The sequence below is a fragment of the Adiantum capillus-veneris genome, chromosome 7, assembly GCF_014529385.1.
Source record: "Adiantum capillus-veneris isolate H3 chromosome 7, ASM1452938v2, whole genome shotgun sequence".
Lineage (NCBI taxonomy): Eukaryota > Viridiplantae > Streptophyta > Polypodiopsida > Polypodiales > Pteridaceae > Adiantum > Adiantum capillus-veneris.
Genome location: NC_140937.1, coordinates 116,276,173 through 116,348,261, shown reverse-complemented (window position 1 = coordinate 116,348,261; position 72,089 = coordinate 116,276,173). Strand labels below are relative to the sequence as shown.

Below are 72,089 nucleotides of genomic sequence, written 5' to 3'. Positions count from 1 at the left end.
TACTTGGGACTGCGTCTGCTTATAGGTTTCTTTATCTCATTGCTTAAAAACCATGCTCTGTTATCTTATTATAAACAAGTTTTTTAAAAAAAAAACTTTTGGAAGAACTGGTCTTTTGGGATTTTTCGAGGAACTGGGTACTGATTTTACACATCAGCATAGGGTGGTTACTGTAATTTGGTATACTGGTTATGCTACCATATTTTGATACAACTTTTACACATCAACATAGGGTTTTGTTTGGCTTCTTGCTGGTACTGACTGCATACTCACTTAATTCTCTGCTACTGTGCTAGAATATGACATCAAATTTATCATATATATGGTTACTATTTTGATTTTTTAAATCAGATGGTGAGTATAAGGCTGAATGCCTGGTGGTGGTGCTGGTTATGCATGAATTTTCTGGTTACTGGAATGTGGTATACTAGTTATGCTTCCATATTCTGATAGTTTTAGTTGTTTATGTTACATTCAAAATTGCAAAAAAATGGAGATCTGGTCTGATCTAACTGGTTATACACAAACTTTATATCTTCGGCTTAATCTTGGGTGTGATTGGATATTAGCCGGATCTGGTTTTCCATTATACAGATATGGTCTGATAAAACTGATCTTTACAAATGGATAGTGCTTGGGTTTTTTTGTGCTTTGCTACCTTAGTTTGTTATGGTATTGGGAGAAGTATGTTGTTACTACAGGATACCCACAAGGAGGTTTTCGTGAAAGATTAGCTCCTCCACCCTCCACACATTCGCTATTTGTGGAGGCAAGAGACCAAAGATGGCATTGAAGTTGAGATTGAGATGCTTCAAGCTCTTCAATTCCCAAACCCCCATAGAGATATTGCCGTTAAGGTTCATGATGGCCAAAGAGAGAGAAGTGACTCAACCATCTTGTGCACATGACACGCATGTCCACAAACATGGAGTGGCATGGTCGGAGGCCCAATTCGTCAATCTCATTCAAAAGGTTCAGCTACTTTAACCATGCTCTCACATACAAGCAACTAAGCATTCCTCTCTCTCTCTCTCTCTCTCTCTCTCTCTCTCTCTCTCTCTCTCACACACACACACACACACACACACACACACACACACATATCTACAATGGAAGTGGAGGGCAGCTACCTCATGGTTTACATAACCAGTTGGCTACCAAAGTCCATCTCTCGGCAGCCAAACCTTTGCTTCAATAGCATGTATCGATTGTGGCATGAAATGCTATCCAACTGATCTCTCTCCACTCGTTGTACTTGCTACTGAAGATGTGCTTCAATCGGGTCCCTGTATTGAGTCTGTCTAGCCTCATCTACCTTATCTTGCTCGGCTTCATGCAGCTGCTCCCCTAGCCCCCATCTCTTTAGCTTCACTCACGAGCGGCCCCTCCATTGCTAGCTAGATGCAGCAGGTCGACCCAACGAGAGTCCCCTCTCTCTCGTGCTTCCTCTCCCTCCGTCTCCCGCACACAGACGAGCTGTCAAAAAAAGATGTACTAGCTTAATTTTGACCTCCATCCATCTACGACCATGATTTCTCGGTGCACTAGGGACGTTGATCCCACCCCATGCCCCCTGTGTCATTTAGTCCAGAGGTTGGGATCCTAGTGAGTGGCAGTGGCCTTGCTTACATGCTGATGGGCCCCTCTCTCATCTTTTGAGTACATTGTATCGCTTGGGAGGAGGATTCTTTTGATGACACAACATCCAACTCATGGTCCTTGTCAGTTAGAGGTATGGCCAATGCATTTCTCTAACTTTTTAACAACAATTTTCGTCATGCATTTGGACCCTTAAGTTCAGGCGCAAGATCTACTATTTCACATGGATGATTACACATACATGATTTTGTCATTGGTCGTGCATTTGGACACTCAAGATCATGTGCCCAGAAATTGAGCATAACAAGCCTTTCACATGCTCCAGAGAGAGATGCTACAAATTGTACTAAAAACTCCATTCCTTTGGAAGAGGTCCATGGGATGAGTTGTATCTTGAATCATCTGTAAAGTGACTGGTCTATATCCCAATGAGGTAAGCATGACGACTGGGTTTGTTAGAGAGCCCTCACAAAGGGTTCCTCTCTTGACAACCAAACTTATGCTTTAATAGCATGTATCGATTGTGGCACGGAAGGCTATCCGTATGATCTTTTTCCATTGGTTGTACTTGCTACTAAAGATGTGCTTCAATCGGTTCCCTGGATTGAGGCTCACTAGCCTCATCTGGCTTCTATTGCTCGGCTTCATGCAGCTGCTCCCTTGGCCTCGTCTCTTTAGCTTCACTCACCAGCGGCCCCTCCATTGCTAGCTAGATGCAGTAGGTCGACCCAACAAGAGTCCCCTCTCTCTCGTGCTCCCTCCCCCTTCGTCTCCCGCACAGATGAGCAATAAAAAAAAGTGTACTAGCTTATTTTTGACCTCCAGCCATGTACGGCCCTAATTGCTCGGTGCACTAGGGGCTTTGATCCCACCCCATGCCCCCTGTGTATTTTAGTCCAAAGGTTGGGATCCTAGTGAGTGGTAGTGGCCTTCCTTACATGCTGATGGGCCCCTCTCTCATTTTTTGAGTACATTGTATCACTTGGGAGGAGGATTCTTTTGATGACACAACATCCAACTCATGGTCCATGTCAGTTAGAGGTATGGCCAACGTATTTCTCTAGCTTTTTAGCAACAATTATGGTCATGCATTTGGACCCTCAAGTTCAATTGTAAGGTCTGCTATTTCACGTGGATGATTACACATGCATGATTTTGTGCATTGGTCGTGCATTCGGACCCTCAAGATCATGTGCCCAGAATGTGAGCATAACAAGCCTTTCACATGCTCCAAAGAGAGATGCTACAAATCATACTAAAAACTCCATGCCTTTGAAAGGGGTCCATTGGATGAGTTGTATCTTGAATCATCTGTAAAGTGCCTGGTCTAAATCCCAATGAGGTAAGCATGACAACTGGGTTTGTTAGAGAGCCCTCACAAAGGGTGTGTGACCCCTCAGGACTAATTGACACGAACCTCCCCAATGGGGATCAATGGTCCATGTCAAAAAGCACGGGTGGTGCTCATCTACATCGTTGGATCATGGATGTGCTCAATTGTGATCACAACATGATCATCACATGATGTGATCTCAATACGATTGTCACCTGAGCTAGAAATGAGGTGTGATCTACATGTGATCCCGATGTGATCTAGATGTTATTCCCTTGTGATCAACAGAAACATCAAAATTAACTTAGTCTTATATGTTTCCTTCATGCATTCCCTTTCAAATCACGACAAATAGTGAATCCCACGGGTACCCACCCTACCTGTGTAACCAAACATTTTGTTCTTGATCAAAGGATTCAATGTTTTGTATCTTCTTCATCCGTAATCAATTAGGTTCTTTATCTTCTTAATGTTTTTAAGTTAAATGGTGTATGTCTAATGTACAACCGTTGGGTCCACTAGTGTCAAAGGGGAAAGGGGATTATTTTTTGCATGAACACTTGAAACAAGCTAAGTTGTTCTTTTTGAGTGTCATGGGTGCACATAATCCAAGGAAATGCAAAAAGGGGGGTGGCCACAAGGGCATGCAGAACAACCAAACGGGGGGTCCCCCAAGGCCCTAATAGTGCTAGAGTCAAAGTTGAGAGGTTGCATAAACACTTGAAATCAAGCTAAGTTTGTGCTTTTTTAGTGTCATGGGGTGCACACAAGCCCACGAAATGCAAAAAGGGGGGTGGCCACAAGGGCATGTAGAACAGCCAAGCATGACCCCATATTTGGTTGTTCTATGCACCCTTATGGCCAACCCCCTTTTTTCTTTTCTTAGCCTTGTGTGCACTCTTGGACACTAGAAAAGCTAGTTTCCATCTGAAATTTAGGTGTCCATGCATCCATTCACCCCCTTCCCTTGAGTACACACACCCCTTACCAATTGACAACACAAGTTTGAGATTTTTTTAAAACTTTGAAACATAAACGAAAAGAATGTACAAGATAGAGAGGCAACTGTGTATGTTTCATTAAAACTTTGAAAGAAGGAGGTTACATCATTTGTTTGAGCCCATAATTTTCTTGGCCATTTTTTGGCCTCTTGTGCATAAGGTAACTCCCCGGGCAAGAGGGAGTGCGCTATTGCCTCAAGGTTAGTTGAGCCAACAGAGGCGTGTATCCCTATCTGGACAAGCACCTTGCCATGGAAGCCAGAGCCAAATGCATTGCATGCTAGTAGGAAGAGAAGATGAGCAGTTTGGGCGATGGTGCTCAAGCACAACACTTTTCTCAAGGCTTTCAAAGACCACGTCATGAAATGACTTTGGGGAGTGAAATTGTTGTGTACAATGGCTACATCACTAGGGGGAAGTTTTCTTATGTAATAAGCAAGGGAGGACTATGGTCCACCCAAGGCCATCCGCTTGCCGCCCATCGATGATGTAAACTCATAAAGCTCCAAGACATCCTACCATAAACCAATCAAGGATAAGAAAAAAACAATTATGATGAGAAAAAATAACTTTGAAAGTAAGATAGAATTTACCTCTTGCTCCTTGCCCTCCTCCTCTCTATTGCCCTTGGCATCCAAGTCAATGCACGACTTAGCCGCATCCACTAACTTTGGCTCATTAGAGGGGGGGTTGTGCACTCGAATAAGCGCCCTTGCAGCGACAACCTTGACTTATGTGGCCAAGAAATCTTCCTCTGCCACGTGCTCTACTGTCAAAACCTCCACACACACAAGTGTGATAGTGTCAATGACAGAGTCACTGAGTGGTAGGAGCTTGCTTTCAAGGGTATCTGGCATGGAGTCTATAGCTTAATGGTAAGGCATTGGATTGGTGAGCTCAGGTAGTGATTTTGAACCCTAGTGCCTCACTCGAGTGGCATTTTTATCTTTCCAAGGCCTTGAAGATTCCTAAGAATCTTAAATCATTCCCCTTGCCCATCGAATAGCTGTGGATGTAGCTTCCATGCACACCATTGATCCCACTGGGAAAAGGGTGTCAATTACTCTTGTGGGTGTGTGACCCCAAAAATTGAAAAATCCATGCAGCTGTCCTCCACGTCACAAACCCATCGTGAATGCTAACTCTGATTAGCAAATAATAAACTACTCTCCGCATTAGCTCCGCATACGAATAAACCTAGGAATAGTGCCTCAAGGACTGGAGCTCCAAAGTGTATATGTGACAATCGGATCATGACCAATGAAGGAAATCATGCATGTGTAATTAGATCCACATGAAATAGTAGATCTAGTGGAGAGGCATCAATACACCTTTCTACAAACATGGGTGAGATCTTCAGTCCTTTTCAGTCTGGGCCATGGTCGCATCACATGACACTACGCAATTCCACAGTAGTTCATTTTTGGTTCATTTTACATTCTTCATACAAGCCACCTTGATGTATACATACATAGCCCTCACATTGTATCCCTCGTCTTGTACATCCTCTAGAAGATAGGCTTTTGAGCACCTCCAAAGGTCGCTTTTGTACACAGTATATAGCCACTATTTGTGCCAAAAAAAAAAAAGAACGCTACGAAAGATATATTGAAAAAATGGGAAAAACTTGCCATAAGAGCAGTACATTTGAAGTTACAGTTCATAGATGGTCACATTGAAAAACCCATAGGATTGCTAGAAAAAGTAGTGGTAAAATTGTGTGGCATAGAGGATGAACATACCTTTGCCATAGTGAATTTTGGCAAGAAGAATAATTCTGGCATAACTCTTGGATGACCATTAATGAAGCAACTCAAGATGGTACAATATTGGGGTTATGATTATATCTATCTTTGCCATATGGAAACCACACCAAGGATCAACGTGCATGATCATGCCCATAGGCATGTCACAAGAACCCCTACAAAAAAATTTCATTTAGCAATTGTCGCAGATTCAAAAGTACCAGCTTGTTTAAGAAATTAACTATGGATGTACATTTCTTCAAAATGCGTAAGCTTGTAGAGGAAAGATTGTATCCTCAAGGATACATAGAGGATGAAGGTTATGTTGCTAAAATATTTCCAAAAGCACACCTTGAACCTCTACAATGGTCTCGGAGATTAGAATCTCTAATTGTACGTGTAAACAAGGTCACACCAAACCAAGTTTTGCAACAAGGAAGGTTATGCCATAGTTCCCTATCGATTGCCGAACGTAATCATGGACACAAATGAGGATTTTGATTTTGAACCAGGGAATTAGAGAATAATTCCAATGTCTAAGGATACGAGAAGAAGATTTAATATCAGATTTAAACCAAAAGGAAGACACGGAAAAAAAATTCTATGAATTTGATGAGATCTTAGAGCTTGAAGAAGATGTAGACAAGGAGTAATCGAGTGAATTGGACATTGAGACAAACATTAGGTCAAGAGAGGAGAAGTTTAATGATTTTCCCAACAAAAAACCTAGAAGGCAGAGGCATTACAAGACCAAAAGGGAGAAACAACCATATGAAGTTAGCAAAAAATCCTATGCCAAAGATCACAAGCAAGATATCGTTCCTTAGGATAGTCAATGCGAGTGATTCTATCAAGCTTAGTGTGTCAAGAATATATCTCAATACAAAGGAGGACAAACCAATAAAATCTGCCAAGAAAAGGGCAAAGTAAGATCCTAAGTTCAGGACCAAAGGAAAACCAAAAAATTCTTGGTGAGCTTATGATGACGAAGTCCGAGAGGAAAACAAAATACAAACAATTAAAGAAAACTCTCAAGGAGGTTTGGACAAACGAAATGGAAAGTGATTGTGAAGATAGTGATAAAGATGGATAAGTGTCCCTTTCCACTACAAGAAGTACACAATCCAGGATTGCTTTGCATTATCTTGAGAAAGAGATAGGCAGAGTAGTGCATATTGTGAGAGAGAACATTTGGCGATCCCTACTCTCAATCATAGTAACTAGAGAGCACATATCAATGCATATTGGGTTAATTTATACCCAGGATCCTCTAGAAGAGATCCTCTAGGAGAGAAAGATAGCAGAGATGGATCACATAGGTTTTCCAAAGATACCCTCCTGCATCTCCCAATACATAGCATGGATTCATTTTGGAAGGGGCAACCACGTTCAAGCCAACAAGGAGTTCCTAGATTCATATGTCATGCGCTCCACTACAAAGATATGTTAGAGAGAAGAACCAAATACACCAGAGAGAGAGAGGGAGGGGAGACTTGCCTAGCTCTATGGGGACCTAGGCGGAGTCATGAGAGTAGATTTTTCCATCCTATTTTTCATGGAGACTATCTTGTACCCAAAGTATGGCCCAACGTGGAGCTAGGTTGTACATTATGCTTGTACACCCAATGCATATAGTGTTTCCATTAGCCTCAGAGCTACATGCCATTGCTGAATTACTCCTACTCTCCATAGCTAGCAATTAAATTTATTTATTTTTACTCATAATACAAGTAGATAGTTCACAATTTTCAACTACATAGTGCATAGTCACAATGGAACAGGCAAACCACATTTGAGCCAGCAGGAGGGAGAGAGCCGTTGGAATCATACTTCCCATGCTTCTTCAAAATTAGGTAAGAGGATTCAAACCCATGGCATATTGTTCAACACTCTATGTATAGCAAGCTAGCCATGTAACCACTTTGTCTTGTATGCGTCCTTCCTCGGAACATAGATTCTTAACCTTGTTTTATAGAGCTAGGTTCTATAATTGAGCTCCTTAGTGGAGTGATCAAGGACTCTATGGGGAGACCTTACAAATTACTTCAAGCACACACTAGTGAGTGTTCAAAGTGAGCACTATGGGGTTTGATATGATATCTTCAATGCCTTCTTATTCCGTACAAACAAGTACCATGTGTTCCAATTCATAGATGGTCAACTCAAAGAGAGTTAATGACAGTGGCCACCCTTGCTTGATTCAAACAGGGCTTGTAAAGAATTTTGAAGCCCCTCTCCAATACGTGCAACACTTCACCTTCTTGTAAATACAAGAATTGTATGCATTTATTAACTTGGCACTTGGAGTTCCTCTATCATCTCCAAAGATTCTCTCAAGGAACCATGTCAAAAGCTTCCACAAATCAACAATACAGTCCTTAGGATAGTCAATGCGAGTGATTCTATCAAGCTTAGTGTGTCAAGAAGATATCTCAATATGAACGAGAACAAACAAATCAAATCTACCAACAAAAGGGCAAAGCAAGATCCTAAGTTCAAGACCAAAGGAAAACCAAAAATTTCTTGGTGAGCTTATGATGACGAAGTCTGAGAGAAAAAAGAAATACAAAGAGTTAAAGCAAATTCTCAAGGAAGTTTGGACAAACAAAATGGAAAGTGATTGTGAAGATAGTGATAAAGATGGATAAGTGTCCCTTTCCACTACAAGAAGTACACAATCTACGATTGCTTCGCATTATCTTGAGAAAGAGATGGGCAGAGTACTGCATATTGTGAGAGAGAACATTTGGTGATCCCTACTCTCATTCACAGTAACTAGAGAGCACATATCAATGCATCCTGGGTTAGTTTATACCCAGGATCCTCTAGGAGAGAAAGATAGCAGAGATGGATCACGTAGGTTTTCCAAAGATATCCTCCTGCACCTCGCAATACATAGCGTGGATCCACTCTGGAAGGGGCAACCACGTTCAAGCCAGCAGGCAGTTCCTAGATTCATATGTCATGCGCTCCACTACATAGATATGTTAGAGAGCAGAACCAGATACATCAGAGAGAGAGGGAGGGGAGACTTGCCTAGCTCTATGGGGACCTAGGTGGAGTCATGACAGTAGCTTTTGCAATCCTATCTTTCATGGAAAACTATCTTGTACCCAGAGTATCGTCCAACGTGGAGCTAGCTTGTGCATTATGCTTGTACACCCAATGCATATAGTGTTTCCATTAGCCTCAGAGATCCATGCCATTGCTGAATCACTCCTACTCTCCATAGCTAGCAATTCAATTTATTTATTTTTACTCATAGATACAAGCAGATACTTCACAATTTTCAACTACATAGTGCATACTCACAATGGAACAGGCAAACTACATTTGAGCCAACAGGAGGGAGAGAGCAGCTGGAATCATACTTCCCATGCTTCTTCAAAATTAGGTAAGAGGATTCAAACCCATGGCATACGGTTCAACACTCTATGTATACCAAGCTAGCCATGTAACCGCTTTGCCTTGTATGCATCCTTCCTCAAAACATAGATTCTTAACCTTAGTTTTATAGAGCTAGGTTCTATAATTGAGCTCCTTAGTGGAATGGTCAAGGACTCTATGGGAAAACCTTATAGATTACTTCAAGCACACACTAGTAAGTGTTCAAAGTGAGCACTATGGGGTTTGATATGATATCTTCAATGCCTTCTTGTTCCGTACAAACAAGTACCATGTGTTCCAATTCATAGATGATCAACTCAAAGAGAGTTAATGAACAAGTGGCCACCCTTGCTTGATTCAACAGGGCTTGTAAAGAATTTTGAATTCCCTCTCAAATACATGCAACACTTCACCTTCTTGTAAATACAAGAATTGTATGCATATATTCACTTGGCACTTGGAGTTCCTCTATCATCTCCAAAGATTCTCTCAAGGAACCATGTCAAAAACTTCCACAAATCAGCAATACAGTCCTTTGTCTTTCAACCAAATTTCCTCCACGAGAACTCAAAGAGTGACAAGGCAATTAATTGTGCTATGATGTTTATAAAAAATTACTTGTCCATAAGCATGTTTGCCATTCTTTTTTGCCCATTCACTTATCTTTCTTTCCATGACACATCCAACCAAATTTTCCATAAGAGAACCAACCTTATAGCCCGGTAGTTTTTTTATATGGTTCAAATCTCTCCCTTATATAAAGGCTTGATACAATTTGTACTCCAATCGTGGGGCATGCTATGTTGTAGTGCAAGATTAAACAAATCTCCTTCCAACAATGTGTTTCCTTGCGTGTTCATTCTAGCATTCTAGACTTGATACCTTGAAGATTGGTTGCCTTGCGAGTGGCCAACTTCTTAAGCCCTCACATACATCTCTGAGGGTAAAGAAAGAAGGCATATATGAAGAAGAACCAAGATATGAAATATTTTCCATATTTGGTTTCTCATCTAATCCTTGCGATGCCTATACATGTCCTTAAGATTCAAATTACCAAAACTCTCAGCATGCTTGCCCTTTATCTCTCCAAACTTTACATGTTTGTGCCTTCTCTTGAGATTGAAAAATTTGTTGATTGACTTCCCAAATTTTTCTCTTCTTTTGAATAGATTCTTGTGTGCGCATAATACAAGAGTGGTATTTTTTGTTTATATCTTGACTTTCAAAGAAAGAAAGAGACACTGAGTGAAAATATCTAGCTTGTGCTAAATAGTGCACAAAGGGATTGTAGGGTGGAATTGATTCATGCCCACATGCCCTTTAGCTATGGAAACTTTTTGCATATATACATATATATTTATAGGATAAGACCTATGCACGGTGTGTGCGGAGTGTGAGGGAGAAGAAGAGCAAACACAGAGTGTTAGTACAGCTCTTAGTGAGGATTCAGAATTGCCTCTGCAATGTGCAGATTGCTTGGAGAGTAGGCTCTTTGTGAGAGCATCTGCAGGGTTTCAATCTGTATAAACCTTGGCTAGCTCAATGCCAATATATCGTGTATCACATGATAACGGACTTCTATGTGTTTCGACTTGGAGTAAAACACATGGTTCTTGACTAACGCAATCACACTCTGACTATCCAATGCAACACTACAGTCTGAGTAATGCCAAGATCTCCCACTAGGCAAGCTAACCATATAGCTTCCTTGCTAGCATCAAAAATTTCCACATAATCTGCCTTGATGGTGGAAGATGACGTACAATTTTGGAGACATTATCTCCATGACATTGTTCCTCCAGCAAATAAGAAAACATAGCTAGACGTGGATCTTTGACTATCCACACAACCCGCATAATCAACATCCGTGTAACCCACAATGGATGCATCACTATTCTCAAAGTGCACACACTTATCTACCGTACCTTTCAAATATCTCAAAATGTGCTTCACTGCTTCTTAGTGCTTCCTGGCAAAATTTTGCCATAAATCTGCTAAGCACTCCTGATATGGTGTGATGTGGAATGCAGCATCACCATCTCATAACCATTGTGGAGAAAGTGTGTTATCCATAGACATATCTGCAAGAGGTATACTCAAGGCAAGCATGAAATCACCATCACTGGCATATATTGCCTCTATAACTGCCTCTCTGGTCTATGTCAAAACCGTCTCTGCATCATGCATACATGTGCACCATTATCTCATGTGTTTAAAGAAACGACATGTAATGTACCATGTGTGACCACAATGCCAACATCTCAAGTATCGACATGAATGAGACCGTTGTCTGACATGAGTCATCATCGTGGACTCAAAATTCTCACACATATTAATTGCCATAAGTGAATCTATGGCTCTACACCATGTACAAGAGCAATGTGCATAAACTAATGCCGAAGAGAAGTGCACCAAAACTTGGAATGAAAAAGAGCTCCTTGTAGGGAGAAAACGCTCTCAAAAGAGCTCACCGTCACCTCCTACCCTCTCTCTTTCCTTTTCACACTCTCTCTCTCTCTCTCTCTCTCTCTCTCTCTCTCTCTCTCTCTCTCTCTCTCTCTCTCTCTCTCTCTCTCTCTCTATCTATCTATCTATCTATCTATCTCTATCTCTCTCTCTCAACTACCAAAAGTACATGGAACCTGTGCCTAGAACCTGTAGAGTGAGTGGAAGAATAACTCAACCACTCCCAAAGCTTGACTGACTGTAACTCATAGCCACACGAGTATACATCTCATACACACTCCTGAAAGTGTGGGTAGGTGAACACGTGTCTGTGTCCAAAACAATTGTATGCCCATCAATGCCAGTGTATGGAAATCAAGCTAAAACTATGGCAAAAAATCTAAGGAAAATTGGACAAAGTCTCCCCTGTAAAATGAGAAAATTCTCAATGCAAACTCTCAAACCATAAACACATCATCCAAGATGCCAAAACGGCTCCACAATGTGACATACAATGGTTTTCTGCACTCAAAGTACATAAATGAAGGGACCACGCATAACAAGCGCCAAAATAGGTGCATACCAAAAAACTGATCAGTGCAGAAGCAATGCTCTCACACCAGCACTCAAAAGTTCTCACCAACATGCATGTACAATGGGCATCAACCATGCGCTATAACATATGCAAATTCGTTCGCAAAGATCATAAATCAAAGCACAAAATTACTGTAAAGCGTCCTATGAAAACCTGTGAGAGAGGAGCTCCACCTGTAGTACCAACGTTAATAACTTTACCTTGATCAGAAATCAGTATCCGTCGACCAAATCTATCCGCTTTTTCTTTACCTAAATCTACCAAAAAATCTCAAACCTCAAGGTCTGCACAAGCTGAAATTGCATCTTCAAACTCAAAATTTATGCACCTAAGTTCGAGCATATGTCGTGCTTCTAAAAGTGCATCAAACTCGCACACTCCACGAAATAGAAAACCTGAATTTTATTGCATATAGTCAGTGTGAGCTGAATATCAACAAAATGGTGAGGAATATATCTATATATATACATACATATACATATATATATATACATATATACATATACATATATACATATATACACATATATATATATATATATATATATATATGAAATGGAAGGGCATCACGAGCAAATTTTTTAGATTCACAATCTACAAGAAGAAAAACACCTTCACTTACACACTATCTTCCACATTGTCTTATGAGCTTCCATAAAAACATACATCACTCTCAGCTGCACTCGCAAGCTCATATTGCATTCTCACAAAGCATCCAAGCTTTTTTGATCTCTCCACCATCGAGAGCATGCAAGATATCACCTCAGAGCTCTTGACGCAACCATGCTTCCCACCATCGCCAAGCCGTAGTTCTAATACCAATTGTAATGTAATGCAAATAGCCTATGAACTTTGAGAGTAATGGAATTAGATAAAGCACTTTTGTGAGATTACTTTGTGAACATAGCGGGTGAACTTAATTGATGGTAGCAACATAAAAATGGTACTTAGTTAACTTTGCATGAACAATACTTTTGCACAAGAGAGAGTTTAGATATAATTTTCACACACAAGAGATTATAGAGTAGAGAGAGAGAGAGTACACACGATATACATGGTTCACCCAATGCGGGCTACATCCACGGGAAAGCAGCCACTTAATGGCTTTAGTACTTTCAACAAGAAGTAAGTTACAAAGAGATTATGCCCATAATAGAGCTCTCGCCTTGCTTCACTCTCACCACCTCACACCCACCTTGTTGCATCAACTTCACACTGTGTAATGTGTGTAGAAATGGCCTCCTTTTTTAGGCCAAAAGGGTTGTTCTCTCTCATGAGAGGTAGCCATGTGTAGCCGCCCTTGTGTAGATAAGTCCAAATTGATCCACCCATGTGTGGCTGCCCTTGAGAAGACAAGTCCGCTTTTGAATTCAGCCACCGGCCACCGGCCAACCAACCAACCGACCGATCATTTTTTACCACTTTCTGGCCGCCATCCGGCCATAATATTTCGGTGATCCATGAAAATTTTGGTTTTCGGCGAGTGATTTAGTTTTTCGGCGAGTGATTTTCTTCATGCACGATGGCTTCTCCTTATAATGGGGGTCTTACAAATGTGCATTTTTAACACCAAAAATTACAAGGGGTAAATCAGGCTCCATACTTAACACATCAGCCACTTGATTGTGCTTACCAACAATGTGAGCAATGTGGAAATTAATTTACGAGAGAAATTTTTTTCACCTAATTTGTTTGTCATAAAGCTTTGTTTGTGTCATGAAGTACTTGAGACTTTGATGGTCTGTTCGTAAAATGAATGGAGTCCCCAATAGATAGTGCTTTCATGTGTCTAGGGCATGTAGAACAACTAACAAATCTTTCTCATAAATGCCTAAGACCTGTCATCCGTATTGAGCAATATGCTATGGCATGCCCTCTTTGAAGCAAGACTGCTCCAAGGAAATCACCACAAGCATCACATTGGACCTCAAATGGCTTTGAGAGATTCGGAAGCATAAGGACTGGTTGGGAGGTAAGCTTCTCTTTGAGCTTGTCAAAAGCATTTTTCTCCTTAGCAGTCCATGAATACTTAACGTTCTTCTTTGTTAAGTCATGTAATGGTCCTGCTATTTGAGAGAATTTTGCTATGAATCGTCTATAGTATGCACACATACCAATAAAGCTTCTTAGCTCATGTAGATTCCTTGGATTAGGCCATGCTTTTATTACCTCCAACTTTAGTGGATCCATACGGATACCATCTTGAGAGATAATATGACCTAAATATTGAATCTCTTGAAGAAAAAAATCGCTTTATTTTTAAATTGAGAAAAAGCTTGTTCTCCCTCAATGCTTGAAAAATCACTTGGAGATGTTACTTGTGTTCCTCCAAGGACTCGGAGTAGATGATGATATCATCAAAGAACACTCCGGTGAATTTGCGGTAGGATCTAAATTTTTTCTCCATTAATCGATTGAATGTAGCTGGTGCATTAGTCAAGCCAAAAGGCATGAATAGATATTCATAAAGATCAAACATTGTATGAAACGTGGTCTTTAGGATATCTTCATTCACTATCCTTATTTGATGGTAGCCACTTTTAAGGTCAATCCTACTGAAGTAGGTAGAGCCTTGTAGCTTATCAAACAGATCTTCTACCCGAGGTACGTGAAATCTGTTTTTGATAGTGATATGGTTTAGTGCGCGATAGTCCACACACATGCGGTGTGTACCATCTTTCTTTTGCACTAAAAGGACTGGAGAACAAAAGGGAGAGGAGCTAGGCCTCACCATCCCTTTATCTACCAATCCTTGTACTTGCCTCATGATCTCCTCTTGTTGAGCTCGGGCAACTCAATAAGGAGGCTTGTTAGGCGGTGAACTTCCTGATAGGAGCTCAATTCGATGGTCATCATCCCCTCGTTTTGGACGTAAGTCCAGAGGGATATCATCAATGAAAACATCTTGAAATCCTTTTAGAAAGTTAGACAAGTCTAACTCTTCTTGATTCCTACCATTCACATTTGATGAAACATTAGGATCTTCTAGGGACTCTTTGACAAAAATCATGTACGCAAAAATTGAGCTCTTCATTGATTTATCAAGAGCAAGAGGATTTACAAGTGGTTTAGTACAACCAGACTCATTAGCATCTATATACATATTCTTTCCCCTGTAGGTGAAGTAGATTCTCCTTTCAGGGAACTTCATGTTGGCAGCCATGCGGTTGACCCATGGTGCCCCTAGGATAGCATCCTCATGTTGGAGAGGAGAGATAAATAAGTCTTCTTTGTCGACATAGATTTAGACATGAATCCTCAACTTCCCAATCAAGGGAGTAACGGAGGCTTGCTGTCCCTTGAAAGCGCATCGGCAGTTACAACATCTCCCATCTTGAAAGCTTGAATGCCCAACTTGGTGGCCAAGTCCGTTGATATGAAGTTGTGAGTAGAGCCAGGGTCAAACAAGATGAAGGAAACATGCTCCCTTACCTTTCCCCAAGCATAGGAGAGAGGTGATCCTTTGCAATGAGCATCCTCTTTTGGAGCTTCGATAGTGGAAGCTCTAGGAGTCTCATTGCGAGCATTTCTTTTGGGGCAAGAACGATAACCATGTCCTTGCTCCCCACACTTAAAACATTGTGGTCCTTAAAAAGAGTTTCAAGCTCTTCAGGAGAGTTTATTTTTACCTTTATAAACTCCTTTCTCCTTGGACCGATTGTTGTTGTTGTTGGAATGGCATTGGGAAGAATTTTGGGCATTGGTTTTCCCCTTTGCATCACTTTTGTCTATATTTTCCATGGGCAGCCATAGTGTGGTGGATTACTTCGATGATAGAGTTAGGTTGTTGGGAGTTGACATACTCGGTGATCTCTTCAGGTATTCCTGCACGGAATTGTTGCTTCTGCTCGAGGAAGTCTATCTTTTGAAAGACAGTAACCTTGAGATGTAAATCCCAAAACTTGTCCACATATTTGTGGATAGACTCATGAGAGAGAAGCCTCAAACTCTTTCATTTGGTGAGCACTTTGTCCTTTGCATCGCTTGCAAGGAATCGCTTCATGATGGAAACTCCTAGATTTTTCCATGTCTTTGGGGCTTCACCGTTGCCATGAAGGCTAGCCCACCATTGATGAGCCGATTCTTGGAAGTGCATAGCTACATGGTGTAGCTTGGAGGACTCTATGAAGCCCTCGTCTCGAAAGGCCGTATCAAATTGTTGGATGAAGGCCAATACTTTGTCGGTAGCACCAAAGGTGCCATCATAGGTGAGAAATGAGATACTTTTTCCTCCCTCTTTAAACTTATTGAGCTTTTGTGACCTTCGCCATGCTGGGTAAGATTTCGATGTCCTCCCCTCTTGTATTCTCTTGGAGAGAATAGCCATAGATTTCATTGGAAGAGGAGGAAGGTGAAGAAGAAGGAGAAAAGGGTGACCTCTTTCTTGCCATTTTCTTCCTTTGTTTCATCTCTTCCCTTTTGGAGTGACCGGGAGAAGGACTATGGGTTAACCGTTTCCTCTTGGGAGGAGTTGGCGATCGTTTAGTTCATCGTCTTCGTGGAGCCACATCTTTGGGGGAACTTAGGGATTCATTACTTTCTTGTTCCTCCTCTCGTATGGGAGAGAGTCTTCTTTTGGGGGTCTCATCAAGAGACCTCCTAAGCTCGCTCTCCTCTTGCAGAGGAAAGGAAATCCCATAAGCACGAAGTTGTTGAGTAACTTCGGCTTGCAAAGCGGAGTTGCCCATAGCTTGTTGCAACCTAGTAACAAGATAATTAACAAACATGGGGGCATCATCGTTAGCACCTTCATGTGCAAAATCAAACTTATCAATGTTCATTCTACTCTCTTGGTTATTGTCAGCCATGTCAAGATAATTAACAAACATGGGGGCATCATCGTTAGCACCTTCATGTGCAAAATCAAACTTATCAATGTTCATTCTACTCTCTTGGTTATTGTCAGCCATGTTAATTAAACTTGTGTGTTTACTTAGTGTATGCTTTGGCAATTCAAAACCTTAGTTGCTACTCCTCTTAGCCTTTGAAAATAGGAATTTAAGTATCTACACCCACGGCTCAAATTGGTTAATTATAAAGAGTAGTGGAGTGGGTCTAACATAGCAGAGTTGCCGAGGGATAGCTCCTTTCGGACTTCTTATGGATCAATAATGGTAAAGCCGTAGGTAAGTCTAAAAAGACTCCATTATTAAGACCAAATCTCCCGATGTGTGCACCATATCCCACATAGTGGACTCAACAAAATTTATAATAGATCCCAGTTCCACTTACCCTAATGAAATTAACAAAATCAACCATTAATAGGCTACTTAAGGACCTCTCTTCTTAAGCAACAAAAGAGAAACCAAATGCTCTGATACCAATGTAATGGAAATGGCCTATGAACTTTGAGAGTAGCGGAATTAGGGAATTAGATAAAGCACTTTTGTAAGACTACTTTGCGAGCATAGCGGGTGAACTTAATTGATGGTAGCAACAGAAACATGGTACTTAGTTAACTTTTCATGAACAATAATTTTGCACAAGAGAGAGTTTAGAGAACATGACAATAGTTGAGGATCGGATTCATACGGAGCCGGTCCCCTCTCCAATAGGCATTTGTATTATAGTTTCTCCCATCAAGAGAGACTTGGTACAATACAATCTTTGTGTTCCTTATGACCTTGCAATGAAGATGGAAAGCTTCATGCATCACAAGCATAACATTAACTTTGTAGAAAGCATTAACTATCCCAAGACTCAGTCCCAAGGCCTCAAACATGGAGAGAGCTAGCGGGGAATGAGGGTAGGAAAGAGGAAGAAGAAACATTCCATAGGAGAAAGAAATAGTCCCTCACTTATCATCACTCTTCTTGCTAGCATACATAATAGCATAATAATGAAGATGGAGAAGATGGTAAGCTTAAGCATTGAAGCATGGCTCTTGGTTGGATTTGCATTCCATAGCAAAGAGTGTTGGTGTAGGCTCTCACTTCTCACAAGCTTGGAGAAGGAGGTGGAGTTCCTCTACTTTCACCAAGTGATAATACCTCACAAAAATGAGTGTGTGAGAGGTGTATACCCCCCCAACACACCTCTTGCTTGCTTGGGGTGAGTTATACCTTTTTCTCATGCCTCAAGCTCATTGGACCCCTCTCCCCCTAGCCAATCACATGCAACATGCATTTCAAGTACATGGGCAGTCTTTGGATAAGTGTCCTCCTTACCCCTTAGAGAGAGAGAGCTTGAAAATATCAAATATTTGTTGGATGGAACTAGAAGCTCGTTGGACCCCTCTTTAGCCCAACCAATAGCATTGTATGATGCACATATCTATAGATAAATGTGTGTGTGTGTGTGTGTGTGTTGGGGGGGGGGGGGGGATGTTATTGCTATAAAAGAAAAGTAAGTAAGTGTGTGTGTGTGTGTGTGTGTGTGTGTGTGTGTGTGTGTGTGTGTGTGTGTGTGTGTGTGTGTGTGTGTGTGTGTATCTATGTAAAAATGCATGTGAACAGTCACACGTTTTAGGTGGACTACAAGGGTCACCTAGTTCAAGTCATGCTATGAATCCATGGAGTGGCAAGTTGAGTGAGAGAGTAAATCTTGCAAATTCATCAAATATGTCAAGTAAAGGGATAGAAAAGGTTGGTAATTCCCAAGGATGCCGAATTTAACTACAATTAATAGTGATTGAGAAATCTTTTGGCAACTACCTGCTTCATCTCCAAGAGATGAAGAAATCTATTTAAGATGAGATTAAGCTACACAGTGATATCCTTTCTTATGTTTGAAACAATGTAGTTAGATGTATTTGATATTTGACAAAACTTGTGTTTATGAGTCTTATGTATGGGAAAGTAGGTGATTTAGTCCTCAAGTTGAGAAGGGATAGAGTAGGGTAGTTAAGTTGACAAAACTTATAGCCAATGAGTCTTTCTTTGTAGAGAGTCAAACTAGTTTTTGACATAAAAAGAAAGCATTTTTTGCAACTTTATCTATATTGGAGTTATAGAGAAAGCTGCAAACAATGTTTGACATAAAAACAAAGCATTGTTTGCATCTTTATCTAGATTGGAGATATAATATTTCTTTGTCATTCTAGTATCTTAAGCATAGAATCTAGTATTGCCTAGTAGGCCCCTTGGGATAGCCAAGAGAAATCAAAGATCTAATGACAACATCATCAATGAAATTAAGATCCATGGTACATAAATGAGATCCAATACTACCAAAATCCTAAATTTACTATGTCTCATGCAAAAACAGGGAGGAGAACCTCACTTTTGAGAAACTTTCTACAAAAGATATATTTGATTGGTTCTAAATACTTACATCCAAACTTTCTACAAAAGATAGTTTTGATTGGTTCTAAATACTTCTATCCAAACACAACAGTCTCAAGAAGGTGATGATTGCCAAACGTTTTATACAAGACTTTTGCAGAAATAGGTGGATATCCATAAAAAATTTTGTTGACAAAAAGCCAACGGAAAAAACAGTAAGTTATTAGGATCCAAATTATCGATGAATGTTCTTCTTCCAAAGCAATTAGCCAAGACCTCTCTTTTTAAAAAAAAAAGTTTGGAATCAATGAGGAAGTAAGAGAGCTAGGCCTCTTCAAAGATGCAGTAGCTTCATCCTCCACACAAGGTTTTATCATACTTTAAATAACCTTAACCACAGTGAAGCTACTACAAGATTCTAAGAAAGTGCCAGATCCGTCAACTTTTATTTCTTTATCTCAAGCATCAATTTTCAAAGTGCATAAATGCCCAAGCAAGTATGAATGGTTGACCTTGGCCTTCCAACCAAGAACAGAATAAGGAGGGATGTATTTTATAGGTTTATCAAGCAAGATGAATTTGAGATGGTTGAGTATATACCAAATGGCATGATTATACCACATGATATTTGACTCACAAGGAGCCACATTAAAAGCATACTTGATATATGGCCAGTATATGTTTTGAATAGTATTCATCCATAGCTTTAAAGAACACTAGCTCCTTAGTTCTGTCGTAAAGTCCAGTGCTTGAAGAGCATTGTGCTACATCCAAAAAAACAACTCATGGGTAAAAGGGGTTTTGATGAACTCCCCTTTGGATGATTGGAGAGACTATGCAATGAAAGTCATGCCCCTTGGTAATGAATCTTAGTGAAACAAAAAGCCACCAACCACCTTTTTAAAAATCCAACACGTCATGGACTTTATACAACACCAATGGACATGGTAGATACAACTCGTCAAAATGTTGGCAAGCTCAAGATCATTACAAAAAATATGTTGATGAGAAGAGATGACAAGTTACTTTCAAGGAAGGTGATGAAGTTATTTCACATGTTCTTGAACATTCAATAATCTTTAGATCGAGATCTACACCAATGTATCACCAAGATAGTATGGTTTATTTAATATTTGCAAGAGAGTGGGAGAAATGGACTAAAGATGAGCTCTTCCATCACAATTTTGTGTCCATCTAGCATTTCATATAAATCTTTTATGACAATGCTTACATTGGGGCCACGATGTTGTTCATCAATCTTGGTTAACTTTATCAAACCTCTTGATTTGCCACATGAAGATGAACGAATCAAGGGTTCTCGTGAGTTACAAATACAACATCATGTTTGTTATCAAGTATTAGTCAAGTGGTAAGATTTTTCTTAAGAAGGTACCACTTGGGGAAAAAATTTATTGCTCTTAAGAAGTATTCATTACCATTTTTATGTTTAGAATATTGCCAGAGAAGTCGATGAGTGTATTCATGCTCGCGTGGCATTTGGACAAGTTCTTTTGCTGATTTGGTAGAACGAAGTCCTCATCAAAAGCTTTAGAATAAGTTAGAATAAAATGATCACTCAATACCTTAAAGAATTGTCCACTTTTGCATCAAGTAGTTTCATGTCATTATTTGGATTCTAGTAGGAACAAAATACTGTGCTACATGATTGTCAAACTCCATAGTTTGTAAGCATCAGCACAACCAAGACCCATACCTTTGTGATTTCTAAAACCATTTAAGTGTACTACATGATTGCCAAACCATTTAAGTGTACTACATGATTGCCAAACTCCGTTCTTTGTAAGCATCAGTTCAACCAAGACCCATAACTTCGTAATTTCCTTTTTTTTTTTGAGATTATATTCCACCAAAGGGTAGTGCAATTCTTGTATGAAGATAACTTTGTCATGCATTTGTAAGATGGCTATGCAACGCAGGATGTGCGCACCTACCCCTTTTCTACATAATAATCAAACATTTTTATTGCACAGTGTGTGCACATCATGCCCATGACTTTTGAATGCATTTGATCAAATTGCCACAAACCAACATTATTCAAAATCCTTACAATTTGCTTGCACTCATCTTTTCTTCAATTCTCTTAATAATTCCTTGCACCAGTATTAGCATATTACTGAGCTCAACATATTATTATAGAAAAAAAATCCAAGTGCTTGCACATCCCTAACACTTTGTACATATGACATTATATTTGGAATGGATTATGAACGGCAAGAAAAGTGAGTTTTTCCTTTCAGAGATTAACAACCATTGTGCCCAACCACGAGTGCGCTATGTTTCGTACAAGGGACAATTTTGTGCACTTCATAGTCACCTCTTGACATCAAGTCAAATAGCAAGAAGCCACCTCTTGAAAGGCCAAGCATTTCACCTTCACCTCATGCCACCAAGGTCAACAGAATTTTACCCCACAGGAGTAGAGCATAACATTCAACGCCTCAAGCCATAGGTGTTCACGAAAAACTACCCTCATTCAAGCCTTTAAAATCACAGGGGAAGCAACAAAGAGCCTACTACGTGTGAGCCTAAAGGCCCAAACTTTTTGACGATAGAAATCACCTAGTTCAACTAGAGTAAGCCCTACGATAAAAATGGAAGTTCAAGGGAGAAGGAAATTGATGTTCTTGATAAAAGGCCATCCAGAAAAATCAACCATGAAGAAAATTAAAATTTAATGCCAAAAAGCATGTGTGATGACTAGTGAAATACATCTTATAGTTTATAAGACAAACATTATTGACAAAACGTGTGAAGTCTTCAAGTAGAACAACAAAGAATACAAACGCAACACTAGAGATTCAAAGCTTGCCTCTAGAGTCAACTACCCTTGGTTTGAAGCTAAAGAAAGTACACCTACATAACCTGTTTTGAAAGCCTTACATGTCATCAATAAAAGCAAAGTAACAATTAAGGAAAGTCTACCAACCTGAAGAAAGTGCAAGAGCTGTCTAATACACGTGTAAGTTCGGGCTAGATTTGTGAATTCGGTTCTATGGCTTGAGCCTAGGACCTTGCCCTTAGAATCCTTGAGACATAGAAACTCCACTTCAATACATTTCTTGAGACACACACACACACACACACACACTTGTGCGTGTGTGTATAGATATATTATTATTAATACTTGTACACAAAAGAACTTTTCCTTCAAGAGACCACTGGCTTTAGACAGCTAGAAAAAGATTTGCACAAAAACGACTTAGCATTAGACTCATTTTTGTACAATATAGTCCAAATGAAGCCTCACTCAAGTATTTCGATCTACAATTAATCCCTAACATGGTATAAAGTCTTCAACATCGGACAATAGTCAAGCTAAACTTCTTTAAGCAAATATAGCATTCTCACCTACATCCACACAAACAAGACAACAAATTTGTTAGCCTTAAATACGTTTTACATGTGTCAACAAATCTGTCAATTGTTATCCTTGTCCTCGTTAAAAAGTTTTAAATTAAATCACTGTCCTAATTTTTATATATTAAAATATCTTTTTGAAGTATGTAAAATGTGAAGCATTAGAAAGCCATCACCCCTTCCGATGCAAATGGCAATCCTTGTAAAAAATATAATTTCTTGAGCCACTAAGCAGTAGTTTTTCACATACAGATCTGATACAGTTTGTTTTGCCAAAGTAATATGATGTCAATAAATTTGAGTTGATCAACTCAGTTTGTTTGACTAAAAAGAGTAATATTTTATATAAATCATGCTTTCCAAGGTTTTAGGATTATAATGACCAAAAAGATCAAGATTTTAGTGTTTAGATAGGCTTTTTGAGAGGACTGCTGGAGAATTTGTTGAAGATCTAAAGGCAAAACTTGATTAAGTAGGACAAATGGATGATATGAAAACATGATTTAGTAATTGCTATAAAAAATTCATCAAAATTTGATCAATGATGTATGAAAACACAATTAGAGCATACACGCGAAGAACTTACATAAACCGCCAGTGAGTGATTTTGCGGCAGACTAGTGGAAAAAAAGATCCATCTTGAACCAGCTTTGTTCGAAAAAATGCATGCAATAATGATATATCAATATCCACATAAACCAATAAACTTTCTTCCTCTCTTTTAAAAAAAAAACCATCAGACTAGTTACTATTCAAAGATTAGGCAATCGGTAGTGCAAAACAACTGCATATGGTTTTTATTTCGCTCACATGAATATTTTATAGTGAGTCGGTGACATTTAATATAATATTTTGCCACTACTGCCATTCAAGGTTTCAACATTTAAAGATTAAGGTAATACTATTACTAAAATACTATGACAAACAATTTTTAACAGAGCGGCAGGTAAGCAACAAATTACGCATCAAAGAACATAACCAAGAGTCGAAAGAACCTGTGGAATTCCATGTTAAGATGAAAGCGTTTTGCCGTAGCAAGAAGCTTCACGCACACTCTCCCTCACAAAAAGTTTTGGACAAATTCTCACAATAATTCCCACATCGTGACTTACCTCAACATCATGAGCTTCTGTGAGTGAGGCACCACACATACCTAGCCATCGGGCCGACGGTCCCCTGCCCCCAATCGTACCTAGCTGGGTATGCGGTGCCTCTCGAGTAGAAGCTCATGATGTTATTCATTGTTAGAAAAACACTGGAAAAGACTCCGTTTTCCTACATGAGAAAATTTATAAATCTTCTTGTGCCTCTCTCAGAAAGTATTGCAAGGCTAAGTGAGGTAAAAAGGGTTCCTTCACCTGCTATATAGACGCAAGTGGCCAATTGTAAGAGGCCTCCAGTTGGATGCCATAATCCCTTTTAGGTCAGCAACATAGGTAGCAGCTAAAGATCCTATAGATCAGCTAGGAAATCCACCAAAAAGGGCACCACATCTATAGTATGCCAATATATAAGGTACAACAAAATGGTAGAAGTATTCAATACCATGCAGAGATCTCATAGGACCCGCATAAGTTTCCAAGCAGTGAGAAGCGAGCCTACCATAGTTTTGGAGCAGGGAGGGAGAACAGGGGCAGTGTTAGAAAAAAGCCTGGGGTCTAGTGTATTTTAACCAGCTGAAATTATAAAATCCCGGTTAGATTTTGAGCTTGCCTTTAAGAAAACCGACAAATTTACACAAGTTTTAGTGTAATTACCGGCAAAAGCTTCAAATTTTGACCTAAAAACCAAGAGAATTTCAAGTTTCCCCTTATTTTGATCGGTTAGGAAAAATGTATTTTTCTAGCCTTGAATAGGGGTATCTAAAAAAAAATTCTCAAGAAGGGCGCATTAAACCCATCAAGCGGTCTTGGGAAGCACACACTTATTGAATATGGTAGGTCCAAGAGAGTCGGCGGTCCCCACACACACACACCCACTAGGTAAGGAAACCATAGAGAAAAAAACCAAGGCTAAGAGTTTAAAGTTACTAGATTACTAGGCAAAGAAGGAGGATGTGGAAGAAGAGGGGAAGAGGGAGTGGGGGATGGGAGAGAGATATAAATCCAAAAGGAGGTTGAGAGAAGAAAAACACAAAGAGAGGCACTGGTAAAAAGATATTAATTTTTGTTTAGTGTAATCAGGCCAAGCTAGTAGAGTATTTGTGTGTGTGTGTGTGTGTGTTGGGGGGCGGGGGGGGGGGGGGGGGGGGGGGGGGGGGCACCACTCTCATGGGTTTCGCATAAGTATAGAATCTCATGCATGACTCAAGTTTATGATTTAGTTTGGGATGTTTCAAATAAAATACTAAGCTCCATTGCTTGTGTAGTGAGTAAGAGGCTTGTTTCCCTTGATTGACCCTCTTGAGGGTGGTGATTTGTTTTTGTTTACACACATAAAAAATATCCTTGTTTTGCAACACAAAAGACTGAAGATCACAATAGAAAACTAACATCAGACTAGAGTGAAACAACTAAGAGCTGTCATTTGAAACTTGGATCAGTCTCTGTATGTTAGAACCTATGTCCCTGGAAACATACGACGTTCAATGCACCGTTATAAGAAACCAGGTGAAGCTTCATGTTGTCATTGTAAAATAATAAAATGAAAAAACTTCAATTAATGTAAGGCTATGAAATGAAGGAACCTTTTGACAAACTAAAAACAAGAGAAGACTTTAATGCTTTACATGAAAAAGTAGTTCCAATAAGCATAGGAATAACAAAATAGCAATCGTATGCCTAACTCTCTACTTCTCTAAGGATAATGTTTTGAAAAGCCAACAATCATAAAGTGTGTGCTGCAAATTTTTTTTGGCAAGAACCTTCAGACCATGGATACACTAGTAGTAGTAAAGAGACTTCACCCGGATGCAATAAATGCCCCTAAGTAATCCCTATATACAAGGCAGCACTTTGTAGAATACATCTTGTCTCCACATAATGACCCCCTTACACTCACATGAAACCATATGATAACTATTAGGAGTAAGGTGCTTGAGGTGCTTCAAGTCAACACATGTTCCTACAAAGGAGGGGCCAATCCCTAACTCTAGGGAGATGAGAGAGAACACACACACACACACACACCAAGTGTCACCCAAGCCATAAGAGGCAAAGGGGACACATGTCAAGCCCCTAGCTATGTTGCCCACATAGTATGCCAGAATCCTATTGAATCCCCCAAGCCTTGACATGTGGGTTCAATACACATTCCACACATCAGCAACAAACAATCTGAGCTTAAATTGTAAGTGCTCATAGAATTGCTTTCTGACATGCAATTTTACTTGTTTTAGGATATTTTCATTGGTGAAATCTGAGCTACCCTTTAAAAAACACACTAAACCCCCCAAAAAATTATAAAATCCTACAAATTTGAAGGGCAAGGGTGCCCGTCTAAAATCAACCCTGGAACTCCTCATGTGGGCATCTCTAAATTATTTCCTCTCTCCTCAAGAGATGTCATTATGTTGTGAAGCTCCAAAACTTACAACATGCATTACAATACAGCATGTAACTTGTGAAAATGTGGCTGCAAAAGCTGTGTGAATGAGAGAAATTATTGGAGCTCGATCACTAAAATTAAGCTCTTCAACGAGCATTGACATCTTGGACATTAACCCATTTTCAAGTCTCAAAAAATTTATCTTGCCTGCTCTTATTTATAAACTCTCCAGCTGGTTTGATATGACAACCCCCCACCCCCCCCCCCAAAAAAAAGGGGTATTGAACATTGTAAGATGATCTTTCGGCCAGATATTATAAGACGGTCTCCGTATACAACTGTGATTTGCAAACATCAAGAGAACCAATCAATGGTGCAATTGGGCTCCATAAACACCATGATGAATGATGATTTGCTTCAATCTATCATATACATCATCTGACAAGCGAACTCATGAGAAGAAAATATCTGTATGTGCATAACTTTGTTAACTGGTTAGAATTTGCAATAAGCGACATCCTACTCTAATAGAAAACCGTAACCACGTCCAAAAAGAATGTTTCATGAGCATTTCTTGCGACTGTTGGACAATGCATATACCCGAGCCTCTCTAGGAACGGCATATCTGTCCACGTCAAGTATCTAGATACAAAGAGTGAATGGTATATCATCTAAGAGGACGACATGCTCTCCATTTCAGTAAACTTTTGATATCTGTGGTTTTCAGGCGACATCATTGTGGAACCGCACAACGATGCATGTGATGTTGTCTGCACTTCCTTTTCGTAGGGCCTCATCTGTCAGCTTTCTTGCTGCTTCTTCTGCATCAGGAATTGATTGCACCATCGTAACTGCATCCTGATGCCACTCATAAATCCACAGCATAATTATTTCAGAGTTTCAGGTACAGGTAAGTGAACTAAGGCAGCAGCAGCGTCACGTACCTGGTTTGTCACAACGTCCCATAAACCATCACTAGCGAGCACCAAAAATTCAACCTCATTGTTGATGATCTCCTCCTGTACAACACACTCAGATTAAGAATAGAAGTTGCGAGCCTGCCTCAGGAAGAGAGAGACACCTTAGTATGGTCAAAAATACCTCCATGACCAAGTTCCAACAACAAATAAGACGACGACTTTTGCATTAACAAATGAAACAGATCAAAAAGTTTCAGTAGAGAGATTAGAGAGGGACTTTGAGCCCTTGACTCTTGATAGTTGAGAGATTGGAGAGGAAGCTTGAGCCTTGGCCCTTGAAGTAGCAAGGCAATGAGACTGGGAGCATTAAGAGATTACAGAGGAAGCAAAGGAGCATCGAGCAACTTGCAAGGTGGCTATGGGTCATGACATATATAACGTGAGGTTGAGACTTGAGCTTGTGATCTAGGCTTTGGCCTCTTGGAGGAGCCACAACTGACAATTGAAATAGGCATGACAATGCACTGTGACCAGTGGCCTAAAGGCTAAACCCTCCAAAGAAGAGGGCCAATGACTGTCGAAATTGACCTTTTAAAACCATTTTTCCATGCCCCACAACCGTCCCCATTCCCTGACGCGTCCCCGTCACCATCCCTCCATCCCCCGGCCCTAGGGGTCTGTTCCCCGTTCCCCTGTTTCTATGGGTTTTGAGTACAAAGTACAAAGTTCAAACTTCTAAGTCACTCAATAATCTTCCTGTCCCCACCTGTCCACATATGCGTGCACACATATACTGGTGATTGCATTTCAAGTTAATCTATCTTCAATCTGTTTTCGTTACGAGTATCTTATCTCCTACCTTGTGCACCACAGAAAACACACATATATTTGACGACAAAGCGACAAGCACATCATCAGATTGACAAGACTTCCAGGTTCATTATCTCTCTCTAACTCCCACGCCTATGTAGTAGGATAGACTACACACTTGACTATAGGGCAGGGTACGGATTCCGTTTCTTATAAGTTTTGGAGAGAGACGGTGCCAACTCTCCCCAATAATCCTGTATAACACTTTTGTAGTCATGCACTAAATAAAACAATATGTTAAGTATATCCATTGTAGTGTGAAGAGTTTAACTAGCCATATGGTCCTGTTTGTAGCTTATTGCAGCGGTGCCTTCTGAACAGCAAACTTAGTCGGGATATTTCTTGATCGTGTACACTTTTATAACTTTGTGTTTTGTTTTTCTCATTTTTGTTATCCATGAGCATATTGCACTACACGCAAAAAGGTTAATACTTGAACACAATACATTGAACTTTACACCTTGTTTTAAAAAGTAACTAACTATTCACTTTCTACCCTCTTAAACAAACTTTCCATGGAATTAACTATTATAATCCATGGAATTAACTATTATAACGAGGCCAACAATGTATGACTAGTCATCTGGCAGCCAATTGGAGTGCCCGAGGCCAGTCAATGTGTGCCGGAAATGGCTCATTTCACAACAAAGATACAGCTGCATACCTGAAGCTCAGGCTCTGCAACAACATACTGTTTCAGCAATCGGTCACCAAAAGCTCGAGAAACAGCAAGGACCCCTCCAACTCTCCACGTGCCTGCAATGTTAGGTTGATATGAATTTGAAGCCAGAAATACTTGATTTAACAAGACAACCTTGCACAATGAAGAACATACCAGCCCACATCACAACGCCTCCAGCCTTTTCGATTCGCTGACGCTCATCCTTGCGATTAGGTTTATGATCAGTTGACAATGCAATAGCTGTAATTCGAAAAAAATTCAATTTTATTTTACACGAATGTTAAATGTTTTTATTAGATTCTAGCATCTACAGACCATGTAAAAGGTGAGCAATTGAGCATGAACCTATATATATGTACTTACATATTTTCCTTTTTCAATGCATCCACCATCCGTATTCATGCTCCTTTAGTCTTCGCAATAATGTGCTGGAACTTTAAAGTAAGGGGATTTTGTCAAAAATCTAGCTTACCTTTACCAGCCCTGCAGATAACTGCTCTTGAATCACCAACGTTTGCAACAAGCAGGCGGTCGCCAACTAGCACTGCAGTTGATGCAGTTGAGCCAGCATCTCTGTGTTGACTATTCTCATGTTTCAAATATTCTGAGTCTGTCTGCTGATAAGTTTCGACTGAAACAATGGGTTCATTAATATTTAGGCACTCATACTGCACTGTGCCTAGCTGCTCTCACAACCTCACCTATTGCAGATTTTGTATCGGTTATAAATTTGGGGTGCTTGATCAGGTTCTCAAAGAGATTCTTTTGAACGTAATCTGCAGCACGAGAGCCACCATGACCTGGAGCATGTGCATTCACAATGGACACTTGTGAGGCATGATCCAATAAAAAGAGTTTCTTCGCTGTGAAGAAGCACTAGCATTGTATCCATACCATCAAATACTCCAAACAAGCCAACAGTGTGGTCTTCAACAAGGGCGAATCGAGCCTCATAGAAGTCTTCCATAAAAGCTCTTTTTCCCCGCATACTTGAAAAGCCGTAACTACATTTTGCATTGTCACTGATCAAATAAATCCAATTACATGCATTAGCAGGTACATCATTGCAGGGACAGTACCACATAGCATCACTGGTTTTTGAAGAAGAGCATGGAATAACAGTGGGCAGTCTACAACAAAGGAGGAAAAGCTATAACCAGAGATTTCAACAGTACATCACCTGTCTCAAAGACATGGATTTTGAGTCTTTTACACATGTAGACACCTTTATGCACATGATAATTTTCTGCCATTGTAATGTTACACTCTCATAATTCATGAGAGGCTTGAGGATATGTTTTTACAAGTGTACCTTTTTCCTTTTTTATGATATCCAAAGTGGAACTATAATGATGTATCTGTTCGGTCACATAGGTCAAGTTTGGCCTCCAAAGAATGTTAAAAGACCCTCTCTCTCTCTCTCTCTCTCTCTCTCTCTCTCTCTCTCTCTGTTTTTAGGGTTTCAAATCTGTGTTTTGCCACCTTAAAACAGTGGCAAAACCCTAATAAACAACAACAAATGATGACGAAATGTTAAAAACAGAGAGAGAGAGAGAGAGAGAGAGAGAGAGAGAGAGAGAGAGAGAGGGTCTTTTTAGGGTTTCAAATCTGTGTCTTGCTGTTTTTTAAGGTTTCACAAGCGTTTCTTGCTGTTTTATTTTTTTTCTGTTAAGGGTTTCTTGTGTTGTTTTACTCTCTCTCTCTCTCTCTCTCTCTCTCTCTCTCTCTCTCTCTCTCTCTCTCTCTCTCATGGGAAGCATCGGAGAAGTGCCAATGGCTTCCCCCACGTGTAAGAAGACGCATCCCTCACCGACCGCCCACAAAGCCTCTTCAATGCGGACAAGGAAGAGGATGTCGGCAATAGAGAAGAAAATGAGAAGTATCCAGCCATCGGACATCTCTGATGCGTCATAGGATGGGTGACATAGAGCATCACGAAGGAGATTGTACCTTAATTTCAGTAGGAAGTGACTAGGTGATGGGTATCCCTGATGCGTCACAAGGTGGGTGACAGGTGCATCGAAAAGGGGATATCCATAGTCAAGAGGAAATTCCAAACTGTGTTAGAATTGTGCAAAAGGAAAAGTAAGCACTTGAATGAAGATGGGTTCAGAGGAAACTTTGAGGAAAAACGAATGCTTTCTCAGAAAGCGGGATTGCTTGTCGGAAAGCAGATGTTTTCACGTGAGGAAGTCTATGTCTGCATTGCAACTGTGCGTGTGATTGCATCCGGGGACGCCTGGGAAGTGCTGTGACAGCATTGTTTTTAACTTATAAGGTTTAATTGAGTTTTTAGGCAGATTCCGACTATTTTAAAAATATGCCGGCCGCCCACTTAATAAGTGGGCAGCCATCTGATAAATAAGGCAACAAATCAGCCAGCGTTTTCTCTCTCTCTTTTCCTAGCTAAACAGCATGAGGGAAAAAAAAAAAAAACGGCCGCGATCTCTACGCGAGCAGCTATTCGTGCCGTGGCCAGGAGCTATAAAAGCATCACATGCCCTCACTCAAAGGAGGAAATCAGTTTTTGCAAGAAGAAGATGCTGCTACAGATTTCATCCGCAAAGAAGATGTTGCCGGTGATGCCCATGACTGCCCCAAGTGTACCAGACGTCGCCAAGACCCAGTGCGCGAGTTCCCTCGCAAAGAAGTGCCCACGAAGCGTGTTTCCATTGCGACAAGTTTCTTTTTTCTCTATTTTCAGCCCATAAACATCGTAGACCGGGTTGATTTACAAGAAGGAACCCAAGAACACACCTCTTTTATGTGTAGGATTGGAAGAGAGGATTTTTTATGTAGAGATCTCTTCCGGGGAATTGCCTTTTAAGAACCGAGTTGCGTTTCAAGCGTCGAGACTTTGAAGGTAACGATTTTCGTGTTATGAACTCCGAGCATTTGTTTGCAGGTGTATTTCCTCTTAGTGAGGGAGTAGGAGCAGAGGAAGGCATGAGCCTCTGCAGGAGAAAACACTCTGAGGAACTAGAGCCAGATCAGCCCAAGGGTTTCGCACCCAAGTTTGGGAAGTAGATCCACGGATCGGAGAGAGGTAGTCTTTCGAGTTGTGATCCGGAAGTTGAGATTCCCAAGTAAGGACTTCGCATCCGAAAAAGCAGAGTTGTTCTGCGAGAAGAGGACTCTGGAAACAGAGTCGGAAAAGAGTTGCAGGGATGCCATGCCCTGAGTCTGGAAGGTGAGATCCAGAGGCGAGAACCTTGATTCTCGAGGATTTGGAATAAGGAACGGAAGTTCCTTGGAATAGGGTTTTGCCCTAGGAATAGGAAGCCGAGGCTTCCGGGAACCATCAAGTCTTATTCTAGAACGAACGTTGTAATACGTTTGGTTCAAGTGCTTGTATAGACTTCTCCTCAATAATAAAGATACTATTACGGGGGGGGGGGGGGGGAGGGGGGACCAGCCCATCTTCTAGTCCCCACTACTGTGTCGATCTTCTCTCTCTCTCTCTCTCTCTCTCTCTCTCTCTCTCTCTCTCTCTCTCTCTCTACTCTGGCTTCAGTAATAAGTGATAAATTCTATTTATCCGAGTCTATTTTTATTGCTATGCGCTCCCGTTTGTGACACAAAGAACAATCGCCTTTCTCTATACTAGATGATGATATATGGGAGTTTTCTAGGGATGGTGATATCATCCTCCTAAGGGACTTCAAAGCCCGAACGGAACACTCTCAGACAGTCTTCTACAACACTGCGAATGAGATGCTTAGAGAGCTAGATGTGGGTGGGTTGGGCCTTGACAGATGCTCACATGACAGAGAGCAGACAGAGTATGGGAGATACCTCATGGAGATGACGACTACATATGGGTTAGCCATACTTAGTGGCTTACAACGATTTCCTGAAGCAACCGGTTTCACATGCTTTCCACACAGACACGGGGCCAGTACAGTGGACTATGTTATGGCACAACCGAGCTTTATTCCTTGTATTCAGGATTTCATAGTGGGAGCCAGACTAGTGGGCGTAGCAGAGGATCATGCACTTTTGACATTGTCTGTTTCATTTCAGTATAGTACAGCCCAGACATCAGGAGGCAGGTCACATACCCGTTATACATTTACACCAGAGACTGACTCGGTTTATACAGAGGAGATCTATAGACGTCTATGCACAACTGGTCCTGGCCTCTCAGTGGAGGAGCGCACCATTTTACTGACCGAGACACTGCATGGTGCAGCATCAGAGGCATACCCACACACTCAGTCGGGTCGGAGGCAATATTCTGGCCCAGAATAGTTGGTATGGTGAGGAGTACAGAGAGATGAGCGCCCAGCTTCAGAGGGATCTTCTTTTAGGAGTCATCACTTGCAGACAATCTCGGATTGCTTCCCGACGCCTTGTGCGACGGAAGAAACGAGCTTACTTGGCCCAGATAGAGCGAGAATTGTATCAGCTGTTCTTGAGTAGAGACTCAGGAGAGGCATGGTGATTCTTTCATGAGCACTCCCCTCCCCCAGTGATTACTTCTCCTAATGTGTGGGGCCAGTATGCCTCATCGTTATATATGGTTTCTGGACAGGACCCCCTTCCAGATCCTACAGAGCCATGCCCACCTACCAGCACCTTCTTTACCACTGAGATGGTAAAGAGAGCCATTGACAAGATGAGGACCAGCAGGGCATATGATCATGATGGTCTAGTAGCAGAGCACTTTACACATGCTAGAGATATGCTGGTAGAGGTTCTTGCAGTGTTGGTTCAATCATGCCATGTGTGAGGGGTTACCTGAGACTTGGAGGTTGTCTACTATTTTGTGTATCTTCAAAGAAGGTGATCCTACAGAGCCTGAAAATTACCACACTATTATGGTTGGGCACACATTGGCACAGTTGTATGCATCCATTCTTGAGCAGCAGTTGAGTAATTGGGCAGAGGGTGAGGGTATACGAGCAAAGGGCAAGGCCGGTTTTAGGAGGGGTTTCTAGAACAAACTAGGACACTCCAAGTCAAGATTCTACCGGGGCACAATAGAGATTCACTTCAAAATTGTTCACAAAGACGACACCGCCCGGCGTAGTTCCGTACCAAGAGGTATTGGCCCCAAAGACTTGCGTCCCTTTCGGTATTTCTTTTTATATTTATCTGTGCGCAAAGTACGAAGAGAGTCGGCGGGGACTCACACTCAGACTCTACGTCCAGATGCTCTGAGTAATGAGGCCCAACCAACTTATTTATTGGTACAAGGGATGTCCAAAACCAGAGCCCCAAAATCTCAAACTAAAAAGCTGTTATTTTCAAAAGCTTTTAGAATTTAAAGCATAATGCCCAAAAAGCTTCCAGCACAATTTTTCAAAATCCGTATTGTTGTCCGTACGGCCTGCCACGTCAGCATGTCAACGCGTTTTCCGGCTTCCCACATCAGCCAGCCTACTGCAGCATTTTTGGACTTATCAACTAACGCCAGCAAGACAGCAAGTTTCAGCCAGCGTTTTGTTTCATCACAGATCGCTGCAGATTCAGCCCCAAGATTAGCTAGCAATTGCCTTGTTGCAGATCCTTACCACAACGGTGTCTTCGCGAAGGAAACCTTAGCACTCCTAGCGTTTTTTCAGCCTGCTGTCCAGCGTTTTCAGCCTGCTACAGCAGCGTTTTTCAATCCATAAGAAGCAGCGTTTTCAGCCATCAAGTTAGTCATCTTGGTGCAACAGTACAGATTCACAGCATTTAGTTTTCAGCCTTAGCATCGTCATCGTCGTCCTCACCGTCGACATCAACATAGCATCATTTAGACTCAACATCAGCACCTTGTATCCGATTTGTGCAATCAATAGCAACAGACTTCTCTTGCCATCGACAGAGGGGCTCTTGGAGGAGGGTTTGACAACTTTTCTGGTGTCGTATTCTTCTCTCTCTATCTCTCAGTCTCAACACCTTCATTCACAGTGTTTACCACTTTGTTTGTGATCATTTGCACTCCCTCACGAAAGGAATGGAAGGCTTTCCATTCCATAAGTAAAAGGAACTCTTGAGCACAGTTAGGAACACTCATCTTGAGCAAAGTTCAACATTCACTTCCGCTGCACCTTACATACGCACTCTCGAGGGGATATCTGATTTAGTTCACTCCACCATTGGGGTGAAACAGGGTTGCCCATTGTCTCCTACTCTATTTGATATGTATGTTGATGAGGTGTCTGATTACATTGACAGAGAGGGTGATAGAAGTGCCCAGCTGGCAGGGACGTGGATCCCATTGTTGTTATATGCTGATGATACTGTGTTGATCTCTAACTCACCAGAGGGTATGCAACGACAGTTGGATGCATTACACAGTTTTGCAGAGGATAGTGGATTGTTTGTAAACCTTGATAAAACCAAGGTTATGGTGTTTAACACCACACCACAGTGGATCAGAAGATCAGCACCGACTTTCACATATGGTCAGGAGATTGTAGAGCATACAGATGCATACACTTACGTTGGGATTGCCTTCACTAGGCCGAGGTTTTCTTTGGGGAGAGCAGTAGAGACTAGACTGACTAGAGCTTTTGCGACCTTGGGAGGCTTGGAGAGAATGTGTTCGCAAGTTCATTTCTAGGAACCTCGGACAAAGTTATGGCTCTTTGATACTTTAGTAGCCTCAGCTTTGTTGTATGGGGTGCAGATATGGGGACCTTCTGTAGGCTAGGATGGTTGGAGACGTATGGAGAGGCCCTTGGTATCTATGATCTCTCGACTGATTAGAGCCAAGGCCTCCGTACCTCACACTATCATTCGTGCAGAGCTACTTGCCCCTCCTATGGAGATTGAGGCGCTTACCAGATCAGTCTCCTTTGTGCACAGCTTGTGGGATACTACTCGAGATAGATATGCTAGACTAGCCCTCGAGTCTTCCAGACAGTTAGCTCTTTAGGGGGACACTTCATGCTGGTATGCACATATGACATCATGGTTTTAGACACATGGCTTCACCATCGACAGGCTGCCCCCTTTCCAGCACTATCTTCAAGCACCCTTGATGTCTCTTACACGGGTGAAGATTACTAGACTCATTCGTCAGGACCTGATCCAGCTTGATACCAAGAGAACATGGATAGGACCGCCACAGGAGTTGAGCACGAAGATGGATTTCTATAGAGAGCATCTTCTCCACCTCACAAGAGATGGGTTTGTGATTCGACCCAGCTACATGGACACACATATGTCTCATGGTTTGCAGTGTGCCATTGGTCAAATACGCACATCCTCACATTAGCTGGAGATTGAGACTGGTAGATTCAAAGGGATACCAGCAGACAGCAGGATATGCCACTTATGCCGGCTAGAGCCAGAGACAGAGCTACATTACATATGTCATTGCACAGTGTACTATGAGATACGGGGCCGTTTCCACCAAGGTGGAATCCGTACGTACGTACCTTACGATTCCGTACGGTACGGTACGTATCGTACGGAACAGGTTTTTTTTTTTTTTTGGGGGGCCATCTTCTCCACGGACCACTCGCACTAGAGCTTTCAGATTGGGATAATAGGGTGAGAGGGAGAGAGGCTTAGGCTTTTTTAATCGACCAAGATTACAAAAGACTCTCTTTTGAAAGGTATGTGAACTTAAATTTGGTGTAATTTTCTTTTTTTACAAATGGTACGTACCTATCACGTACCTAAAGGTTGGTTCAGTACGGAAGTACGTTCCGTACGTACCTAAACCGTACCGTACACTACGTACCTTTCCACCTTGGTTTCCACTGCTTATTCACAGAGGATTCGGTCCTTTCCCTAGGGCCATTACGTATGATAATCAGAGATGTCTTGGGCTATATCTAATTGAGTTACACAGATATAGAGACACTTTACTGGGGAGAGATAGACAGAGACACACTACCGGCACTCTCATCAACCGAGCACTGGAGCTACGAAGATCCAGACGGCCACGATTGAGGAGAGGGGCTACACAGCATCGACGGAGACTACAGCAGAGGATTCGAGCCATACTCTCTTGACATCCAGAGTGCAGATGAGGATAGATTCTAGTAGTAGTATCTTTGTTCTAGTACTTTTGTACCCAGACATGGTATTAGATTCACCCATTTGTAACAAATTGGTCTCATAGGTCATTTTGGCCTTTTGAAGACGTTGATATATCATTTCATTTCATTTCATTTCTCTCTCTCCACCGACCGATAAGGGATTTCCTCTAACCCCCCGAATCCGCCTACCAACCCATTGTACCATTGTATCAGCTCTCATCCCCCCCTCCCCCCTTTTTTAGTTGTACTCAGACATTGTACTAGATTCACCACTTGTAACTTTTTTCTGGTCTCATAGGTTACTTTGGCCTTCTATAGACGTTAATATATCATCTCTCTCTCTCTCTCTCTCTCTCTCTCTCTCTCTCTCTCTCTCTCTCTCTCCATGACATTATTCGAGTAGAGCCCCCACTAGTGGTTGAGGCGCTCACCAGATCAGTCTCCTTTATACACCGCTTATGAGACCTCCCCATAGATAGATATGCTTGCCTAGCACTTGAGTCCTGTCAACAAGCTATGCAACATGCCGGTATGGGGAGATGACATCATGGTTTCAGGTACATGGGTTCAGCATTGACAGATTGCCCCCCTTCCAATACCATTGGATGCACCCTCTCTGACCCTTACACAGCCCAAGATCACCAGGCTCATCAGCCAAGACCCGACTCAGCTAGATACCAGGAGTACCTGGATACAGCCAGCACAGGAGAAGATGGCTTTCTATAGAGAGCATCTTCTCCAGCTTACAGAGGATGGCCTTGTAACAAGGCCCAGATACATGGACACTCACTTATCTCATGGGATACGATGTGCTCTTGGCCAGATACGCACATATTCACACTGGCTTCGGATTGAGACTGGAAGATACAACGGAGTACCTGCAAAGGCCAAGACATGTCCCCTATGTCACATGGAGCCTGAGACTGAGTTGCACTACACATGCAAATGCCCAGTTTACAATGAGATACAAGGCCGGTTTCACTACCTGTTCAGGGAGGGTTTAGGACCACTCTCTAGAGTCATGAGGTATGAGGACAAGAGATGTCTCCGACTGTTTTTGCTCGAGCTGCGCAGACACAGAGAGAGCCTGACGAGAGGAGAGGCTGGCCAGTCTTAAGAGACGGATCACAAACTTCTTTAGAGCGGACATTGGCAGCCGGACAAGCAGCTACTACAACAGAGATTACATTATCCTCACGCCAGAGGCGCACTAATCGATCGAGCGATCAAGCTAGGGAGATCCACACGCCCACGACTGCGGAAGACTAGACAACATCGATGGAGGCTGCATCAGAGGATTCGGATCACTTTGGCCTGACATGCACGACGTCCGGTCAGAGACTACTGACCATGGAGGAGATTGATGAGATCTGCCAACGACCGATGATGGATCTAGATCTCCTGTGATTTAGCTCTTTTTGAGGATACACCCACATTATGTTGCATTAGCCCTCATTCACTACTCTCACCCCCCTACTCATATCTTGCTTAGTTTGCATCTAGCGATTTAGGATCCTAATACCTATAGTACCCCCTTTTTTCGGTACCTTTTATTTTTGGTACTTTTTGGTATACAGACATTGTATCAGATTCACCACGTTGTAACTTTTTGGTCTCATAGGTCATATTGGCCTTTTGAAGATGTTAATATAACATTTATTTCATCTCTCTCTCTCTCTCTCTCTCTCTCTCTCTCTCTCTCTCTCTCTCTCTCTCTCTCTCTCTCTCTCTCTCTCTCTCTTTTTTTGGAAAAATCAGGGCTGTATATTACTGAGTACAATATAATCCCCAGCGGATGCCAAAATAGCCTGTCACGTGGGATGTACAAGCTGAATGTAAGGGTGAGAGCCACTATAGTGACAACTCGACTAGTACAATCTCATGGTGGTCTATGTGATGAGTGGAGGAGAAACCACTGAGGGGGGGCATAATGCCATGTAATCTAGCCACCTGTAAGTGTGAAAAAGAGTGGAGCTCGGGCCCAACGCCGAAGGAAGGCAAATCGTCGAGCCTCGGCTGCTCTAGATGTACCTCAGGAAGAATCCCACTGCCAAATCAGGGTGTGAATGATGTCCAGCCAAATGGCAGTAAGGGTATCCTGAAGGAGCTGCGGAGCCGCACTAAGAATGTGAAGACAACGAGCTCTCCAAATATTCCATAGTGTAATGCTAGTGATGACTGAAAAGACTTCATCACGTGTCTGTAGATCCCCCTGCCATGCGATCTGTGGTAACATAGCCAAAGTCCCTCACCGATAACCAGTCGAGGTAAGCATAAGAGCTGGATCTGTGTCTGAGCCCTCGTAGAAAAGATGCGGTCCGGGCATCTCTCTCTCTCTCTCTCTCTCTCTCTCTCTCTCTCTCTCTCTCTCTCTCTCTCTCTCTCTCTCTCTCTCTCTGTGCGCGCGCGTAATAAAAGTGGCGCTTTGACCCTTTGCATTACATAAGAATCGACCATTAGTCCATATACAAGAAATATGGGAAAACAGATGTACAACGAGATCATGGGGGAAAATCCCATAAAAAACCATAGGATACATCTGGGGATCAAGAACGCTAAAAGAAAATCTCTCTCTCTCTCTCTCTCTCTCTCTCTCTCTCTCTCTCTCTCTCTCTCTCTCTCTCTCTCTCTCTCTCTCTCTCTCTCTCTCTCTCTCTCTCTCTCTCTCTCTCTGTGTGTGTGTGTGTGTGTGTGTGTGTGTGTGTGTGTTGCCGATTAAATGTTGCCGATTAAATCACTGAACTACAAAGCAAGCCCGAAGGCAACAATTTGGAAATTGTAAAAGTTGGAGACAACTAGCCACGTGGCAAATTGTAGAAAACTAGAAGGCAAGGTAAAACCTCTCCTAAAGGGAGTAAAAATTGCCTTGGAAAGCTGGAGCCTCTGAAAAATAGGCACTTGCACCAAAAGCATACTTTGTGACTGTATATTAAAAACGTGAACCAAGCTTGGAGGCTTTGTCAGCAACAACTTTTAGAAGCCAAAGAATTCAGCAGGAGGCAAACTGTGGGAGCATGTCCATGATTGGATTCGATCATTTAGTATCCTCAACCCTACACCATCTATCATGTTAGACTTACACCACTCTACTGCTTTACAGGTCTAGGGCATACTTGTACTGTCACAAACTGCTGACGTGTCAAAGCCCTAAAGAAGGGAGACAATTTGAAGATGTCAGCCGAGGGGCCTAAACCCTAAGAAGAACAAGTAAAAAAGGAAGAAGTCCTACCAACTTATGGGGACCCTGCCCGATGGGGCCCCAAGTGACAAAGGATTCAAATAAAGCTGGACTCTCACACACACAAAAGACTTGCACAAACTGATGACGTGGCAGATTTCCAAAAATTGCACTGACATGATGACGTGGCAGGCTATACAGATTTCCGTAAATTACGTTGGCAGCTTTTTGGCATTGCTTTTGGACCATATGCTTTTGAGTTTGAAGGCTTTTCATTGTAAACTGCTTTTGGGGCCTAGGGCCTTTAAATATGAGGTTAGGGCTCATTCTCTGGCATGCTTCCTGGAGAGGGTGCAAAGTCTGGAGTACCGGCTCATACTGTGTTGATGCAATATAAAGAAATACCGAAAGGGGCGCCAAGGTTTGGGGCCAATACTCTATGGGGTGGAATTCCGCCACTCCGTGTCACGTATCATCCCTCTCTCTCTCTCTCTCTCTCTCTCTCTCTCTCTCTCAATTCAGTTGTTATTGAAGTGCTAAAAGTCTGTTCAGTCTGTTCTTTTCTATTGGCACGTGGTGCCCGCCTTGTGACATGTAATGTTACTATGTCTCCGGGCAGGCCACCCATAGTCTAGGTTGCTCTTGGTCCGGCCACCCGAGTTTGGAACCGGCCGCCCACTTTGTTTGGGCGCCCTCATAAATTTCTCATATTTCATTTATTTCTTGTTGGGTCGTGGGAGATTTTTCCAGGCTTTGCCCTACCTCCGCTTGGGCACCTATTTATAGGGGCAAGGGGGTACCCACTTCCATCATATTGATTGTATTGAGGGTCTTCTACTCATGGTAGTCATGGTATAACCGGCTTGTACAACGTAGAGGGCGGTACTATTTCAATTACCTGTTAACTTTACACAGAGCACTGAGAAGGAAAGAGAACACAGTTGCGTCCAGCAACTAGAATGTCACTGTGCACACGAGACCGACACCCTCTAGGCCCCAAAGACTGGCCCCCCTTTCCGTATTTCATTATTCAAATTAAGGTAGACGATCCGACCACTTAGCACAAGCTTTCACAAAGCTGTCCAAACCTGGCGAGGGCTGAAAACGCAGGTTTTCGACCTGATTTTGGCAACATAAAGGCGCAAAACCCATGTAGGTCAAAAGCACCTGTCTAGGACGGATTCCCTCGCTATCTGGAAGCTTTCTGGTGAGCTGTCACAGAAATTCAGCGGGCTGTAATTCCCTGTTTTCACTGCCGGGTGCCCAAAAGCCTGTACACGCATCCCAAGGCTCTCACGAGGCTCCCCCCGTGTTCCCTTGCAGTTTAGGTGCAAACCCTAAACCTGCAGAAAAACACAGCAGGCTGTAATTCCCTGTTTCGGGTCGTTTTAGCGGAGCGAACACGCCTACGCGTGTCCCAAGGGCTCCCGCACACAATGGGACAGCTCCCCTGTGAATTGGACGAGTTTTCACGCGAGAAAACTCTCCGAACTCACAATCTTTCGTGATGGAACTGTGCGTACCTGTGGGGGATTAGCAATTAGCTAATCCGATTCCTGTTCAGAAGGCTCTTGCCTTGGCAAACGCGCATAAACCCCCAGAATTGTACATGTTCATCTGAGTAGCCCAACTAGTGGGGCATTACCATATGTGCCAAAGGGGAGAGAGAGATGCACGAGAGCAAATCATCGCGCTACATGAGACAGAGGAGAAGGCAAGCTTTCCATTAAAGCTGTAGACCTGCACCCACTACTCACACACACACTGTGGGTCACTTGTGTGTAAAAATCCAGCCCCCTGCCTCAAATGGGCGCCTCCTCTTGCTGAGGTGTCCTGCAGGCTGCTCTCCTCCTGCCAAGTGTCCAGTTTGCCCCTTTGAGTTAATTCCCTAGTTCCCACTGACTTATAAAGTTATAAGGGACTTTCCGAGTGGCCCAGACTTCATTTTGCGCACACAGGCCTCCATACTCATCAGAATTCAGTGCTTACTGGCCAGACTAGTCCCAAACTGACCGACCCATACTCCTGATGTGAGAAACCTATTCAGCCGCACCCATTTCACACTGACCATGCAATGTCCACTTGCACCTTTTCAAGTTTAAGGTTTTCGTGGAAAACGAGTATAAATAAAAATAAATAAAATTATCTAGTGCTTGTTTATGGAAGGCAACAGGAAAAATACACCTCCTGGTGACACATGGGGGCACTCTCTCTCTCTCTCTCTCTCTCTCTCTCTCTCTCGTGACACATCCAACCCTATGTGTCCGTGGACAACAAGCTACAGCACGACAAGGGTTCAATCAATCCAATCAGTCTAGATTAGAAGTGATGTGGCACTTTTGTGAGCTTATTCGTAGACCGTGCATGCCCGGCCACTTAGTGTAGATGCATATCCTCTGGTTGCACACAGCATGATCATAAGCATTCCCATCAGAATCCTTCAGGGGAATTTTCCAGTGCATTTAGCCTATTTTACCTATTTTTGACATTTTTCACTTATTATTTATAAGTGACTTTTGTTGGCAAGTAGGTAGGGCAATTTTGCTAAGTTTGTATATAAGCAAACCAAAGCTAGCACTAAATGGCAGAAGAGGCAACAGGAGCCAAGCTCAGCAGGCAACTTCTCAAGCAAGACCTTGGCGGTTTCCCCATCCAAGCAAGAAGAACCATCCCCCTTGGCGTTTTCTCCAGCAAGTAGCCACCACCATCAAATCCTTGCCCTAGCGTTTTGTATCAGCAAACCATCGCCAGCAGAAGCTTCAGTAGACCCCAGATCCTAGCGTTTCCCCAAATCTGCAGCCCTAGCGTTTTAGGATATTCATAGCGTTTGCAGATTTCAGCCTTTACAGATTTCAGCATGCAGCGTTTTTCAGCCATGAAGAACCTGCAAGTTCAGTCCCTAAAGAGTAGCAGATTCAGCCCCAAGAAACCTCAGTTTTTAGCCTAAGACCTGCAGATTTTCAGCGACAAAGATCATCAGAATATAGCCCATAGCGTTTTTGGACTAGCCACAGATTTCAGCCCATAGCGTTTTTGGACAACAGATCAAAGATTGCAAATTTCAGCCCTTAGGTCGGTGTCGTCGTCCCCGTCATCATCGCCGACATAGCCTAGACTTGCATCAGTCATTTGCATACAGTTTGTACCAGTTTGTGCAATCATAAGTAGACCACTCTCGCCGACGAGAGTGGGGCCTTCGAAGGAGGATTTTACGCTCGCTGGTGTCGTATCTCTTCTCTCTCTATCTCTCACTCTCATACACTTGCACGCACAGTGTTCATTCACTTTTGTTTGTGATCATAGCATTCTCTCATTAAGAACGGAAGGCTCTACCTTCCATAAGAACAAAAGGAACCTTGAGCACAGTTCGGAGCACTCATCTTGAGCAAAGCGCAAACATTCATTCCGCTGCACCTCACCCCCCCCCCCCCCCCCCCCCCCCCCGCACCCGCGCGCTCTCACATGGTGTCAGAGCCCGTCGATGATCAAGCCGATGTCGAAGATAGCGTGTACTGCAGCAGTGACTGCACAGACCACCACCAAATGGTGTCCTGGCAAAAGGTAACTTCATGTCGCTGCTGTCCACCCAAAAACGCAACAGCGAGGTAATGAAAACGCTGCTGTCCAGCGATTTTCAGCATGCTCATACGCTCCCGGTAGGGTCCGGAGCGATGCAGAGGGTGTAGGAAGGGCGGGGAATCAATGTAGCAACCCAAAGTGGGCTGAAAACAGAGAAAACAACAATCGTATATGGCTGAAAATGTAACAAACTTGGACACCCCAAGTCAAGATTCTATCGCGACACAACAAAGATTCACTTCAAAACAATTCACAAAGATGACATGGCCCAGCGTAGTTCCGTGCCCAGAGGTATTGGCCCCGAAGACTGGCGTCCCTTTCGGTATTTCTTTTTATATTAATATGTGTTCAAAGTACAAGAGAGTAGGTAGGCGCTCACTCTCAAACTTTGCGTCCAGATGCTCTGAGTAATGAGGCCTAGCCCACTTATTTATTGGTACAAGGGATGCCCAAAAGCAAAGCCCCAAAAATCTCTAATTTAAAAGCTTCAACTCCAAAAGCATTATGCCCAAAAGCTGGCCAGCGTACTTTGCAGAGATCCGTACGGGGGGTCCGTACAATTTGCCACGTGTCAGCCTATCGGCGCCTTATCCGGACTGATGCCACGTAACCAATTGCAGGATTGTGTCCGGGGGCCAGCCACGTCACCAGTTTGTGACATACCCCCCTCTTGAAAGAATTGTAATCGCCCTCGATTACGCCTGCAAAACATACAGAGGCCATAAACTGTCTTAGTAGACACTGACTGTTAGTACCGACGCACTAGACATGACACATCTAGCACTTGTACAAATCGATAGTCACATCACCGGACATCATAGGACATCCCATGACAAATCACATTCAAATTCTTCCCAAATCTCAAACCATAATTAATTGGCAACGTATCTAGTAATCGCATCTAGATCCAGTCAGGACCTCACTGATGCCCGATTAACTAATCCTTATTGCAATCATGTCTATAGAGATTTATGAGACCGAAATGCTGCAATCATTTCGTCTTCTAGTTCCCGCACTCAAACAAGTCAAGTACAAATCAATCAGTTTCATTTTCGGGAATTCCAATTCATAAAGTCATACAGCAGAATATTGTTAGCCTAGCAGTATCCCTGAAACCCAAAGGGACATCAGTGACTCTATATATAAAAAAATCGGGGTAATCCGTTGACAAAGGAGCGAGCGACTCTCCTCTTGTGCAAAGTTCTTGAATTTAACCAAGAACCGCCTAATCGCTTTACCTCTAATCTTTCTATCTTTATGTGCCAATATCTGATCTGGAACGAGTATCTCCTCGCTTTCCTCCACTTCGGGTTGCTCATCTGGCTCCCCATCATCACGCACATCGCCTTTTAAAGGCTTCAAGAGACTCACATGAAAAGCATTGTGAATCCTCCAAGTCCTTTAAAAGGCTTCAAGAGACTCACATAAAAAGCATTGTGAATCCTCAAAGTGTCGGGCAACTTCAGTCTAAAGGAGACATAATTTATTTTTTCTTTTATCTGGAAAGGTCCATAGTATCTCATGCAAAGCTTTGGAAAAAGTCGCTCCTTTCCCTTTTTCGTTCTTAGGCCTGCCTTCTCAAAACGTAAGAGCACCCAATAGTCTTCCTTAAATTTCAAATCACGACAGTGTCGATCTGCTGCCTTCTTGTGTCTTTCCTGAGATTTTGCTAAAGCCTCCCAGACCTTGGCAAAAGCAGTGTCCAAGTCCCTCGTGTAATGGTTGTAACAAACTACTGACGTGTCAAAGCCTAAAGAATGGAGTCAACGTACAGATGTGGTAGAGGGGCCTAAACCCTAATGTCTGCCAGAAACCCTAACTGCTGAAACCCTAATGCTGGAAACCCTAACCCTAAAACCTGCAAACCCTAATTCTGAAAACCCTAACCCTAAAACCTGCAAACCCTAATTTCTGCCAGAAACCCTAACCCTAACCCTAAGGCAGCAGACAAATTCCGAAAATTGCGTTGACATGATAACGTGGTAGGCTGTACGGATTTCCGTGTTTTGCGCTGGCTGATGACATGGCAGGCTGTACGGATTTCCGTAAATTGCGCTGGCAGCTTTTTGGCTTTGCTTTTGAACCAGAAGCTTTTGAGTTTTAAAGGCTTTGTACTATAACTGCTTTTCACGCCAAGGGCCTTTAAATATGAGGCTAGGGCTCATTCTCTGGCATGCTTCCTGGAGAAGGTGCAGAGTCTGGAGTACCGGCTTGTACTTTGATGATGCAATATAAATAAATACCGAAAGGGGCGCCAAGGTTTGGGGCCAATACTCTCTGGGGTGGAATTCCGCCACTCCGTGTCACGTGTCGTCTCTCTCTCCATTTCAGTTCAGTTGTTATTTGAAGTGCTTAAAGTTGTTCAGTCTGTTCTTTTCTATTGGCACATGGTGCATGCGTTGTGACAATGGTCGGCTTCAAAAATCTTATCTTTCGTGCTAAGGAAGGGTGGAACCTTCGTAGCACCTTCAATAATCTCAAATGGCGCCTTCCCCGTTGACGAGTGGATCATGTTATTGTAGACAAATTTCACCAAGGGCAAAAAAAAATCACATTGAGTCTTCTGATCAGAAATGTAAGACTTCGATAAATCCAGTACCACTGAATTTGCAATCTCAGATTGCCCGTCTGTCTGTGGGGGGAAAGATGACGAGAACTGCAAACGTGTGCCAATGTTATGCCAAAAGGTCAAGTTTGACAAGCATAAAGCACGCAGATTGTTATAGCCTTTACCCATTCCCACCCGCCCCCGCGAAAGTATTGCTATGGATTTCATTTTTAATCTCCCGAAGACGAAGAGTGGGCATGATGGCATTTGAATTGTCATCGACAGATTTAGCAAGCAGGCTCACTTCGTTCCAGTGAAGAAAACAGCCAAGCCGGATCATTTAGCGAGACTCTTCATTTCACAGATTTTCAGATTACATGGCATGCCTGAGACAATAGTTTCTAACAGAGATCCCCGATTCACGAGTTTGTTTTGGAAGGCTATTTGGGCCAAGCAACCGCGTACAAAATCGTCCACAACCTTCTTGAGTCTCGACCAAAAGAAGTAACGCTCCACACCTTTCAAAGTGGTGTCAATGCCGCGGTGACCCGTAAAAGGTGGACAATGGCATTCAATTAGAACCTTTTCCCTCAACGACTGTGCGCACAACATCGTTTTCTTCATCAAGTAGCCATCCCGTATGGAATATCCCGCTACAACCTCTCCATTCTGTATTTGAGTGAATACATCAAAAAAATATGGATCTGTGGCGTACTGATCGACCATGTCCTCAAAGCTTCTTTGGTGAATCGCAGAAATAGCCAAGACTAACAGCTTCCGGGACAAAGCATTTGCCACCAAGTTCTTCTCTCCCTGTACATGGACAATCTGGAAGTGAAATTGTGACAAGATGTTAGCCCACCGCACTTGCTTTTTCGAAAGCTGCTTCTGCGAGAAGTAGCGTAAACTCTGATGATCAGTGAAGACCGTAAAATCGTTTCCGAGTAGGTAATGTCGCCACTGAGTAAGAGCATGGATAACCGCCAAAAGCTCATAAATCTGTGTCGTCAATTCCGGCCTTGAAAACGATCGGCTCTCATAGGCAATGACATGGCCTTCTTGCATTAAGACAAGCGATGTGCCCAATGATGGGGAGCCAAATGAGCAACCCGAAGTGGAGGAAAGCGAGCAGAAACTCGTTCCAGAACAGATATTGGCACACAAGGATAGAAAGATTAAAGGTAAAGCTATAAGGCAGTTCTTGGTAAAATTCAAGAACTATCCTGCATTGGATGCGAAGTGGATGGAGCAAGAGGATCTAGCAGATACTCCTCAGATTTTAGAACTTTACCTTGAAGCATTCGGTTTAGCATAGTCTACTTCGATAGAACCCTAATCTCAGCGTGAATGAATCACAAGAGGAAAGTCACTCGCTCATTTGTCAACGGATTACCCCGATTTTTTTATATATATAGTCACTGATGTCCTTTGGGTTTTAGGAATACTGCTAGGCTCACAATATTCTGTTGTATGACTTTATGAACTGGAAGTCCCGAAAATGAAACTCATTGCTTTGTACTTGACTTGTTTGAGTGCAGAAACTAGAAGACGAAATGATTGCAGCATTTCGGTCTCATAAATCTCTATAGACATGATTGCAATAAGGATTAGTTAATCGGGCATCTGTGAGATCCCGACTGGATCTAGATGTGATTACTGCCAATTAATCATGGTCTGAGATTTGGAATGAATTTGAATGAGATTTTTCATGCGATGTCCTGTGATGTCAAGTGATGTCATGTGATGTCCGGTGATGTTGATTGTTGATTTGTACAAGTGCTAAATGTGTTGTGCCTAGTGCGTCGATACTAACAGTCTGTGTCTACTAAGACAGTTTATGGCCTCTCTGTTTTGCAGACGTAATCGAGGGTGACTACAATTCTTTCAAGAGGGGGGTATGTCACAAACTGGTGACGTGGCAACCCAGACACAACCCTACTGACGTGGCAGCAGCCCGGATATTGCACCGACATGTTGACGTGGCAGCCCGGAAATCGCGTCGGATTTTACGTTGATGACGTGGCAGTCCGTACGCTGTACAGAGTTGCGCAAATTACACTGGCTGTTTTTAGCAGCTTTTGGATAAAAGATTTTTAAGGAATTGCTTTTGGGGCATAAAGCTTTTGAGTTAAAAAGATTTTGGGGCTCTGCTTTTGGGCATCCCTTATACCAATAAATAAGTGGGCTAGGCCTCATTACTCAAAGCATCTGGACGCAGAGTCTGAGAGTGAGCGCCTGCCTACTCTCTTGTATTTTGAACACAGATTAATATAAAAAGACATACCCAAAGGGGCGCCAGTCTTTGGGGCCAATACCTCTGGACACAGATTAATATAAAAAGACATACCCAAAGGGGCGCAAGTCTTTGGGGCCAATACCTCTGAGCACAGAACTACGCCGGGCCATGTCGTCTTTGTGAACTGTTTTGAAGTGAATCTCTGTTGTGTCGCGGTAGAATCTTGACTTGGGGTGTCCAAGTTTGTTATAGTGGACCCTAGATGCCAAGCAAACTTTCACGAGGGACCATATCAACAAGATGCAAGAACTCCAACAAGATACTTTATATGGGCAAGAGAATCAGTTCGGAGTACATGGCCATCCAGCTTTTGGCGTAGTTGCCTCCTCGTTATACCAACTTTTATTCTTCATTGATTACGAGTGGCCACATGAACACCATAACTTGGGAGGGGATAGCCCAATGGTACTGGACCAATTGGAGCATTTCAATGTGGGGAAGCAAGGCTCCAAAGCCTTGGTCGGTTCTTTCAACAACAAGACGAAGCACAAGGGTAAGAATAAAAGCAAAAAGAGGATGAGTAGCATTGCAACAATCGTGGAGATAAAAGGCCATTATTGGCGAAAGTGCCCAAAGCGAGTTGGGCAGGCTTCTACTTCTTCGACTGCAATAAAGGCCCTAGCCTTTGTTCATTTGAAGATGCTACCTTCACAGACTTCTCCAAAGACATGGGAGGTTGAGACAATTCTTGCCATTCGAGATTTTTGAAGTTGGAGCCTAGATAGTCGTGCTTCACGGCACATGACACCTTCGAAGGATATGCTATTCAACATGCAACAACACTGTGGTTCCATTTTCATTGGTGAGGGCTACCCTGAAGTTGATTCAAGACGGCAAAGGGCACACATCCAAGGTACTTTATGCTCCAAAGTTAGGTTTCCATCTCATGTCAGTGCACGAAGTGTGCAAGTTAGGCATGGATAAGGGATCTAGACTCCAACAAGGAGGTCAGAGAGGCCACCATCGAGTAAGGTCTCTACAAGCTCCAAGCTCTTTCTTCACTTACAAGTTCTCCCACACGTGATCTTTAGCATTATCGGTTTGGCCATTTGCATGTTGATGGTTTTAATCATGCTTTTCATGATCAGATATCAGAAGGCTTACCAGATATTGCGAGTAAGGAAGGACAATGCACGAAGTGCATTCGTGGGAAGCAGCATAGAGAGGCTACACCAAAGCACTTTACACGCCGAGCTCCGACAATGGACCTGAAGGAGAATATCCTACAAAGATGTTCAAATTGCCTTAAAGGATGATTTCCACTACTAAAGAACGTTAATACAGCTTTCTTTCTTTCTTTCTCGCTTGCTCTCTCCCTGGCCCTCGTCCTTAAAGGACCCCTACATATGCTGGTCCACATATTGAGAGGTAAAACAAGATTCTTGAGAGCAGGGCTGCCTATGTGTGAGGCTATCCTCATGAGTACGTGATCTTGTTGAACGTCCTTGACTGCTTCCCGCTTCTGGAGAGACGTTCATGCACCTACAAAGCATCATATTGTGCCAACCAAACACATCTTTGTGGACCTGAAGGAGAATATCCTACAAAGATGTTCAAATTGCCTTAAATGATGATTTCCACTACTAAAAAACGTTAATACAACTTTCTTTCTTTCTTTCTCGCTTGCTCTCTCCCTGGCTCTTGTCCTTAAAGGACCCCTACGTATGCTGGTCCGCATATTGAGAGGTAAAACAAGATTCTTGAGAGCAGGGCTGCCTATGTGTGAGGCTATCCTCATGAGGACGTGATCTTGTTGAACTTCCTTGACTGCTTCCCGCTTCTGGAGAGACGTTCATGCACCTACAAAGCATCATTTTGTGCCATCCAAACACATACTCCACTGCCACATTTACAATCATCTACTCAGTTGCAGTAATCCATGACAATTAAACCAGTGGGGACCAAGGTTCAAACCCTTCTACCCGCAAAACAATGGCATGATGCAGTTGAAGTTCCCCATAATCTGAATGACCCACAAAGCATTTGGGTGATCACAAGGTGGAACCACAACCAACAAAATGATGTGTGAGATATAAAAAGAGCATGTAGGGGCCAACCTTTGCCCGCCTCCGCTTGATTCACCACTTGGCGGATCGCCTGCCGAAAGAATGCTGTTCAAACAGCTCATCTTCCTCCACCAACAGACTGACCTTTGATTCCAAACAATGAGCTAGTGTTCGTTGCCTTTGCTTGATCGCCTGTTTTGAAGAAAGAGCACAATTGCCAAAGCTGTCAATATATACGAACTGGAACAAAAATTATACTGAAAAGCCCACCTGATAACAGGATCCTAGCAGGCTTCAAGATAACCTACTTCTAGCCGAGCTGCCAACCCACTAATTGTATCTTGTTGATAAGGAAGACGACAGCAAGCAACGTGCTGCGACAAGGGATCTATTGAAGCTCGAAACCTCGGACACAGAGAGAGAGAGAGAGAGAGAGAGGGCGTGGCACAGTGCTCGCCAAAAATGCTTTTTCCGACTGTTATTTTGTGAAAATATAAAAAATTCGTGAGCTTGAAATAGCCGGTCAAAATTACAACGTTCGGCCGCCCGCCTCGTCACTAATTGACACCCAGATCAATGGCTCACGAGGGGGGGGGGAGGGGGGGGGGGGGGGGGGGGGGGGGGGGGGGTGACTAAGTGACACAGGCATGGGAGGGTGGGATCTATGGTGGGGGGATTGTGGACCGTAGATTTGGGTGGCAGCGTCGAAAGTAACCTACGGGGGGTGGAAGGTGGGATCAATGGCTCATGATTATCAAATGATTGTGGCCGTTGTATTGCCTAGGTAATGTAAAAGATTCCCACTTTCTCAAATCCAGGGCTTGAACCCGCTACCCTCTCCTACTTGGAATTGACTCTAAGCACTAAGCTAGCACGCGTCCATTGAAAGATATGTGTGTGGTAAGTTTATAGATCATGGCGTGGCGGACAAGTTTACATCTAGTTCACACCTACTTCACACCAAGTTCACATTGAGCTCACACCAAATTTGGTGTGGTGTGCATACCCTTCCAAGCTCACACTTAGTTCACGTCGAGTTCACACCAAATCCACTGTGGTGCACTACCTCCCGAGTTCACTCTTAGTTCACATCTAGTTCAAATGGTGATCAAATGGCCCGGATTGCACCCTCCTTGCGACGCCTAATGTGGGCCATTAATCCCACCTCCCTAGGGAGGTGTCAATTAACGACGAGGGGGATTTTGGGGGGGGGGGGGGGGGGGGGGGGGGGGGGGGGGGGTGAAACCCAAGCGGTGGGATCGATGCCACTATACTAAGGGTGCATTCAGACTGCACATGGTTGAGAACCTTGGGTATGGTTCGTGCACCTGCCTCTCACACTCGCTGGACTTTGAATATCATGTAAAGTTGGAGTGTCGACTGCATCCAATAGGAAGCGAGCTCGTGGTTACATGAATCGCTCCACATCTACAAGGTCTAAAATCGACTCTCCCGCGTGCGTGGACTTTCCCTTCTTTCAGGAGTATGAGGCCACCCGTTGCTGAGGTGGTTCCGGACACTGCAGCTCTTTTTTTGAGTGACTGGCTTTATGCCACCTCGATAATGCATCCTTGGGCGAGCGCTCATTCCTAGCAGTCTGAACGCTACCTAAGCCAAAGTTATCACGACATTTGAGAGCTATCAGATTTGTTTGAGTTTTTCAGGTCCGAGATCACTTTTTCCCAAGATGGTTTTCTTCAAAATGAAGTGGAGTGGCATTATGAGCAAGGAAACCTACAGAGGCAGGTGGATATGCACTCATTTGGAGCGGCCACGTGGCATCGTTTGAGGAAATGCCCTCCAAGGTCACCACACAAGGCAAAAAAATCACCTTTTTTCCACTAATTTATGTCACCTACATTTTACTGCCCAACTACCAAGCCGTCAAGTCCAAATGTAATTTTACCACCTCGGCTTCAAAACCACCTTGCCCGTGCCACACTTAGACCTTCCCAATCCTAGAAATTGCCACCGCTAAAAGTCTTCAGGCACTGCATGGCCGTCAATTGGCACCAACTTTAACTTGTAGTATCTTCATGATCCGGGCTTCATTTGATGAGCCCTTTCTTCTTGCTAGCTCCACATACAACATACTCCCCTCTAGAACCTAGTTGGGGTCCAAAAACTTCCAGATGGCACGCTCTCCAAAGCAATCAAACCTGCTCCAGAACCGACCCCGACAAACTTCAACTGATCATATCTCCCCCATTCTAGCTCCGATTGACAGTCCGAAAGGAACGACACGCTCCACATCTCAAGCTCTACACATCCATCCACTAAAACTAGCTCCAACCACATGTCATCACCTACCGTGTTCGTCTAGGATATGCAATGCACTCCAGCTTCATGCCATCATAACTTGCACACCGTGGCCCCATTTGATGAGCCGTCTGGGCCTGCTCACTCAACACTTCAAACACTACATTTCCAAGTACAAAACTAACACTTCCTGACATCTTCACCTGCCATCCCATCTGGTCCACTTTGGAGCCCTTTTGGCCTAAAAAGCCACAACATACATACACTTCCACTGCCACCTGCCTACCAAGGATCTTTGCACTTGCTTTACTCCTTTGCCATGCACCTGCTAGCCTGTACATAACTACTTGTTCCATCTCCTATGGTCGACACACTTTGGCTACACCATCATTGCCCAACCCCCTTGTTGAACATTTATGTTCAACCACAAAACAATTTTATTCTTCTACCAATTGCAAACACTGGCAAAACACTATTAGCAAACCAAAAACATATATAAACTATCTTATTATGCCTACTACTTACAAAACTCAAGTGGATTGCCCCAGTCCCTGCATTAGCAACACAATTGATCCCAGTATCATCATTGTTCTTCAACCACCTCTTCTACCGCTACATCATGCTCCACCAAAGAAGAGAGAAACTCTCCCCCATACCGCATCACCTTGGTCTCCTTCCGTAGGTAATGCTACCTCATCCTTTTTGGCAAAAAATTGCACCTAATGTACCATCATAGCACACTCCACTGCCACTCTAACTAGCATGGTCATTAGCATAGCCCCCACATACCATTTTTACATGCATAACATCACTTGTGGGTATGGACTCCTCCATCTGGTCTTGTTACGAGACTGGGCACCCTCTTGTTGTAGTGGTTAGCTGCAATTGGGATAGCTGATGTAATAGTTAATTATGTGTTGTCTATTTTATTTTTCTAATTGAGTTGATGATGATGATTTTGTAGAGTGTAATGTTATGAGTTGACGAAGAGGCACAGGCAATAACCCTCTCGGCCTTTTGTACTTGCACAGTATTTTAGATTTTCATTTCAATACGCCACTATGGCTCTGTAAATAATTGTAGTGAGAACTTCCTCTTATGGGACATGCAAGAACTAATGAGCTTCACTCATTTACAAAAGTGAAGTGGTTATAAAAGAGGGCCCTCAAATTTTGGCACCTTAAACTCACAAATAATATATTAAATACCAAACTCCACAAGAATGGGTTCCGTGGAGTTTGGGGCTAGATTTAGGCCTTTCTCTTGCAGGTTCTCTTCTCTAAACTCTTATGCTATGCTTAATTTGTTGTGTTCTCTCTAATCAAGTCTCTATCTCTTACAATTTTCTTACACACTCTTACAACCTTGTCTATGTCAATTCCATGCTCTTTGTGTGTGTGCGCGCGCGCGTGCGCTTGCTCCTGCATGATTGGAAATTGGGAAAAGAGGTTGACAGGTTGATGGTGATGTCTGTGAGCAAGGTTGAATTGTTTTAAGCAACCGGTCTCCCCCTTTTCTCCCAGCAGTGGTATCAAAGCCTCAAGTTCAAGGAAATTGGTGATCAATTTTCAAAATTTCCGATTCGGCAACACCGAATTTGCAAACCATAAATTGATTGGCAATCAATTTGCAAGTTCGAAGAGGAATTTTTGAAATGGGCAACATCAAATCCGCCAAACAAAGCTAATTAGTGGGGCTAACTAATCTATTAATCTTGCTCATCGAAGATCAAGAATCGGTAAGACGAACTTTAAATTTCACTTTAGGGATTAACTCTTGCGGATGGTGAAGGTGAGAGACAATTGAAGAAATAAAGAGCTTTCAAATCATTAAAGAAGATGATATCTGAGTGAAGAATTGAGAGAGGAAGCTGAAAAAGAAGAGGAGGACCGAAGAAGAAGAGATGGAGTTAATTGCTCTTGCTGGCTTGTCAACAATTCCTGCGGGAACTAGGCCTTGTGTCTCATAAATCCTACTGGTCAAACTGCACCAAATCCGGCCCAATCACCTTCAAGTTGGTTTCCCAGGGCTTGTGAGCCAAACTACTTTCTTCCTCGCAGGTCAAGGAGTCCTCTGTAGGCGGTGTTAACCACCTTTCCCTGCACGTTGTCATCGTCTTCTCCCTGCACGATGTCTTACTCAATTCCCATGCATTCACACTACTTTTGAAAAGTAGTGGGGGCAATCACTACAAGCATCAAATTGGACCTCAAATGGCTTTGAGAAATCCGAAAGCATGAGGACTGGTTGGGAGGTAAGCTTCTCTTTGAGCTTGTCAAAAGAATTTTTCTCCTTAGCAGATGAATACTTAACGTTCTTCTTTGTTAAGTCATGTAATGGTCCTGCTATTTGAGAAAATTTTGCTATGAAGCGTCTATAGTATGCACACATCCCAATAAAGCTTCTTAGCTCATGTAGATTCCTTGGACTTCTTATGGCTCAATAATGGTAAAGCTGTAGGCAAGTCTAAAAAAGACTCTATTATTAAGTCCAAAGCTCCCAAGGTGTCCACCATATCCCACATAGTGGGCTCACCAAAACCGATAATAGATCCCAGACCCACTTATCCTAATATAATTAACAAAAACAACCATTAATAAGCTAGTTAAGGACCTCTCTTCTTAAGCAAGAAAAGAGAAACCAAATTCTCTGATACCAATGTAATGGAAATGGCCTATGAATTTTGAGAGTAGCGGAATTAGGAAATTAGGTGAAGCACTTTTGAGAGATTACTTTGTGAGCATAGCGGGTGAACTTAATTGGTGGTAGCAACATAAACATGGTACTTCGTTAACTTGGCATGAACAATACTTTTGCAAGAGAGAGAGTTTAGAGAACATGACAATCGTTGAGAACCGGATTCATATGGAGCCGGTCCCCCCTCCAATAGGCATTTGTATTATAGTTTCTCCCACCAAGAGAGACTTGGTACAATACAATCTTTGTGTTCCTTGTGACCTACGTGATGCAATGAAGATGGAAAGCTTCATGCATCACAAGCATAACATAAACTTGTAGAAAGCGTTAACTATCCCAAGCCTCAGTCCTAAGGCCTCAAACACCTTCAAAGGTGGAGAGAGCTAGCGGGGAATGAGGGTAGGGAAGAGGAAGAAGAAACATTCCATAGGAGAAAGAAATAGTTCCTCACTTATCATTACTCTTCTTGCTAGCATACATAATAGCATAGTAATGGAGATGGAGAAGATGGCAAGCTTAAGCATTGAAGCATGGCTCTTGGTTGGATTTGCATTCCATAGCCAAGAGTGTTGATGAGGCTCTCACTTCTCACAAGCTTGGAGAAGGAGGTGGTGTTCCTCAACTTTCACCAAGTGAGAATGGTCCACAAAAATGAGTGTGTGTGTGTGTGGTGTATATCCCACTAGCACCCCCTTGCTTGCTTGCAACTTTTCCACATGTTGCAAGCCCATTGGACCCCTCTCCCCCTAGCCAATCACATGCAGCATGCAGTCAAGGACATGGGTAGTCTTTTGACAAGTGTCCTCCTTACCCCTTAGAGAGACAGAGAGCTTGAAAATATCTAGATATTTGTTTTAACTAGAAGCTCATTGGACCCCTCTTTAGCTCAGCCAATAGCATTCAAGCACACCATGTGGTTAAGCTTAGTGAGAGTCTGACATGTGTCCCATGTGCCCTTTTAGAAAAGGGGTGCCCCTTGGGTGAGTGGAAGGTTAGGTCAAAGATTCCCCTAACTTTGGGACTTTTATGTAGAGGAAGCTTCTAAAGAAACTTCCTCATTTAGTGTGTAGGGTCTCTTTTTGACTCAAGCATCTTACCCCCCCATGCATATGAAGCTTCTCAAGCAACTTCCTCATTAAGTGTGTAGGGTCTCTTTTTGACTCAAGCATCTTAGCCCCCATGCATAGGAAGCTTCTCAAGCAACTTCCTCATTAAGTGTGTGGGGTCTCTCTTTTGACTCAAGCATCTTACTCCCCATGCATAGGAAGCTTCTCAAGCAACTTCCTCATTAAGTGTGTAGGGTCTCTTTTTGACTCAAGCATCTTACCCCCCATGCATAGGAAGCTTCTCAAGCACCTTCCTCATTAAGTATGACAAGTACCTCAGTACCTTAGTCATCAATCATGACAAGCACCTTAGGAGTTCCCACCACCTCAAGCTCAGCCCTAGCTTGCCTAAGGTCAAAGGCAAGTTTAGGTCGGGTTCCCACCTCAAGCACAGCCCTAGCTTGCTTAAGGGTTTAGGTCGGGTTCCCACCTCAAGCTCATGCCTAACTTGCTTAAGGTCAAAGGACTTTTAACACTAACCAGTGGAGGTCTTTAATGAAGCTAACCCTAAGATCTTTTAAGATCCATTAGATGCACATTGCTCTTTGATAGACTACCTCCTTTTGGACCCCTATTGAGATGTAAACATCTCTCCTCTTGGTCCCCTGCTGAGGTAAGTTTAGAAGCGCTTATTGCACATTGGTCTTTGATAGACCATCTCCTTTTGGACCCCTATTGAGATGTAACCATCTCTCCTTTTGGTCCGGTGTTGAGATAGGTCTAGAAGCACATGTCTCTATTCTAAATCTTGTTCCCGTTTATTCTCCCACATTAAACGATCAGTTTAATATGAGAAAATCATTTGGTAAAGTTAGATATTGTATTTATTTTATTAGCATGATGCTTGGTACTTTTTTTTCATTTTTTTTCTTTACATGGGTGCATAGTAGGGGGTACCCAGCTGAGGAAAATGCTTAAATAGTGAGAATCATAAGAAGATTCCCAGGAAATTTTAAAAGACTTAAAAGGGGGACTCTAGAGACAGGCGACGTGGAGGCCATGCTCCTCCCTTCCTAATTTGATCTACTTCTTCTTCTTCTTCAGGCATAGCGTTCTAGGGTAGGTAGGCATGGCGACTCTTGTGCCTGGCTGGAAGGAATCTGATGGGCTCTCCTTGGGCGCTTCTTCCTTTGGCAATCTGAAAGAGGAATCTGGTGTCTCCCTTTATTTGATAGAGGAATGTCGAATGACGATTTTGATGCTATTATTTGTATTCCATTGGGGGGCCAAACCTGTGGGGATGTTAATCGTCATATTGAAGCTGTCAGTCGTGGGCCCGTGGATGTGCGTGAGAATGTGCATCAAGCCATGTCGCCTGGAAGATCAAGTATGTTGTCTCAGAACCAGTGCTTGCCTTGGTTGCAAAGTAGCTAGAGTCTTATGCATCAAATTGGAACAAGCATGAATTGGTACGCGCCGCTTGTTGCTTTGGTACAAAGCAGTGGATGGGGCAAGTCTTGGCTGATGTGCCAACTCTGGCGCAAGGGTTTCTATGTATTCTATCTATCATGTATGGAAGAGAAGCAAACTCGGTTCCCAAGGCGAACTGGGAAGCTAGCTGACATTATGCAGAGCCGGAAATCTAGTGGGGCAACCTTTGTGGCACTTGTTGCTAGTGTCATTGCAGTCCTCAATAAGCATGCTCGCAACATGACTGTAGGTGTAGCTCTGTGAGTGGTAGGGGGAGCTGCGATGCAGGCTCGCGAGGAAGGAGGAATTCCAGCTCTGAGTGGTAGGGGGAGCTGCGGTGCAGGCTCGTGAGTTCCAGGAGGGAGGGGCACGTCAACCTCGAGTGCCAAGGCAAATAAGAGAGGGGCATCTTTCAAGTATCTAAATATTTTATTTTACGTCTTCCAATAGAATGGCTATGTAATTCAATTAAAATAGAATTGTCTTGATTAAGAGTTTAATTATGATGTATTAAGCATGAAGTGAGCATGGAATGAAAATGAAGATTGTAGGAGAAGCATAAGGAAAAAATCATCATCATGTTTTGTCCGCTCATTGTAGTGAGCAACCCTAAATAGAAGAGATTTATATAATTATAGTACATGATCTATGCCTAGAAATCTGAAGAAGAAGGAGAGAAGTTTTAACGTCAGAGGAACAATCCCAAAAGAAGTAGGGGAGGAAGATGGAGAATTAGAAGCAGAGATGTGTTTACTCTCTTCATATAGGAAGGTACCACAACGAGAGCAATCAATAAAGTACATTGAGCATCCTTCCTCTCATCGATGAGCTCCATATTGCAAGTTCAAAACTTGATTTTGAACCAATTCATGTCCCTTGGTAGTCCCATATCACCATCTCCTCGGAACATAGCCACGAGACACAACCCCCTCTCCTCCTTGATAGCACGGGGAATACATCCAAAAGCCTAAAAGACCATGCTTCCTATATGAAGGCAGGAAAAAGGTGAACAAACATCTCAAAATTTCAAAGGTAGCTCCCTCTAGGAGGTCCAACATAAACCTAATCTATTTTAACAGCGATAGATGGGAGTGGTGATGGGTAATAGGTGCATGATTGAATGTCATTAAAAAAAAAATCACTTGAGCTTGATACATTTTAGTGTCTTGCCATTTGGTTGAGGCCAATCCTCAAGAATGAGTGGGTTCATAGAAACCTTGTGGCCAAGAAATTCAAGGTCATGAGAAGACGATGACTTTCATAGTCATGTGAGTGGCTATGCGATTGTAGAGGAACTCTTGCATCGTGATAACTTGATTGTTGAAGTATACATGGGATCATGGATAGACAACAATGATATCCTTCAATTGAGAAAATGGAACGTATATAAGAGTAGTAAGGGTGAGAGAGAGAGAGAGAGAGAGAGAGAGAGAGAGAGAGAGAGAGAGAGAGAGAGAGAGAGAGAGAGAGAAAGTGTGTGAGTTTATCCATTGTATTATATTTGCATTCATCATGATTTTTTGAAAGTCCTTTGATCAACGTTCCTATGGCTATGATCCCTTCTATATCCGTAGTCATTGTGACGGTCTCCTTGTCTGTCTCGTACCTTCTCTCATGTTGATCATGATTACTTGGATCTTCATCATCATCTCTTGTGCCATTGATGCCATTGTGATGACTGTCTTATGCACTTCTACTATAATGTCTACCATTATCGTGGCGTATGCGTTGCTTTGAACATTGTATCTAACATGGGCAAGGTATCTTGGCCAAGCTATCAGAGGGATTTAACTAAACTCATCCTCTGATTGTCCTAGAGTTTGGTCGAGTCTTTGAGGTATTGGGTGAGAATGAGGTTCTTAGCATTTGAGCATGCAGCAGAATTGGATAGATGTAATCCTACAACGTATTTTAATATTTATATAGTTGCTTGTATACATGGGTGGCACAACGAAGAAAGGAGTGTAGGATGATATTAGGAAGTTGCCATGATGTAGCTACTAAAGTGATGCAAGTCAAAAGGTTTAATGAGTTATTGTTGGAGAGGATGGGTGGGAGGAGCTTCAAGGAAGCAAGGTTGTGAATAGAAGGAGAAAGAGAATTGGATTGTGTAAGATGATTTGCATGGAGATTTGCACTAATCGGCATGTGTAGCTCATGCATTTTGAAAGTGGTTAGGAATAATAAGTGGCTTTGAGGCTCCCTTACAATAGTAGCCGTAAGGTGGGAGATGATGAGCCGGGTCATAACCCGAGAGAGAGAGAGAGAGAGAGAGAGAGAGAGAGAGAGAGAGAGAGAGAGAGAGAGAGAGAGAGAGAGAGATCGTTCTATTATCGTTCCTCGGAGGTCAAATATGACCTATGGGACCAAATGAACATGTCATGTGGTGTGAGTGGAGGTCATAAGTGACCCTCGATGCTCAAAAATGGCTGAAATGAGCATCGCAATAGAGAGTCCACATCGTGGTTGGGAGAGGAAGGTATGTAGGGAGAGCTCATGGCTGAATATATGGGGAAAAGAGGACCTAATGTGGTCAAAAGCTGAGCACTCAAGTAGTGTGTGGTACTCACTCTCTCGCACTTGACGCGGGCATAAGGTGCAAAGTCGATGACACTCCTTGCCAGTGCCCCAACGTCCCGTCTCGCAGCATAGAGAATGGGAGCTAAGACGAATGGAGTCAATAGTGCAGATCGCACTCAATGGGATGGGCTCAAGGATGTAGGGATGGGTTCGGTTACCTTGTTCGGAGAAGAAGAGAGATTTGTAGTTTGGGGCAACGTGTATGGTGTAATGGCTGAAGCGAGAACCTCCGGATTTCTCCCAAGCCATGATACATTGGCTTTGTAAGAAGGCCTCATTAACTTGGGAGTCAATCGATGCATCCTTGACCAAGTGACATGGATCCCATCTTCCAAACCATTTCTTGATGTCAAGCATCCACCCCGAACTTAGTATTTTGCTCTTGCATGTCTTTTGAACCTTTTGACTTGCTTGATATGCGATTCTAGGAAGTCGATGCAAAGGGCTACGTTGTGTCTTACGCATGTACTCCACAACCCTTTGCATGCCCAAAACCTCAATTGGAAGCGATCCGGACTCAAGAAGTAAGAGCATGTAGGGTGTTTGTGTCTTGACTTGGAGAAAGTTGGTGAGAAAACGCTTTTGGACATTCTCAAACTCTTTCCAAGTAGACTTCCCGATGCTTCCACCCCACACCTCCACTGCATAAAGAAGCACCGGTGTCACCAATGTGTCAAAGAGGTACTTTTTGAGAGCCCAACACTTGATCTCTCTAGCATTGCACATGTTCTCAAATGCATAATAAGCCCTCTTTCCGGCTTCCAAGCGACGCATTGCACAATCCATCCATTTATGATTGGATGGAACCTCAAGGCCAAGGTACTTGAAGTGATCTACCACTTCAAGTTGCTCATTGTTGTATACAATGCATGGATTTTCGTCATTGAGGGTCTTTACAAGCATAACCTTGGTTTTGGATCCATTCACAATCAGCCCGCTATGTAGGCAAAAGCGTTCCAAGACACACATAAGCTTTTGTGCATCTTCTAAGGTATGTGCCAAGAGCACTACATCATCGGCATAAAGCAAAAGCATGATCACCGCATTTCCGATCTTAACCTCTTCTATGCCTTCTTGTTGCATAAAATCAAGAACCATGCATTCCAATTCATCAATGAGTAGCCCAAAGAGGGTTGGAGAAAGTGGGCATCCTTGTTTGACACCGATGGTGCTTGCAAAATTTTTTGAAATTCCATCTCCCATACGTAATCGACATATCACTTTTTGGTAGATGCGAAAGACTGCATGCATAAATTCTCTCGACACTTGAAGGCTTTGCATACGTCTCCAAGGATTTCCTCGCGGTACCATGTCAAAAGCTTTCTTGAAATCTACAAAGCAACAATACAACTTTTTTCCTTTCAATCGAGACGCTTCCATAAGAACTTGAAGAGTGACAAGGTGATCAATAGTGCTATGATGCTTTTGAAAACCTGCTTGGCCAAGCGTATGTTTTCCATTCTTTTCAGTCCATTCACTTATCTTCATCTCCATGATACATCCAAATAACTTTGCCATCAAAGAACCAACCATTATAGTGCGATAGTTGTTCACATTGTTTACATCTCCTCCTTTGTGCAAAGGTTTGATCCAATTTGCACTCCAATCATGAGGCAAGCCATACTGAAGTGCAAGGTTAAACATATCGCATATCCAATATCGTGTTTTCTTGCTTGTCCATTTAATCATTTTAGCCTTGACACCTTGAAGGTCACCTGCCTTGCGAGTAGCAAGTTTCTCAAGCGCGCTACATACATCTTCAATGGTAAAGAAGGGAGACATAAACGGAAGGGAGCTACAACACTCCATCTTATCAACATTGGGTTGCTCATAGAGGTTCTTGCAATGCATATACATATCCTCAAGAGTCAAGTCACCAAAGCTCTCAACGCGCTTGCCTTTTAGATTTTGCCAAAACTTGCCACATGCATGTGCTTTATCTTGTGCTAAAAGAAGTTGTTTTTTGACTTCCCACCTTCTCCTCTTCTTTTGAACAAGTGCTTTGTATGCGTGTGAACATTCCAAGTAAACTTCCTTGTCTTTGATTGCATCCAAACTTAGCAAGTGTTTTCGGGCTTGACTACATTCCATGTCAAACCATTTCTTCTTGGTGCTACCCTTCTTAGACCTTTTGCAAGACATGTGTTTCATCGAAAAGCATTCCTTCACACAAGATCAAATTACTTCTTTGAAAACTTTCCACTTGCATTCTAATGTTGGGCTCTCTTGGTGGTCTATCATGCTTAACATTTGGTCCACCATATCAGCATATATAAGTGCTCGTTTGAAGTCTAGACGTAGGTACAAATGATTCACATCATGATTGGAGGCTACATGCTCGGGCCGTTTACCACACTTGAGGTCAATACATAACATCCTATGATCCGATTCCGGATTCCATTCACCAAGTGTAAAGCTTTGTATGCATTCTAGAGTGGCTTCTGAGAACAACATATAGTCAATCACGCTATCACCATTATGCTTTCTACATGTAAAGTCATTGGTGCCTTGCCATAGAGATACACCATTTGCAATGAGCATTCCAGTACTATTGCACATATGTAGAAGTGACTTTCCATAGTGATCCAGTTATTTTGCATCATTAGAACTTCGATTATACATGGATTAGTCATCCATTCTTTTTGAGAGATGCGGCATGTCGACTTGTTGTGTGTCGTTTTGTAACATATTTGTTCGAGCATTCATGTCTCCAAAAACAATGACTTCACCTTGATCCTTGTAATGAGCAATGTCTTCCTCTAGTTCAACAAAGGGCTGATCTCTATCCATATTCAAACGAGCATAAAAGTTGGAGTCATAGTGAGGAATGTAGCAACTAGTCACAAACATGACTTGACCATTTGGTGGGCTGATTTTCAGCCATAAGTAGCGTTTATACTTATCTTCTTTGACAATGGAAACATCTTTCAAACCCTTTTTGGTCATACATGCTACGCCTCCTTGGCCTCTTCGTTGCTTTGCATTTTTGGCCCACATCAAAGAATACACATCGTATTTGTCAAATCCAAGAATTGGTTGCGCATCATGCTCCCATGTTTTGACAAGAAGTATCACATTGGAGTCAATGGGAAGCTCATCAATGCCAATTCCCGCATTCCATGGATACCCGTTACAATTTCAAAAGCTTATTCGCAAGCGTGAGTTGGTCTCATAGATCATGTGTCCCTATTTGTTGGGTGGAATTGCATCCTCCTCAAGTGGCTTTTCTTCTTAAGATGATACCTTAACCTTCTTGCTTCTTTCCTCATATGCTTTGCGACGTACATTTTGCTGCATAAGAGTGCAATCCTCATATACATTACAACCCGTTCCTTTGAGGTAGATCCAACCATTGTCAAGGATGATCTTTCTCTTTACCTCATCAGCCATGGTACATACAATAGGTCTTTCTCCCGAGCAAGGGACTCCTTGTTTTCCCACTCGATGTGCACCATAAGCCATGATTCCTGACATGCCAAAGTGTGTAGCAAAAAACTCTTCAATAGCAACCGCAAGAGATTGGGGTGTTTCCATGCTTTCCTCCTTGATTCCACGAATGACGATGTTCTTTGAGCGTTTTTGTCGTTCTTGCAATTCTTGACTGTCCACATTCTCTACATTCTTTGCTTGGACAATGGCTTGCATGATAGGAGATGTAGAAGATGTAGAAACCACATTATCCTTACATATATCAGCGCATGATTTGGATGCATTTTTCATCTCACATACATCATGTCGTATTGTATCTATTGTTTCCTCTTTCAATACATGATCACTCTCAACTTTGCTCAAGCGCTCTTTCAATACATTCATATCAACAAGAGATCGTTTACATTCTTGAACTTCATTCTCAAGATGCATCAAGCGTGTTGTTTGCATTTCAAAAACCTTTTTGAGGTGCTCATTCTCCACAACGATAACTCTTAAAGTGCCATTCTCCATTGCAAGTGCGCGCAACTCTTCACCTTGCTTGTTGACAGTTTCTTGTAATGAAATCAAGTAAGCCATGATCATTGCTTCCGTTGTTGTAGACGATGTGGTTGGATTAGCATCCAAATTCCTTGGAGATTTCGCATCATTCTCCATGGCGAGTGTGAATTTTCCACCCTTGCGAGTTTTGTCTGACATTTCCTTCAAGTCGGTAACAAAAACAAAAAGTTTTGACAGTTTTTCAGTTCTGAGATGCTATTACAGCAAAGCCTTCCATTACACAGAAAAATTCTGTCTTTACATCAGTGCGTAGAGGGCTTCGTGCTCTTCGATTGAGGCTATAGATCACCTAAATCGGAGTCCGAATGAGCAAGTTATGGTCAAAAGAGTGAATTGCTGTCTACTAGGTCAAAAAACGGCACAGAGAGAGAGAGAGAGAGAGAGAGAGAGAGAGAGAGAGAGAGAGAGAGAGAGAGAGAGAGAGAGAGGAGCGTGGAAGGGTAGACTTTAAGAAACAAAGAAATTGATTGTCCTAATCCAGTTTACGAGGGTTGTGAGCGTGTGTAGGTGAGTGTGTTTGTGGTTGTGGTTGATCGACACCATTCATAGCATGCTACATCCAAAAAGGTGGGCGCCACTTATTTAGTGTAGCTAGAGAGCACCCAAAATGTTGTCTACATGTGTGTGAGAGAGATTTCATGGCAGGTAACGCTCCACAAATAATGGTGCATGTCGGGTTGGCACTCAAGATGCATGGCCATCGGGGTTGGTGGGTTTTGACCTTGGGTTTTCATGGGTGATATGTGGCTCGAATTTGATGGCATAGTGTGTAGATCTTGCAACCTATCAATAGGACTTTGTGAGCTATCATAATCTCTGCTTGTTAACTAAACAACCTCCAGTGGACGGGAGTCATTGGTGTGTGGTAGGTAGATCTTGTTGTGCTTCTTGCGACTGCTAGTCGATGTCGAGCATGAGGTGTGTGTCAACGCTCTATATTTGCCGCTATGTATGATGGTGCTCTTGTACAACCAATGGTTGCCATGCCACCCATGTGTCGTGAACAACCATGTTCGTGGCTTAGGTTTGTTGTGTGCTAAAGAGCCAAACCATCATTGTCGACATTTTTTTTGTTCATGATAGTGCATTAACTCGTCATCTTCTCTCTCTCTCTCTCTCTCTCTCAGGGTTTTCTAATGGGTGTGTAAAATGTTGCAATCTACAACAGTTGGTAGGTGGGTGTTATCATTTCAACTCTATAAGCTACCACAATATTAGCAATCAATTCAAATCGTAGAAACCTTGAATCCTAGCAACTAGCAACTTTTTCAACATTATATTAAAAGATGGTTAATACTTTTAATTTGTCCAAGTAGAGAATGCTAGTTGATCATATTTGCAAACCCTCTTTGTATAAACTTGTTTTGTGACCACTTTTGCAAGTCGATCCTTGTTAACCCTCACGCACAATCCTATCACTTACAATGGACGTTGTATTATTTACTTGGTAGAGTCAGGTACCGGGCTTGTCGGTCCAATAGGAAAAGGGTAAGAGTGATCGCCGATGAGAGGTGCACCCTAACTGGAACATTCAAGGGTTTAGTTGGCTAAGCATGGGCGCCCAAGTGTGAATGGAGCGAGCTCATATAAAAGGCAACTAAACCTAAAATTCACTCATTCTCTCATTTGTGCAATTGAAGAGTGCTCTTGCTCCATCTCCATCTTCTTCTTCTTCATCTCCTTGTGTGTGTGTGTGTGTGTATGCGTGAGAGAGAGAGAGAGAGAGAGAGCATTGCGGGCGAGGCGGTTGAGTGCGGCGTAGCGGCGTCTCCCTCTTCTTCGCGGCGAGGAATCCTCCACGACAGGAAGCGCAGAGCGGTGAGTGACACACCAACGCCATCTTTGAGCTTACTAGTTTAGGCTTGTTGTGTGCTTGGAGCCATTTGTGGCTCGCACATAGTGTATCGGCAAGTTCCTTACATTGACACGTGTGCGACATATACACACATTTTTGGCGCCGCTGCCGGGGAATGCCATACACTAAGCTTGAATGGCACTCTGTGCTTCTTTTGTGGTGCAATTTCAATTGTAGGAAAGGTAAGGAAGGAGGGTGTGTGTGTTGAGAAGAAGGATTTTGTGTTACTACTGTGTATTTTTTTTGTTAATGGAGTTTTCAAAGGTACTGTGTTTTTTCTCTGTGTAAGGTGTTAGTATTAAGGTTGTTAGTTCTGTGTAATGTAATGTACAGTAAGTAGGAAGTAGATCTGTGAGAGCTAATAGACTGTGTTAGTGTGTAACAGTACGTGTATTAGTTGGAAGTAGGTAGGTAGAGTGTGTGTGTGTGCTCTCACGCAGGCCGCGGTGACCTTATCCTTATTAAAATAAAAAAAATAAAAAAATAAAATTTAAAGGTAGGACCGGGATCGGGAATATCTCCCAGACCCAAGCCCAAGCTCACGCTCAGGCTTAGGCATCTATCGCCCTTTAAAATTACGAATTTTAGCTTCACATGTAGCTAAAAATCGACTTTTTTGAGGACCAACAGAGCTTCAGGTGACCGAACGTTGTGTTGTAAAGCACACCGCGACCCTCTAAGTGATACGCTCATTTTGAGCTATCACACACTTTAATAAAAAAAATCGATCATTAGAAAACATTAAAAACGGAAAAAACATGAGTGAAAACGGACGCTTAAAAAAGTAAGCGGTTAACCTTCGAGGTTATTCGCCGACGCTTGTAGGGTGCCAAAGACACATGCATCTGCGCTCTGGTCATGTGCTAGAGACGGAGCAACTAGAGAGAATTTCAACTTATGCGAGTTCTCAATATCCACCTACTTTAGGTTCCGGCCCCTCGATGGGGACCAAAGGTAGTACAAACCAAGACCTGAACATAGCGGCTAGTGACTCTTCCTCTGACTATGACGTCATGGAGGGTTTCCCAATGCCTAATCCTGATAGCTCAGGCCAAGACATGCATACCATGGGCCCGCGGTTCGGACTGAGCGTGCTTAGTTGCCTGAAGGAAACCTTTAGTAGAGCCACTCGCTCCGAACATGAAGCCAATGATGTAAATGAGGGGGGTGGGGAAGTAAATTCTCCATTCATTACCCTATACCCTTAGAGAATGTGCACGTGAATACTTCATTCACTGCACCTTCTGACTCTTCAGAGTGATTTCCCTCCGAGGTCATATTACTCGATGGTAGAAGCCTTGCCGAAGTGCAAGAGGTTGAGCGGTATATCCTTGCAGCGAGGGAAAAGGAAGTCGAGAGCTTACGCAAGGCGGAGCAACGAAGAGAGTTAAAAGCGAAAGCCCCTATGTCAATATCCTTGCTAAGAGAGCAATCGAGTGCTCTTGACTTAGCAACCGCTAAGGGCCAACCCCTAGAAAGCAACATTGCATCTAGCTCAAAGGACACCCCTAGCACCTCAATCCTAGATGGAGTGTTCCTAAATGAGAACTGGGAGTACGAACTACAAATAGAAACTTTGACCAACCTATACACAGGTCACACCTATCACGTGGGTTGGTTAGATGTCTTACAATCCACAATGGGTGCTACTAGTGTGGAGGATCAACAACAAAGAGTTTGTGAGGTCATCCATAGGGTCATTGAGTTAGAGAGACAGAACAAGGGGATCAACATGCCTTCAACGGGTCTCATGAGATTCTTAGATACAGGAAAGGCTAAACAACCGACCTTATCGCAAATGGAGACTCCCTCAGTAAGTCCGACGGATCCTCCATATGTTATTTCTCCAGGGGTCTCAGTGCAATCTGAGCCCACAAGTGATAGCTTCACCTTTCCAAGTCTAGCTCATCTTTCTCTTGATGACACCATGGCTACCATGCCTACCCCAATGACGGACATGCCGAGAAACATGCCATGGAACTCATTTGTTAGTAAAGCACCACTACATGGTAGCTCAATGCCTACAACAGTACCTACAAGTGTGTACCAATCGTATGCACCTATGGGTCATCGCACTCATGTAGTCCCTACCCCTCTCATTGTCTCAACTACCTATGCTCCACAACCACAACACCCAAGCTCTTATTTCCATGGGACTATACTGGCTAGCATTAGCATGTCACATCCGACGTCTGCTATGCCTAGGGCCACACATATGAACTTTGGGCCACCACATGGCACAACATCATACCAAACGTGGAACCTAAGGGCTTCCTATGCGCCAAGCCCAATGCCAATACCTACTCCACATGTAGTCTCTGGAGTGCCTTCACCCACGGTGCCTGCTCACTTAGGTGACTTGGCAACGTTTGCTCAAGATATGGGTCGATCTATTGCTGAGAATATTCGTAACATGCCTGATAGAGAGCCTAGAAGTAAGGCAGTACTAATAGCCAAGCTCACACAAAAATTTAGTGGAGACGGGGATGCGCGAAAGCATATCGAAGTGTTTGAACAAATATGCGATTCTCTAGGAGAACACAATGACCTACATAAGAGCAATGCTTTGAGCCTAACCTTAAGTGGGAAGGCAGGGGACTGGTATAGAACCCTAAGGGTGGAAGAAAAAACGATTTACCCTACTCTTAGGAGACTGTTCTTGAAAGAATACATACAAGAGGGAGTGCTTTGGGGTGTAGCCTCTCAGCTCCAGAAAGCCCAACGAGAGGAAGGAGAGCCGGTGAGAGACTTTATAAGTCGCTTGAAGCATTTGAATTCTCATTGTAATCCAAATGAGCGCTTCAACAATAACCAATTGCTTGATAGATTCATTAGGGGGTTACGACATGAGGATATCTACAATGGCCTAGTCATTAGAGGTATCACCACTTGGGAAGCAGCCACCACCAATGTGATCCAATTGGAGGATAATTTAATGATTCAAGGAGAAAAAGTGTCTATTGAGCCTAAATCTATTAGTTCGCAAGCATCAAGGCATCAGCCAATGACCCTAAAGCCTATTGCTAACGAGCCAAAGATATCTGAGATGACTTTAGCAGATCTCACCAGTCTTAGGGACAATCGCGCTTCGCAAAACAATCATATGTATCCAAGAAGGGAGCAACAATGGTGCTCAGTATGCTATGGACCGCATAGTACCAGTGAATGCCCTACTTTTAGAGTAAAATTCAATGGGAACTGCAATGCCTGTGGGAGGTATGGTCATCAAGCTAAGGATTGCATAGTATTTAAGCGCGCGATGGCCAATAGACCAACCTTAGCATGGACAAACACACCTCGAGTGCCTCCATTGATTCCGGCCCCACCTCTTGAACAAACAACACAACACATGGTCCCTAGGGCCCAAAATGTTGTTCAAACAACACCTTTACCACCTCCAGTGCTAGGACCGCAACCACCACATCCGAGAATCACTTCAGTGAATCAAGTGGGTTGTGAGTAATCTATTTCTTGTTTGGAAGGCTGTGAGGAAGATATAGATCCTAATATTGCCTATGGGATGGATGTGCTTGAAGAAAGTCCACAATACTACATGGAGGACTATTGGGGACAAGTCAAACCTGTATATCAAGTAGCTGCTCTTGTGGCAAGAGGCCAAAATATCAATTACACTGCTAAGAGACCACCTCTTCAATGCTATGAGTGTGGAGGTCCAAATCGTGTAGCCGAGTATCCTATTAGGCTACAAAAGAATGCCACACTAATGCAAACCAATCAAGCGAGCACGTCTACAATGCCGATACTCATGTGTAATCGATGTGGCATAGATCATTTGATTGTCCAATGTCCAAATAATCCAAATGCACCAAAGATCACGCCATTAAACTTGATTGAAGTTACCGAGGAGCCATCACCAAGAACACCTGTGGTACCAGTAAACGTACTCACATGATCGATGCTCCAAAAACAAAATTATATTCTCGAGGAAAGAGACATGGCATCAATTGCCCAATCTCAGAAAAAGAAGAAAACACGAAGAAAGAGATCGCAAAAAGCAGCGAAGTCAGACCCCAGTTCAAAGACCAACATAGGGACTGGTGACGACCCCGTATATATGAATGACACTGAAGAGGATTCTGATTCAGGTGAAATGTGAGGTCCCCACCCCGCCATATCAAACAGCGGATCTGATGGTGAACCTGGTGGCCACTAGATCTATAGCGGAAGCAAACAAAGTGGTTCAGGGTTCAGCTAGCGGACGATCTCTCATCACAAAGTGAGTCGAGCTCGAGCCTACTAGCAATGAGATCTAGCTCCACCTCGCAGGGGAAGCGTATTTAAACTATCTAGCGATCCTAAGACCCACCTTCCAAGAGGAGAGAAACCCCGAGTGCCTTTTTTCCCATGTTTCAGAGGCACGTACTCTCAAGATTTCACCGCTCTAGGGGCAATGAGTATTACTAGTATCGAATTAAACACTATGGGGACAGAGAGTTCCCGACCAATCGGGACCACCCTTCTCATAGGCGTTGGCAACCTGAGCCAAGCCCCCACTTTCCACCCCCACACTCACACTTCCTTGTGTGTCCTAGTTACTACCACATTGGTTGTTCAACATAAAGATTCCTTGATTATATTCCGAATCACAGTGTTCGTTAAGACAACCCTTCAAACGGTATTGCAAATCGGCACCAAGACAGGATTTCTAGTAAAAATTCTACTCAAACTTATTCATTAAAATTCCTATGTTCTGGAGGTACAACATCTCTTCTCCAGCGAGAGTTTACTCCTCCCGTTGGTCGCCTAGCTGCCCATACAACTAGGTTTGTCCATCGCATAAAAAGCACGACATGGACACTCCCACCGCATAGAAAGCTAGACGTGGGTTCCCACCGCATAGAAAGCAAGTCGTGGGTAAGGCCCTAAGCTAGTAACTCTAGCTACTGCGATATCTTCGCGAGCTGCCCCCCTGTGATCAGTAGGGGGGTCAGGACTAGTTTAACATTGGAAGTAGAACGAACATGCTTAGCTAAATTTTCCCTAGCATACATTCTTTCCTATTGCAAACAGTATATCCGTCAAACAATTCTTTCCTACTTTAAAATTTAGTAAACAAATGAATTCAAATGCCGTTGTTTCTGTTCGATTTCTCCAATATGTTCGGGGATGTGGTCGTTTCCTAACTAATCGTATGCAATGTTAATTAAACAACTTGAATAAAATTTAGTGACCTACCTCTTCCATTTTCTCGTCAATGGCCGGTGAGATGGCCGAAGCTTGGTCGTCCAAGGGAGCTTTTCCCTTTCCGTTCACATTGCTCGTTCCTGCCTCGTGGTCGTGGGCTCCACCAAAGCGAGTCCTCTTAACCGGGGCCATTTTAAACTCACTACTTTAAATAATTAGCTTGGAGAAAAGAACTAATGTCCGCAAGCGTCATAACAAACCAATTGGCATATTAGAATCATTAATGAATCCACCTTATGCAAGAGATTTGATTTTTCCTTCGAGACCTAGCAATTTTATGGGTAGTTCTTTACTTGCCCTATGGGAACTAGCTCCAAGTTAATCACTTGGCTTAGATGATTAAGAAATTCAAAATTTTACTAATTGATTTACAAGAGAGATGAAATAAGCGAGTTCAATCACTTTCCTAGAGCAATTTGAAGATGCAGAATTACCGCAGGCATGTGATAGAAAATTCTCTTCTTAATGGCCTAATGACGGTTTAATTTTCAGCCTTAATCATTATTTTAATGTGGGAGAAGATTGAGTCTAATTTAATTGCAATGCTATTGAATGATAAAAGAATGAATTCCATCAAATTTACTTTATTACTGGTAGACAATTTATTAACTATTCTGCCTAGAGAGAGAATCTTTCCTAATCATGTATTAATCCTTGATTAAGGATGATGAATGGCTGCATAATTTAGCTTATTAGATGATGATTATGTAATGGAATATAGCTATGTAAATTTA

General features: G+C 42.7%; 1 protein-coding gene across 2 annotated transcripts; it reads right to left on the bottom strand.

Moving 5' to 3' along the window:
* Positions 1-26,559: 26,559 nt before the first annotated feature.
* On the bottom strand, positions 26,560-50,725 carry LOC147454481 (putative protein phosphatase 2C 59). 2 transcript variants are annotated; one of them, XM_086516418.1, is made up of 9 exons: positions 50,524-50,725; positions 50,305-50,445; positions 29,559-29,686; positions 29,366-29,464; positions 29,137-29,295; positions 28,818-28,904; positions 28,647-28,738; positions 27,137-27,211; positions 26,560-27,050 (listed from the first exon to the last, which is right to left on the bottom strand). In XM_086516418.1, the coding sequence occupies exons 2-9, from the start codon at positions 50,373-50,375 to the stop codon at positions 26,916-26,918; spliced, it is 846 nt and encodes a 281-aa protein (XP_086372544.1). In that variant the 5' UTR covers positions 50,376-50,445; positions 50,524-50,725; the 3' UTR covers positions 26,560-26,915. The 2 variants fall into 2 exon arrangements, with proteins under 2 accessions (XP_086372544.1, XP_086372545.1); XM_086516419.1 differs by having other exon boundaries at positions 50,562-50,718.
* Between the last annotated feature and the right edge of the window lie 21,364 nt (positions 50,726-72,089).

Excerpts from the sequence above, each read along its gene's own strand:
- LOC147454481 (XM_086516418.1), bottom strand. The coding sequence starts at position 50,375 with ATGAGCTGTTTGAACAGCATTCTTTCGGCAGGCGATCCGCCAAGTGGT. Across the intron at positions 29,465-29,558 it reads CTTGTTTGGAGTATTTGATG|GTCATGGTGGCTCTCGTGCT; the intron begins GTATGGATACAA and ends CACATGCTCCAG. Across the intron at positions 27,212-28,646 it reads TTGCAGAGCCTGAGCTTCAG|GAGGAGATCATCAACAATGA; the intron begins GTATGCAGCTGT and ends TGTGTTGTACAG.